A 72,089-nucleotide genomic window follows, 5' to 3' on the forward strand; every position below is an offset into this window, starting at 1 on the left:
CTTTGGGACCTGTATGTCTGTCTGCAACTCTTCATTGTGTGGCCCCTGCTTTGGTGCTGAAAAAGAAGTTTTCCAAAATCACAACTTCGCTTTAAAAAAAAAATTGAAATTTTAAAACTGCAAACATGCGTTTGTGTTTTTCTTTAAATAAGAAGCATCTAGTAATACACTTGTATGTAAAAAAAAACAACAAAAAAAAAAAAACAAAGAAAATGCATATACACCGAAACTCAGTATGTAAAAGTATTTTGGTGGTGCAGTTCCTTAGAGGAAGTAAGAACTGCCTCACTGATCAGTTGTTTGTATAAAGAGCTAAGGAGTTTGGTGATCTATTCAGGCAAAGAAGATACCATATTTTTCAAACAGGTAGGTATGGAATACTCGAAGGCATGCAACCCGAGATTCATAGGCTGCTTCACAAACCATTCCGTTAGAAATTTAAAATGTCACCAATATCAGTCTAGCCTAAAAGGAACATTATTTCTATAAGTGCAGCTTTGCAAGGAGAAATCTTCCCATTAGCTTGCCGATACAGGATTTAATGTGATATATATTGGATGTTTTATCAACAACAATTATTCTTACATGTCTACATAATATGGACACATTCAGTTTCATATATCCGGATTTACTTAGGACCTGTGATTACAATCGCACTATTAAATTTTGCCTTGCTGTGAACACATGTAACTTGCTTTGTTTTTCTCCTTATTGTGTATGTCTCATCTGTTTGCCGAGAACAGCTGCTTAACAAGTTTAAGAAGCACACCTTTACTGAACTATGCTACACCCCTGTGATAAAACCATGTTGGGAAGCTGTGTCCCGGTGCCTATGTTTAAAGTAGTCAAACAGTGATGGGAGATGCATTCAGCAACATGGACCAAGCACTACAAAACAATGGACCTGCAGTTCATTTGGTGCATCACATACTGAGACTTTATCTGATTACAGATGAATACATTTCATGTGCGTCCTGGGTTGACCTATCCTAAGCAATTTGTTCCAGGGTCACCAACATACTATAGACTGATATTATAATTACTGATCGTCATGTTATGGGCTGCTAACATATTTGGACTTGGCTGAATACCTTTAATGTATGTCCTAGATTGACCTATCTTGGCAAATTGGATCCAGGTTCTGCCCATATTATAGACCGCTGTTAATTACTGACAGTCTTAGTAGGGTCTGCTTGCTTATTTTGAGTTCACCCACATATTATAACCACATACTCTGTAAATACCCTTTTTCATTTATATTTGATCTTGGGTAAAGCACTCCAGTACATTCACTTCTATTTTGTCTTTTTATTGCTTTCAATGGGTATATTTTCTTTTGGCTTTCTGCGAAAATAAAATATTGTGTTATATTATGCAACAACCCTGGGTGACAATCATCACCCAGGGTTGCCAGGGAAGCATACCCACACCTTCTAATTTATCAAGCTGCAGGTTTCAAAAAGTTGAGATGTAGCCTATAGCAACCAATCAGACTCTAGCTGTCATTTTGTAGAATGTACTAAATAAATAACTAGAACCTGGTTGCTATAGGCAACATCTCCACTTTTTCAAACCTGTAGCTTGATAGAGTTACCCTTGGTCTCCCTGTTAGATCAGACCCACCAAGAAACAAAACCTACTGTGTTTTTCTGAGCAGAAAATGTCCTAGCAGGATGCTCAGTCCAACAGAAGCCTGAACTTTAATGCTGGAGTTCTTCCCAGGATGCAAACAAAAAGACCAACAACCTCCCTGCCTCTTACACTTTCCTCTATACCCTGAAGGTTTCCCTAGGTGGCCTAGGATAGTGGGATTCTCTAAGAATGGCGGCCTGCTATTCACAGCCTATAGATACAGGAAGGAATGGCATTCTGCATATTGGGGAAACAAAGCGCAGCTCAAACATTGCACCTCTGTGAATCTATCTGTTCTGGAGTAAAACTCAATTTGTGTGACTTTTCATTGGAACCGGATTTAGCTTTACCCATTACCAAAAGAAAACCTAAATCCAGATCTACAAGGGAAACCCCAAAACATTTTTAGTACATAACATATACAGCCTTTTAAATAGCAGATAATAGTTTGCACTCTATTACAACTGGTGATTAATGGGCTGGGCTCACTGTGGCTTTTCAATTTTTGTGGGAACCTCCGAGTCATTTATTGTATGGCATACTAATTTTTGAAGAAACTGAACATAGGTTTTATGTGTGTCCCTTCACATGTAGAGTTTGGAAGGCACAGATTCCAAGTTCACCAGCCACCTAAGCACAGTAATGAGTCAGAATATGGGCTGAACCAATGCATGACAATGCAGCCTATAAATTCACTATGAACTGCAAACACTGTACATCAGTGATGGCACAGGCTTCTAGACAATAGGTATACTCATCAAAATTAGTTTAGCACACATCTTTCTGGAGGATACTTATGAATACTGTGCCGCAATTTACCTCTTCTTAAAAAAACAAAATGTGTAGCAAAAAAAATATTTTTAAAAAAATATCATTGCAGTACCGTGTTAGCCAGAAAAATCTATGTGATGTTAAATACTTTAGTGTCAACAAAAGACGAAAGTATTATAGGAGCGATACCTTTATTGGCTAACCAAAAAAAAAATATTATATTTGCTAGCTTTCAAAGCACAGAGGCCTCTTCATCAGGGAACTTTACAAATGAATGACTAAACTCGGTGCTCTGAAAGCTAGCAAATATAATATTTATTTTTGGTTAGCCAATAAAGGTATCACTCCTATATTACTTTTGTCTTTTTTGACACTAAAGTATTTAACATCAAATAAAAAAAAAAAAAAATTAAAAAAAAGTAGCAGCAAAGAAATGAAGGCAAAAAAAAATCCTACATCCTACATAAAAAAAAAATATATGCAATTATTAATGTCTCTAGGAGAGGCTGAACACCATGGATCATGTCAATCTGCTCTACTTCACATTCTGTAACTGGTGACACATTTAACTAAAACTTCCACACACCTGAACATTAGAAGTGTCCAAATACCACTCACAGCAACATAATAAATGTACTCTACATTATTTAGCTTCAGAATTGTACCCAGTAGTTTGCTGCAAAGTGCTATCAAGTATTAAAAATAAAATTAATAATTAAAAAAAAACAAGTTTAATTTGACCAAAGAGCATTGCAAGACAATATCCATCACACCTGGCATTTGCTTCTTCTTTTTCTTTGGTTTGTTCATATCCAGTCTACTTTTCATGATTTCACGAAGCTTGAAGGGGATTTCCTGGGAATCCAGGTCTTTTGGTCTAGAGTTTGTCTTCTTCTTTTCAGGTCTGAGCACAAATATTTAGAATACATATAATTATTATTGGTGCTTACTATGTAATATAGGGGACTGTCAGAAGAAAATAGAAACTAAATATGGCTTGATCATAAACACCAGTTATATAAAGGTTGCATAGGGTTTAGTGTATAATAATTTAATAGGCTGACAAGAACTATTCTATCAAGTTCAAAAAAAAAACATCTAGATCGTCACCTCATGGTTACAGAACTGTACATTAAGTTTCTGTGCAGCAAATATTTTATCAGCCTGTGCTCATCAAATATCTTGGAAGCAAATTATGTTCGTAACAGGTATTTAATGCCATATCCGAGAACTCCTAGGATCTGTATCTGACACTCAGCCCTGAGCCTAATAGTCAGATGTCACAAAAATGCATTAGAACTAGGATTTTTTGTATGGGGGGGGGGGGGGTCTACCTTTCCAATCTGTACTATATTGCCTCCCTATTAATAACATTGACCCAACTGTCCATTATTACTGCCAATAGTAATTTCAAGCCAAAAAAATGTTGTTCTATGGCTTCAATAGAGACTCAAACGTGTATATATGAAACATTATTTGCAGTATTATAGACTGCTTCAGCTGTAAAAAAACGATGCTTACCACATTTAGACAGCCGCAGACCTTACACTGTGACTGGAAAGCTATTGTCACTCGTGCAAGGTTAGGTGTCACTAAAACACCTTCAGAAAGTCATACTTTGAGATTGAAAAGTTCAGCAACACAGAGTTAACAAGCATTAATAACTTACTTCTTACCTGTACTACGTATTTCACAGAACAGAGGAGGGAAAACTCATGCAGAGGTCATAGATCCCTATAGAGAACACAGTACAGCGCTAAATATTCTCATCTTCTCTCCACAACAGAAGGCCCTCTCTATCCTATGCCTCATATCTCATACGACCCTAATATGTCTTAGATTGAATCTTCTGCTCTTTGTTCACACACACATGAAATTTGTACCCGTGTTATTGTTAGCTCATGATTATCCACGTGTTACTGTGCTTAATTGTATTCATGAACCATGTGTATATTATATTTATGTACATCATATCTATAAGATAATTGTACAGCACTACAGAATTTGTGTCACCCCATAAATATATATGATAATGATGTTATGCTGAATTTTTGGCAGTTTGTATACTCACATGCACGAAATTCTTACCTCTATTCAGGTTAGCTGTAATTGTTAGGTCATGACTATGCTTTTTGTGTTATTGGCTGCAGAATTAGCGGAGCTATATAAATCGCCGCTGATGATGCTTAATTGTATTCATACATCTGTTATTGTATTCATATATGTCATATCAATACTGATACACTCTCCCGAATGTCTGAGAGACTCCCGAATTCCAGGAAGGTCTCTGTGACTCCTGGGAGAGAAAGATGCATCCTACAATAGGAAGGCCTCGGTGATGCAATGTGTGTCATTGTGGCCCCATGAAATGTAATGCAGTACTAAAGGGTACAGGTGCAACAAATTGCATAATTTTCACCACTCTCAGGAGTCTCTAGGTCCATCTGACAATAGTTCAGCACTACAGAATCTGTGCCCCCATATATAAAACTTGATGATTCCCACTGGATACTAGACTCCAGGTAATCATGCAGTTTAGCATTAGGGCAGCATGGTGGATTGGTGGATTAGTGGTTAGTCTTATGTGTGTGGAGTTTGTATGTTCTCCCACACTCCAAAAACATACTAGTAGTTTAATTGGCTGCTATTAAATTGACCCTAATCTCTCTTTATATGTGTGTGATAGGAAATTTAGATTGTAAGCTCAAATAGGGCAGGGGCTGATAAGAGTTCTCTGTACAGCGCTGCGGAATTAGTGGCGCTATATAAATAGCTGATGAGGAGTTAAGTGATTGCAACCACACAGCCAGCATTAGGTACCAACAATAAGATCAGTCTTCCATGGTTCTGGAATATCATTTATGGCTTTATACTACACAATTACTCAACTCGGAGGGGCCGGAGTCCTTATTTAATTTACGCGTGACACCGAATACATTCAATAAAAGCTATAAAGTCGGACTTAAGGCCAAATACAGGAAATATACGGTCACAAAGTGAAGTGTCATGGAATCAGTTTGCTTAAAGTTGGCAAAAACCGGTTAAGACATGCGATAGCTATTCCTCCATCTTACGTTACAAACCTGCGGAACTGCCTAGCGCCCGCACCGGGGCGAGAGGAATTCGCCGGTTTAGCCACTTGCTTCTTCCCCATCACACGTGTTGTACACACTCGGAAATTCCGGCTCCAGATTTACACGTCATCGCAAAGCCGCCATGTTGTCTATTCCGCTGCTTTGACCTTGACTGGAATACGTCAGGGTTGTCACCTGGTGGCCATTTTTGAAACTGGCAACACATTCCCAGAGGCGAGTTTTTGGTCGTTTTTCGCTGGAGGTCACTTGAGACCTAGCAAGAGGGGAAAACCAGGGTTTATGCCTCATCCTGGGAGTAGAGTGTTGCCATGGTACGGTGCTGTGACGTGAAAGGGAAAATCATGCTTCTAATGTCCTTTCTTATGAAGATAGTGAATTACCTGTATGCATATATTTCTGAATATTTTATCTAAAAAAATTATAATAATAATGAAAGTAAAAATTATGTGGCATCTATCTCAAATGCCCTTCTGTAGGATCCATATACCCTTGTTCCTCCTTCAAGTCATCTTTTGATGCTTTCGATATTCTACTGGAATGGCTCGAAAAGGAGTGAATGCTTCACAAATTCTGTATTATAACCTTCCTGTGTAATATTGTACATGTTAGTATTTTGTGTTTAATACTATGCATCATAATGTTTATTTTATGTAAGTTTGCATCTGAAAGTGTTGAGATGCGTATGCTAGTCTTTAAACACAAGCAAATGTTTGTTTTCCCAAATATAAGTATTTGTGATATTATATTATTTACATACAATGTATATTGCAGAAATAGTTCATTTTGCAATTTATTTCAGAAGCTGTTAAATTCCATTCTTAGAAGACTCTCATGTTTCACCTCTTCAACGTCAGTCCTATGTGCTGGAAAAGGAACTTCTAGCAAATTCATAGGAAACATTGATAAGGAACAAACTAGGGAGAGCCCAAACTCTGCCACCCTTGTGAACAGCAGTCCCTTGCAGATTGGGGAATCACTCCTTGCAGACTCTCAGAATCTGAATGGGCCCCCTCTTCCACCTCCTCCCACCCATTGCTGTATGAGTGGGTGCCAAAATTGTGTGTGGATTGCATATGCAGAGGAACTGTTGGAACTGTATAAAGATGGAGGGCAGAGAGTTCTGAGTGCCCTGGATAAGCATATAGATGATGAGAACATTAAGATGTTCATAAGGATGGAAATACGGTTTAGAATGAAAAACAATACTACATAACCCTCTGCATTCACCATCACAGGAACTTATTACAATGCACCAGTTATTGGTTTACTCCTAACTCACTATGAGGTAATGAAAGTAGACCTGGCCCTTACACAGTAGAAACATCCATTTTGTGGTCTAAATTGGTATTCATCCTATCAATTTGCTAGGAAGCAATGTTATTACTGATGCAATCTCTGACTAATATTAATGAATCCCCACATGATAATGGATTGGAAACCTCCACTGTGTGTAGGTGACAGGGCTACTTGAATGAGCTGCCGGTCTTTGACCGTTTGCAGTCTTCCCGGAGGTGTATGGGATGTTTTAATCCAGAGGCTTTTCTCTTCTGTTTTGCATAGGATTTGGGTCCTAAAAAGTCTGCTAACATATCAGTTAGGGAGGGTGACAAGGGTCTTCTTTTTACAAATATATTGCATACTTTTAAATAATAATGATATGTTAATACAAGCATAATGACTGCATATATATTTATAGTGATAGAGTAATTGAAATGAAAGAAAGTAATAATATACAATTGAATAGTTCGCATTCAGTTAGTAAATTCCTTATTGACCCTGCAAATAAATGGAAGGAATATATTACATATTATGGGTGAACAAATTTCTGCACAATTGAGGAGCCTATGAAATTGCTCCCACAAAGGTTTGCAAATTGCATACAGTATACGTCTCCCAAGAAAGGAGGTGTACATGTATAAGTGAAAAATTAATTTTATTGCAATATTTCAATCACACAAAACTACTTTTGTAAACACAGACATATAAAAAAGAGACCATTAGATATAAAGCTATTTAAAAAAAAAAAAAAAATCACAGCACTGAAATCAAAATATAACATTCTTGTATATCAAAATTTCATATATACTTTAAATTCCTACGTATTAAAATATTGCAATAAATTATATGGGCTGGCTTTTACCAAAATGCCAAGAATGGGCCCCTCAGAATTCTTAAAAACATTATGCAGACCTTCTTACAAAAATGCTGTAGAAGACAATTACTCATTAGCCTCATGTGAAAATAGAGTATCCCATGTGAGTGCCTACTCAGTTTCTTTCTGCAGTAGATGTTGTGCATGGTACATATATATCCTACGTGTTATGTTATGCTTTCCTTTATTTAAAGTGAAATGGTTATTTATTAGGAAAGTAATGTGTGTTTTGTACTTTTCTTATTTCTAAGAGTAAAATAAGTGTACCCTGTGACAAAGTTGTTTCATTTAAAGTTTATCCTTAGTAATGTCTTGTGTCCACTTTGCATTTGGCTGGTACTGTTGTATGACTGCCTATGGGCTATATTTTATCTTTGGTGGAGTAATAAATATTGCAGCACCTGTAATTTGCATTCATTTCTGTAAGTGTTCGATAAAATAGAGTTAACTAATGAAATGTTTCCTGTTGGATCACATCTGTTGATCTGCAGTGGATGGTGTTTATACTGCTCTGTCTTCTGTAGCTACACCCAAGCCATTCATACATTTCATTCAGGTACATTGTGTTCCTTTAGGGTTTGTACATGTGTGATTGAATCCTCAGGTGAATTGTATTTCACTCAATAAATGATGAACAGAGCATGGACTGAACATGAACTTTGATATCTATGGTAAACAGATTATGTATACCCATAAACCATAAAGGGATCTCATGAGTATAGGTATAACATGCTTAAGTAAAAAATAAAATAAAAAAAAATGACATTTTCTAATAATAAATTATATATGTTCCTAAATTAATGGTGTAATCACCTGTAAAAATGAGATGTGTTTGTTATGATCCACAGCAGCAGCTCATCTGTTCATTCCGATGTCCACATCCCGGCTTGACGTCACTTCCGCCCTCTTCATCCCAGCTATCACCAGGGCATCAGCTGGGTGTTAGGAGCTGTGGCGGCCGCGGGCACTGCCGTGACTCACTGCCCCTCTCCCTGGCGTCCCGGTCGTCATGGAGACGTCCGGGACGCCAGGGAGTTACTTCCGGATATTCGGCCTGACCGTTGCCAGGGCAGTGGCCGGACGCCGAAATGAATATCGCGCCCCGGCAATCAGAGCAGCCGGGCACATGGGCTGGAACCTTCACAGCCTGTGGGCTGATTGATAGTCTACTTAATTAATTAGCCTGTGCTTGAGGATTTAGCATTCTGGCCATTTATAGCGTTCCAGTCCTGTGCTGTGCTGACCTGCTCTTGGATATCTATTGCCTGATCTGTTGTTGTGACCCCTGACTGTACCTTGGACCTTGCCTGTTTGCCTGTGACCCTGCCCTTTTGGCTTGTATTCTGGACTTTGCTGTGTTGCTACAGACCCCTGACCTCGGCCTGCCTCTGACCACCCGCTCCAGTCTGGGCCAGCGCCCCCGGTTCCATCTGCGCTGCGGCCAACTTGGATGAGCTTTTACTACTCTGAGCCTAAGACCTGGGGGCATCTGAGTACCTGTGAGCACATAAAGCTCTACGGGAAAGATGGCTGCTAAAGGTGAAGATCTCTACACTGTGTTCTAAAAGCTCATCCTGGGATGCTCTTTCGAGCACTGCTGCATCCCAGCCTCTTTGATGACAGCCGGGCGCGTGCACACCGCTGCATAATTAATCAGCAGCCTTCTGCGGCTGTTTGTAAGCGCCTGTGCCTCTTTCCCTCTGATTTGCCCTTATGTGTATTTAAGGCAGGGAGGGCTTAGTCTCTGACGGTTATAGCGTGCTGACCAGTTCTTGTCCTGTGGATACTCCACCATTACCATTGATTTGATTCCTGTTGTGATCCTTGCTTTGTTTTGGATCCTGCTTGAACGCTGATTGCCCCTGACTTCTGCCTGTCTAATGCATTAGCCTTGCTTGCAACCTACCCTGACTTCTGGCCTGTCCCTGTTGATCCTGCTCACTACTGACCAATTGGACTGTCTCTGGTATCTCTCTCCTGTATTCTGATTACCCTCCACCTCTGCGCTACGGTTGACATCGTTAAAATTTTTACTACGGTAGAGTTAAGTCCTGGGGGCATCCAAGTACCTTTCAACTCAACTATTTCTACGGGAAAGACAGCTGCTATAGTTGAAGACCTCTATCCGATCTGTTCTAAAAGTTTATCTAGGTAGCCATTAGCCCTAACAGTGTTTCTTTATTATTATTGAGTTGTAAGGCATCATAGTGTTCTACAGCACTGGACAGTGGGAAGAAGTGTGTGTGAGGAAACGGGGTACTACTGGACTGAGAACTATGTAATCATCACCCGTTTCTCACGGTTTATTGTACTTTTTAATCCTTGGCCCAGTCTAAGTATATACACCAGAGCATTGGTGTATTATGTGTATTATTATTTCATGTTATTGGATACATTTTGCCCATACTATTACCTGTGATATTGTATGTAGTATAAATAGAAACAATATTGCCATACTGTGTGAAAATATCAGAACAACAGCAGTCATTTTGCTTGTGCTAGCTAATGTAATTACCATTTGTCTCAAATGTGTATTGTATGGGGTGCAGCTGAGATGAGGTTTGTAATCAGAACAATGTCTGAGTTAATTAGCTGGCAGCCCATGTTAATTAGCTAGGTCAACAGATAACCTGAGAGGTAATGAGGTTAGAACTTCTACTCATATGCAATGTGCCTCCACAGTAATATATTGGTTGAAATAGCATGGGGAAATGTATCAATATGTGTCAATATAAATGTAATTGTATCAAAAGGTATCACAGACTTATATTGTGTAACCCTGCTGATATAATGTGTCAAAAGTCTTATTGTTCCATGTAAGCGTGCAGTGTCATTCCTTGATGTACTATTGTAACCCCATGTGTATTGTATACAGCCAAAACAGCTAATTGAGTCAAGCCATTCTATTGTCTAATCAAGGTAACAGGGACAGTATGTCTAGCAGCTAAATTGTTGACTGGGAGGCCCCTTCTGTAAAGGGGAGGTTTGAGACATTGGACCCTACTTCCTGGGTACAGAGAAAATAAGATAGGGGAGGAGAATGCCAGGGGAGTGATGCTAGTTTGGAGGATCCTGGTGTAGAAGACATCAGTGAAAAGGACTCTGGGCCAGGCACTGTGGTACCGCTGGAGGGAACCCTACCAGGACAGGGTTGGTGTGAGCTAGTAACCCAGGCTAGGAGACACCATAACTGTTTTGCTAAACGGTAGTGGTAATATTGCGGGAGGATAAGACCCTGAAAGGGACAGAGATTATGACTTTGGAGTGCTGACTGCAGGAGGCTGCTGGAGGATACGTGCTACCATTTACCCTGTAACTTGTGAACGTCTTGTGGTGTTGTGCTGTCGTAATAAAGTCTTATTTTGGATATATCCTGGTCTACCCGAGTGAGTTGAATCCCACAGAGGGTAACTTCCATCCCAGCTAAGGGTGGTATCCTCACATTTGGTGGCAAGCAGTGGGATCACTCGGCCCGGTGTTGCAAGAACCGGGAAGGCTGCAAGGGACGCAAGCGGTTGCAGTCCAAGGGCCTTGTAGGTACAGCACAGCACGGGCTACACAGCACCCAAAGGAAGCCTATCAGAGGAGTTGCAAGAAACGTGAGACATGATCAAGTATAACTCCCTAAAACTGGATGAACTCCGGGGATTATGCCAGACAAGGGAAATTGCTACTACCCAGGATGACTTCAGGCCACAACTAGTGGAAAAACTATGCAAATGGGACCTGTGCCTACTCGATAATGCGGGCAGGATGAAAATAGCAGAGGTCCCAGCAGTGGAAGGCACCCAAGTTGGGACTTATGTTGCAGAAATCCTGAAAGCCAAGGAGTTGTATGAGGACCAGGAGCAGCCAGTAAGGATTCAGGAGATTGCAGCTACAATACAAACATCCCCCACCCCAGGCCAGTCAGCAGTGCACAGTGGAAGCTATGACTATGGTCAGCTTCGTCAAGAGCTGCAGCACGTCCTCAGTCAGTGGATCCGGAGAAAAGGACTTGAGCTGGTAAAAGCAGGGCTGACTGAGATATTTCCCAGCCTTCAGGATTGGGTGGCAAAGTGTAACCCACAGTCCTGGGATAAAGCAGAAAAGGGGCAGAGTGAAGGCCAAAGGCGACCCAGCAGTCAAGGACAAGCAATACCACACTTGGGACAAGTCGGGAAGTGGTGCCTTCGATGTGAATACTGGGGACATCTTCAACAGCAGTGTCCCAGGAAAGGAGGTCAATTAGACCAATTCCCTCCCACGGGGGTTGTTGGCAGGAGCCACCCCCGGAAAAACAAACACTACCACCCTGATGCGCCAGAGGCGAGGGGGGTAAAGGCCACTTGCAATGCTGTGGCTGACATGAGGCAAACAACAGGAGGACGCCTTTACAGGCACTTGAAACCTGTATGGGTGGATGGCAGAAAAGCCCAAGGATTTAGAGACTGTGGGGCAGCCATCACCCTGGTACGCCCCGAGTTGGTGGATTCCAGAAGAATTATCCCCAACAAGTACTTTAAAATTAGGATGGAGGATGGACGATGGGCAGAGATTCCAACAGCCCAAGTCCAGTTGCATTGGGGCCATTGTAACAACCTGGTAGAAGTTGGAGTTATGGCAGGAATGTCCAATGAGGTGATTTTGGGCAATAATTTGGGGCAAGATCTCAGGAATTATTTTGTTGAAAAAGCCCATAGAAAGGTGAGCCCCAGGCAGAGGAAGAACAACCACTTCTACACGCCAGTAACTAACGGGTATCAGCAACCTTTCTTTACCATCTCCGGGCCTCTGAGGGTGAGTAGCCAAGACCATCCTGAGGGGGGGTTAGTCCTGGGGGAGGAGGATAAATCTAGACTGCAAGAAGCCCAGCTACTAGATCCAGATCTAGAAGGGATGCGGGCACTAGCAGATATGTCGTATAAGACTGGGGTGGTAGAGGATTGTGCTTGGTTGGATGGGTTACTGTATACGGTGTCCAGCCCAAATCATAAGTACAGGTTGGTAGTCCCACCCGAATATCGGGATCGGTTTATAGCTCAGGCCCATGGGGAAGGGGGTACCGATCACAGAGGAAAAAGGAGAACACGAGCCAGGCTCAGACAGCAGTTCATGTGGTTAGGTTTAGCGAGGGATGTAGACCGCTACATAGCCAACTGTGCAGACTGCAAGAATATGTTAGGGCATGGCTGCAACAGTGACATTCGGACACAGGAGGGGAAAAGGCAGCATAAAAAGCAGGACATTGATGACTGCGTGATGTTACTCTCAGTAGTCCCTGCAGGAGATAGTGTGCAGCAGGATTCCTGCAAGAACCCTGTGCATAAGCGGGTGCAGACTGGGGAAATGAGTAATCCCAGTGCAGAAGGGAACTGGGAAAGGGGGAGGCGTAGCCAGACAGGACCCCAGACAACCAGGGAAAGGCAGTCGGTAAGGCTCTTAGACAGCAGGGCTCAGAGTAGCTACTGGAGCAGGAGACCGAGACTTCCCGCAGAGGTTCTGGGAATTGATAGGTGCTGGCGGCTACAAGAATATAACAAGGTGCAGCAAGTGAACGCTGGAGGCTGCGCACAGTCCAGCAGGAAATTGGTTCATCTCGTGGGAAACCACATAAAACCTGCAGTAGTGTCTGCAGAAGAGACTGGGGCTCAAGTTTAAAAAGTAGGGGAGGAATGTGAGGAAACGGGGTACTACTGGACTGAGAACTATGTAATCATCACCCGTTTCTCACGGTTTATTGTACTTTTTAATCCTTGGCCCAGTCTAAGTATATACACCAGAGCATTGGTGTATTATGTGTATTATTATTTCATGTTATTGGATACATTTTGCCCATACTATTACCTGTGATATTGTATGTAGTATAAATAGAAACAATATTGCCATACTGTGTGAAAATATCAGAACAACAGCAGTCATTTTGCTTGTGCTAGCTAATGTAATTACCATTTGTCTCAAATGTGTATTGTATGGGGTGCAGCTGAGATGAGGTTTGTAATCAGAACAATGTCTGAGTTAATTAGCTGGCAGCCCATGTTAATTAGCTAGGTCAACAGATAACCTGAGAGGTAATGAGGTTAGAACTTCTACTCATATGCAATGTGCCTCCACAGTAATATATTGGTTGAAATAGCATGGGGAAATGTATCAATATGTGTCAATATAAATGTAATTGTATCAAAAGGTATCACAGACTTATATTGTGTAACCCTGCTGATATAATGTGTCAAAAGTCTTATTGTTCCATGTAAGCGTGCAGTGTCATTCCTTGATGTACTATTGTAACCCCATGTGTATTGTATACAGCCAAAACAGCTAATTGAGTCAAGCCATTCTATTGTCTAATCAAGGTAACAGGGACAGTATGTCTAGCAGCTAAATTGTTGACTGGGAGGCCCCTTCTGTAAAGGGGAGGTTTGAGACATTGGACCCTACTTCCTGGGTACAGAGAAAATAAGATAGGGGAGGAGAATGCCAGGGGAGTGATGCTAGTTTGGAGGATCCTGGTGTAGAAGACATCAGTGAAAAGGACTCTGGGCCAGGCACTGTGGTACCGCTGGAGGGAACCCTACCAGGACAGGGTTGGTGTGAGCTAGTAACCCAGGCTAGGAGACACCATAACTGTTTTGCTAAACGGTAGTGGTAATATTGCGGGAGGATAAGACCCTGAAAGGGACAGAGATTATGACTTTGGAGTGCTGACTGCAGGAGGCTGCTGGAGGATACGTGCTACCATTTACCCTGTAACTTGTGAACGTCTTGTGGTGTTGTGCTGTCGTAATAAAGTCTTATTTTGGATATATCCTGGTCTACCCGAGTGAGTTGAATCCCACAGAGGGTAACTTCCATCCCAGCTAAGGGTGGTATCCTCACAGTGTGCATACATGAAACTTGGACATATAAATCAGAGAGACTAAATGAAATGTAAAACCAAAAGATATGGAAGGCCGTGCTCTTAAGAAAGCTTACAATCCAGGAGGAAAAGGGCACTGCTGAGATGAGCGTCATGCAGATTGTGACAGTAGCGCGTATGAGTAGTATAGGTTGGAGAAGGCTATGCTCTAATTAGGAGATTTTCAGAGTTTGTTTAAAGATTTGAAGGCTGGGATCAAGGATTGTAGGGTAGAGAATTCCATAGAGGAACAGCAGCACACCATAGGAGAAGTCTTCTGAGTGGAGTGAAAGGTTGATATTGAGAGGAAGCAAGTGGCAGGTCAGAGACAGATCTGAGAGGACGTTAGGGAGATGATGTTTGAGATGTCTGAAAGGGTGATGTTTTTGTGGGCTTTGTAGTCATTTGAATTGGATTCTGGAGGATTTGGGAATCTAGTGTATGCATTTCAGAGTGGTGCATTGGATTTAGAACTGCCATTTAGGACAAATTGAATTGGAGACAGGAGAATGAGCGGAATTGTTACACTTGCCTCTCTTCGCTCCAGCGCCTTCCTTATTCTCTGCATCGGAAGGTGCTTCCAGGTATGGGCGGTCACAAGACCGCATGTCGGGGCAGGGAATTTGAATTCAGTGTGTATATAAACCTTGCTCTGACACTCGTTCAGTATCAGAGCAACTTGTGTGTATCTTTGTTTCTGGATGCCTTGCTTGTATCCTGATTGATCCTCGTGTACCAGTTCCAGCCTGTCTGACCTTCCCTGCTCTCCTGCGGTAGTGTACCGATCTTGGCTTGCTGACTACTCGCTGTCTCAGTTTTATCCGCTTTAGTGTTACAGACCTTGGCTACCCTGACCTTGATTCAGCCTGTTGTTCCTGTACTTCGCTGCCAGATTGTATTACCAGACCCGGGTAGTCCAGACCTTGCTTCTGCCTGCTGATTCGGTTATCCATTGTCAGATTGTGTACCAGACCCTGGCTTGTCCTAACTCCATTTCGCCTGCTGACTCTGTACTTCCATGTCAGTTTGTGTACCGGACCCGGCTGTCTGACCAATCTCTTTGTTGTCATCTATTGGTCACCTGTCAGTCCTTCTTCCGCAACGCTACCTCTACAGGCAGACCAGTGGACCGCGACCTGCGAGCTCTCGCCAGCAAAGCCCATCCCGCTTGTGGTGGTTCTTGGTGAACACCTGGGAGCTCATTAGACTCCGCACCACTGACCAGCCGGTGCTAATCTAGATTAGCACAGGGATCCCTTCCCGTCTGTTATTGGAATGCCATTCAGGAGGAGGTTGCAGTACTTGAGGCAGGAGAGGATGAGAGAATATATAATAGTTTTGGTTGCATGTTTAATAAGAAAAGGGCACAGCCTAACAGTATTTTGAAGGTGGATGCAACAGGACTGGGAGAGACAGGATGTGAGAAGAAAAGCAGAGGGTGGAGTCAAGGGTGATACCAAGGCAGTGAGCTTGGGAAACTGAGGAAATTGTAGTGTTGTTGACAGTAAAGGAGATGTGAGGGAAGGTGGTGAGTCTGTGAGATGAGTAGATGATAAGTTCTGTTTATCAGATTTGGGAAATCCATGTGGAAATAGCAGAAAGAGATCAGTTGAGGAGTAGTAGATTTGGGTGTCATCAGTAGTGATGATACTATAGACCAAATTAGAAAATTAGTTTTACCAAGAGAACAAGTGTACAGTGAGAATAGCAGAGGCATGAGAACAGTGCCTTGTGGATCTCCAAAATATATTGGGAGTGGATGGGAGGTATTGCTACAGGTAGAGACACAAAAGAATGGTTGGATAGATAGAACATGTACCAGTAGTGAATATAAATCATTCTGGCTACCTGTAAGAAGACAAACTGCTTTGTCTATTTTTCTTTTGAGATTTGATACAAACTGCTGTTAGCAATTTACATTTTGCTTATTGTTCTGCAATTATCATGGCAACCACAGTCACATAACATGTAGTGAGCAGGCTTTAGAACACCACCTTTCTCAGCAGGCACATCCCCCCTTTTTCCTCTGCACCACCTGACCACTGAGGAAGTCAGTAACTGACTGGCTGTCACTCAGAGTCTCTGGAGAGGAAGCAGAAGCCAAATCCTTGCATTCGTGAGATAGATTTTGTGCAGTGGCAGCCATCTAAATCTGACTTATAGGAGGATAGCCTTGAAAATGATGACATCAGCTTCATGTTATAAAAGTACAAAACGTGCTCTTTACAAAAAAAAAAATTCTGTGTGGGATGGCACCTTTAAAATTATCTGATATTAATGTGATTGTTTTTTTCCCATGAGGCTTCCAATCCAAATGTGGGCCCAATGCCCTTAAGAAATCACTACAAATGTATGGCATGTGAAGTTCTTAGAAACAGAGGCTAGTTGCAGTTTGGAAGCATTTGTTTGTATTATTATTATAATATTCCTTTATTAATAGCATCAGTAAGCCACCCAACCGGCCAATCTTGCCTTTTTGTTTGAGTAACTGAGAGACAGTTGTATTGTACAATTTGATCCAGGGCCATCTTAACAACATTATGGGCCCCCGGACAAAGCAGTGCACCGGGGCCCCTAGATATAGATATATACAGATATAGATATATTGAGATAGATAGATGTACTTGCTCAGTGACCCTTGAAGGTTTTTTTTGCAGGTTTTTTCCTTTTGCAGGATTATTTATTCTCATTAAGAGCCGTACCTATGGGGCCCCTGGGCAGCTGCCCATCGTGCCCAATGGAAAAGATGGCCCTGATTTGATCCCACACGGGGATGGCCTAACAAGAATAGATTTTATCCTCTGTACGTCAGCATTAGATGAGTCTCCAGACTGAATGGCCAGATTTTTTCTGTTTTATGAAAACAGACCAGTTGGTAGATGATGTAATGATTTTGCAACATTTTTCGTGACAACTTCCTGATATATCAGTAGCTGAGAGGGGGTGCTGACATTGGATTGCTAGTTGGAGGCTTCTGGGGGTGCCTCTTTGGTAAGTTGGCTCTCAATTTAAAAACACATATGTATGGCCCAAATATATGGGACTCTTATTGTTTAGCGTTAGGACCACCCTATTAGCAAAAGCACCGTGGAGAGGCGGGTGGCTTTAACATACATTTGCAAATGTGTGCAACTGAGACTTTTGCATTTTTATCTACAGTAGAAATAGCAGATCTGTTGCTGGCTATAGCAGTGTGCTGGGGGATCTCTGTGTGTTTGTTCCTTTTAGGATAACCCCACCCTTTCACGCACCTGCTATAGCCTATAAATTGATTGAGCAACTTCCATTTCTTTATTTATATAACTTCCTGATATTGTCAGCGATACCACGGGTTGGGTACTATATAACGATGGTGTAAACAGTGTTTGGGGACATCAATATTTTGCAGAGTGGTACATTTTGTATACAGAAAAATATCAATATATACAATGAAACAGAAGGGACACAAAAGCAAAGTCCAAACAAAATGACTTATATTGCCTCACTATGCACTTTTTCCCATTTCAGACTGACCAGTATCCTATCGGTGGCACTCAACCTCATGTATCAAACTCCTATTTTCCTATAGATTCTGAGCTTGCAAACAGGGTCCTCAGTTTGTTTGATTACTGTGTTTATTCCCAATCAGAAAATGCTGTGGAGCAGGCTGGCGTTATATAAATGAAAGATAATAATAAAGTACATATGGCCTATGCAGTGATTTACTTCCACTAGTGTGAATGATGCATTGACAAGCTCAGTAATCCAAGGGATTTGGGTAGCCAACTGAAACAGGATATCCTAATTGAATTGCAACAATGGACATGTTACAAGATATGAACTATGATATATCAGTGATCTATGAGTTTGTGATTCTCCTTTAACGTTATAATGCTGTTAATGTAAGTAAATACTGAAAACATCCAGGATCAGTAACACTGTAAGAAACACAGTGCTGGCAACTTGTAGAGCACAGGGAAGGGTCATATCTGTTCACAGTGCTGCACTCTCCATCTCCCCAGATGGGCTATCAGATTACCATTTGAGATAGAGCACTGTAATCCTATTACTTCTGAGCCTAATAAATCCAGAGCCTTGAGGTAGTGTAGATCAGTTTAGTCCCAGAGGAGAGCCGATGAGGGGGGTGAGCACAGAGCACCAGACATTACTGTGGCTGGATATGTGAAAACTGTTTGCATAGGGTAAGTGATGATACCAAGATCTCCATTGCAAAACAATGGTTTGTGATTTTAATGTAGCATTATGTCAACTCGATGGCATAAGCAAATAGCAGCTTTTTTGCCTTTCACAATAGCTCTGATCTGATCTACTTGTTTTTTTTTTGTTTGTTTTTTTGCAAAAATAGTGTCCCAAAATATAGCCTTATTCTGGTCATACAGGGGCTGGTCGTGTCATTTGACCAAAGCAACGTAACCAGTTCCCAATTTGTCCAGCTATGTGTGGGGCTAAATGGATCCACGACCGCTGTTTTCCAGTCAGGCTGTGCGTCTTGATCACACAAGAGCCGGATAAGAACACAAAGGCAAATAGTGGTCAACTATTGGTAGATTAATAGGCATGTCTGAAAATGATACATCAGTTTTAGTAGGAAAATTCTCAGGCCTCAAGCTCATTTTGGTGACAGTACCATAGCAGTTTGTCAATTAGCCGCTGATTTCATGGCATTTATGAATAGAGCTACAAATGTTGACCTTCATCCAGAGTTATTAAAGACAGACACATGACCTTTTGTCATGTATGCCCCTGCACCTTATAAAAGTTTCCTATCATTCATGTAAAGCATACTAGCACTCTGATAATCACAACATTAATGGGTAAACAGAGTATAGCTCAAATAGAGTTTTATAAAAAGGGATCATAGATCCTTATGGTGATTGCAATGGCCTTTGCGATCACCATAGGGATACGTGATTTCTGTTTGAGCTGCATTCTTTTCTGCTCAAAGTAATTTGGTCATAATACAGCTCAAGCAGATGGTCAACACAGGCTTGACTTCAACAGTTTATGTGGAGATTTACTATCTAGTCATGGTTTATCATTTTGTTTTTTCAGTTTCATTACCACGTACAGTTCATTATAGTATAAGTTATTTAACCTTTCTTACACTAATGTGCTGAATTTTACATAATTTTATTGGAAGGTTGTAAGATCACTATCAGTATGGGATCATCATCATCAGCTATTTATAAGCAGGGCCGTAACTAGAGCTGTGCGACAGGGGCGACCGCCCAGGGCGCAACGCTGAAGGGAGGCGCAATTTAGGAATATTTTAAGTTCATTTGGTTAAAATTGAGGGCTAGGGGGGCGGCATTTGTCTTTCTCGCCCCAGGCACTATAATTCTAAGCTACGGCTCTGTTTATAATGTATCACAAAACTCTGCAGCGCTGGACAATAGGTTATACATTAAAAAAAAATCATACTTAAAAACAGAACAAATACATATGCAAGTTGGATCAGTTCGCTTTTAAGATTAATGTTATGTTTCAGGTAAAGAAGGACCCTTTTTTTTACATTCCTCTACTCCTCTGTTTCTCAACCAAATGTAACCACTGTTGCCCATTATGACCAGTTTATAGGAAATGTATTGTCCATCCCACTCACCTTCCCAATACCTCACGCATTTGACATTCCCAGGCTTCTAATGTCTGGAAAATTCTCACAGTCCTGTCTTTTCAAAGGACATTCCACAAATCACATTATAAAACAATGTTTTTCTAATTTTACTGGTGATTTGTGCACCAGACCCCCTTACATAGTTTTACATAGATTGTTCTTCAGGGAATTGTCACTATCCTGTTGTTCAGTTATCTTGTTCTTTCTTCTGTATAATTTACTAATAAAACATACACACTTTTAGAAAGTAGCTCCTTTTAGAGTATTCTTGTCCTGTTCTCACCCCAACAAAACACAGCATGGTTTAATAATTCTCTAAGAAGTATTTCAATCATTGTTCAGTAGTAAACTTGGAAGTTTTAAACAGTTCTTTTTAATAGACATAGGATTAATAACACAGTATACATTGCGAATAATGGACTATGGTGCTATGTGCATAAACAAATTTTAACTCACAACAACCATTTAAAGATCTGCTTTTATTTCCCGCACTGTACTAGTTGTTGTGGGTTACAGCAAATGTGTGTACATAATGCACCATTCTTATTAAATAATTAACAGTGGCTCAAACCTGGAGTGACCAGATATAAAACCAAGTATCTGGTTGCTATAGGTTACAGAACATGTGCTGTCTGCACCACTTTCTGCTCCTTGTTAATGGCTTAATAGTTATCTCGGAAACAGAACACACACACACACAACTAACTATCCGTGTGCCTGGTGCTAGCTAAGAACAGGCTCTTCCCCCACACAGGTAATAGGGATATGTTTATTGATGTGTGTTATTTTCTGTGCTTGCACCTTTGAACCCCTTATATAAATGAATCGCTAAATATTACCTCTGTGCAGCCTATAAAAATTTTTTTTATTCATTTTAGTGGCTGTAGTTGAAAATAATTGTAAGACACGATTACATAGCATTTATTTACTTAGATACACCATGTGTGCACAGCCAGTGCCAATTATCTTTTTACTGAACATTCAGATCATATGGTTGGAATGACTGAAATGCGACTGGAATACTGCAAAGAAGAGAGGATCTGTAGAAAGTAGTTTCAAATGAATTAAGACAAATAAAACCAAACCATTACTAGTATTTATATAGCGTCAATCACATTATGCAGCACTGTACAGAGAATGTCTAATCAATCAAATCAGTCCCTGCCCTATTGGAGCTTACATTATAAATTCTCTATACCACACATTAGGGACAATTTTGACAGAAACCAGGTTAGTACCTACCAGAACGTCTTTGGACTGTGAGAGGTACCTAGAGGAAACCCATACAAACTCTACCCAGATGGGGCCCTGGTTGGAATTGAACCCATGACTGCAGTGATGTGAGGCAACACTGCTAACCACTGTGCCACCATGCTCCCTAACTCATGAATGATAATTTCTTATTAAAGTAAGACTATGCATGAACCCAGTATAACTATATATAATTATAACTATAATATATAGATATATAAAACTATCAATTGCTATAAAGGAAGAATGATTAGGGCTGATTGGTTACAGATATAAACAATCTAAGTAGATAAACAAAATGTAGTAAAGCCACCATATATATAGGCCATGATTAAACATCTATTATTATTTTGTCTGCTAGAAGCAGAAAACATATGACTCGGTTATATATTATAACCGTCTTATACATGTGTCCCATATGCAGACACATTATTCCCACGTAGTAAAATGAAATATATCAGATGATGACAGTTAAAGCAGGTACACAGGACTATCTGTGCACAGTACTTCTGTATAGACAGATCTGTAAGAGTTATGGATTTGTGTCACTATAAGCTGCTTGAGGTGAAACCATTTTGCTGCCTCAGCAGAGCTTCCATCTAATCCTGTAACATCATATGCAGTCAGTCATTGTGCCGGTGCTCAAGTTCTCACTAAAGTAGAACTGACGGTATATAATTGCCATATAGCAATTTAATATTTTTCACCAATTTTAAATATGCGGTCGGAAACGTGGAATGAAAATATAACAAAAGGTTAATATCGTGCAATTGAGGCTTTGAAATTTTCTGGTAGCCTTACAGTAAAATCTCTGAAATTCTCTACGAATATGTGGTCACCAATGTAACTGTTGTGCTACAGAAACTAATCTTCAAGTAGGTACAAGGACAAAGCAGCTACAAATAGCAATCATGGCCAAATTACAAGTCAAGACGATAAGTGTTCAGTAATATAAACTGCACAAGTGGCAGATTACACATAAGAGCGCTTGAATGGTGGGATGCAGCGCTATATATTTGTTGTGTAATTATGTTTAAGGGGTGTGACATTAGTGAATATGTGCTACCATGTCCAGAATAGAGAAAAGTATGTATTGGGTGGGGAGAAGAGAGAAAGTCAGTAGAGTTGTTTAGTTGTAATGATTCTATTTTCAACCCAGGGGGACTATGATGAGCACACCGAGTGTGAAAATAGTGTATAACAGCACCTCCTTTCAGGGAGTTACCTTACAGATTCATCTCCATATTGGTGAAAACAGATTAATATATTGATGGTGGATAGCGCTAGACTGAAGAAACAAATGTCCGGCACTACCATAAGGTGAAACTAGACTTCCTAACGGATAGGAGGTGCCTACAGCACTCTATGAGTGGCATAATGTCACTCATTCAGTGTTTTGAATGCCCATGTGATGCCCCCACATGGAGCTCTGCCCACCGAAGCAGCTGGAAGCTTTTACTTTCTACTCCATGTCTGTGATTGGCTGAGAGTATGGTGCTTAGCTGTGATGTCACAGACAAGCGATACACTCCCACTGAGGAGCAGAGGATGACGCCCCCGCCTTCCACCTGCTAAAGTAAAGAGCAGTGGGGGTGGAGGACCGGCACTGGTCACATAGACCAACTGTTTGCTTTAACAGAAGAAACAGAAATAACAATTGCACTTACAATTTTTTGCCAGAGATCATACAAGCTGTGGACAATTAGCGACTGTCCTACCATAGATCAGGTTAACCAGATCAAGACGTTGGTCAGAAAGGAGTAATGGGAACAGTAGTAAGTTATAATAATTTCAGTCTGGGGAATACTCAGGGCTGAGAGCTTTAAAGGACCTATATATTTTTTTTCACACATCCTTAGTGTTGCAGGTATGTACTAGTAATTGCAGCAAGGTTGCAAAAGATTAAATATTCTGAAGTTCTGGAATATCATCATCATCATTTTGTATCCATAAGGAGCCACGGTGCCATACAATCATCTTACAGATAACACATACATGGATGGTCATGAGCTAGCAAATATAGCTAGCACAGACAGAGGTACGATTTCATGCGTATGAGAAAGCAGACAGCGGAGCAGTCAGCTTCAGACATGACAACAGTGTCGTACAAGGGAGGGAGACATGAGACAAAGGATGAAGAGAAGCCTGCCCGTGCGATCTTACATTCTAGAGGAGTTATGTAATCTGCAACAACATGTCTTATACTGCCCATACACTTAGAAAGAGTCTGCTGTTTGGTGCTCAAGCTCAATAATGCAGTGATCTAATGTCATACACAGTTGAGATCATCGTAATTGGCCAACCAGATGTTCTACAGGTCAAGATCAACATTTGACCTATCTCAAGGTTGCAGTCATCTTGAGTCCACAGAACGAGACAGTTTAGTTAGAGCCAACAAATTGGCTATGCATGTACAACAAAATAGTGGCCTCACTCCAGATTTGGCCACTAAATTACATCCACTTCTTTCCAATTTGGTCTTAAATATTTCCAGCCCTACCCCAATAGAGATGAGACTGTTTAGCAGATGAGTGAAGTTCCAATCTTCGAGTCTGCTTTTGCTCCATCATTCTACTAAATGGCATTGTGTTCTCTTTTGAAAATTTGTATGTCGCAAAATTTATGGTCTCCAACAATGCTCAGTTCGTCATGTTGCGTGGTCTGTCCGGCGTATAGTGATGAGCAACATTTTTGTACTTGAGAGATAATGTTGAATCCTTAGGTATTTGTAGGAGTACATCCTTGTTCAGGCCAGCATTTTAAGTTACTATCTGGAATATCTAGTTAAAAAGAATCAAGTGAAGGTATAGAAGCTAAAGAGTTTGGCATTAAAGCAAAAGTTTCTCCATATTAGGAATGCTACTGCTTTAGTCATTAAGAGCTGTGCCATTGGTAGTGGAATGTTTTTTGTTTATAGTTAATGTATAATTACATGCTTGCTCTATAGATCAGTGTTTTGTAACTCCAGTCCTCATGCACCCCCAACAACTCATGTTTTGAGGATTTCTGTCTTTGGAAACAGGTAGGATAATTACTGTCCCAGCAAAGTAGACTATGTCATCTGTGCATGATTAACGAAATCCTGAAAACATGAGCTGTTGGGGAGCGTGAGGATTGGAGTTAAGAAACACTGCTATAGGTGAACAAACAGCCATCTCCCAATTCTAGATTTTTTTTCAGGAAATTGTTGACAGACACAAGTATTTTCAATGAAGAAATGTTAATGCCATTTTACCTGCATGAAACAAACAAATGTCTAGTACAAGTAACGTATTTGTGGTTCCATTATGTGAGGTGCCAGTGTGTAATATTGTATATTATAAGATATGATGTATTCCATATTGTGCAATATTATGAATATTATTGATGATGTACTCCCTACTGTGAATTATTATGAATATTAGAAGTCACTTTCTAATTCTGTGCCCTGTGAAAAAAAATATTTAGCCCATGCCCCCTCCAGAATGGATACTGGCCAGTACACCCATTCATTGATGTGTGCACCTGTTCACCACCATTCTGCTGGGCACAGCAGCAGTGAGCAGGATATACCTGCCAACATACCGGCAGACAGGAATTAGAACTATCCTACCTAAATCTCAACAGTTGGGAGATATGGAAGCATAATTGAATGTTATATTACATTTTGTTTTCACTCTAATCTTCTAGAACATCCAGGGGAGCAGAGAGCATGGTGGTGGCATGGGTATAAGTGTACCCGGGTCAAGGCCTCCCTGTGGGCCTGGTTGTAGAGATTAGGTGGTGGGGATGGGGCTCCATGAGAGCAGAATTGTGGGTGGAGGATAAATGATACATGGAGCAATAGCTACCTATTGGTCAATGTAGTCATGCCCCCTGTGCTGCGTGTACAACACTCAGGGCCGGTGCTAGGGTTCTCAAGATAGGGCTTTCAAGATACCGCCCCCCCCACCCCCCACCCCTCGCGAACACACCAAATACCTGCCTCACAGACACTTACCTACTCAACTGTGTGCATTTGTGTTTAAAAAAAAAAGAAAATTAGCCTCTTACCTTCTCCAGCGGTCCAGATGCCGTGATGTTTGATGCAGAACAATGTCCAGACTTCACTGCAGACACAGAATTTCTAGAGGGGAGGTATCCAGGTGTTAGATTTCGGAACACCTGCATCACACCACTGCACCCCCCTCTGAATCACACCACTGCACCCCCCTCTGAATCACACCACTGGACCCCCCTCTGCATCACTTGCAAACTATGGTGTAGAAATTGTACCCCATAGATTGCAAGTCAAATATAGAGCATGAGGTGCCAATCAAATAGTCGTTTTCTCCACCATAGTTTGAAAATCAAATATAGAGCATGAGGTGGCAAATAGACATTTTTATGTTGTAGAAAAATTACTATTTGCCACCTCATGCTCTATATTTGACTTGCAAAGTATGGGGGAGAAAATGACTTTTATTGGCACCTTACGCTCTATTTTTGACTTGCAGCAAGTCAAATATAGAGCATGAGGTGGCAATAAAATAATAATACCTTGCAAATGAAATATAGAGTATGACGTGGCAATAGTGATTTTTATACCATAGAAAAATGACCATTTGCCACGTCATACTCTATATTTCATTTGCAAGATATTTGGGAGAGAAATTACTATTATTTACCACCTCATGCTGTATCTTTGATTTAAAAACTATGGTGGACACAATGATTATTTTATTGGCACCTCATGCTCTATATTTGACTTGCAGCAAGTCAAATATAGAGCATAAGGTGCCAATAAAATAATTATTTTATCCACCATAGTGTTTAAATCAAATATAGAGCATGAAGTGCCAAATAATAGTCATTTTTCCACCGCATAGTTTGCAAATCAAATATAGAGTATGACGTGGCAAATGGTCATTTTTATACCATTGAAAAATTACTATTTGCCACCTCGTGCTCTATATTTGATTTTCAAGCTATGTGGGAGAAAAATTACTATTATTTGGTACTTCATGCTCTATCTTTGATTTAAAAACTATGGTGGATAAAATAATTATTTTATTGGCACGTCATGCTCTATTATTGACTTGCAGCAAGTCAAATATAGGTCATGAGGTGCAATAAAATAATTATTTTATCCACCATAGTTTTTAAATCTAAAATAGAGCATAAAGTGCTAAATAATAATGAAATCCCACCCCCAACATTTTTTTTCCCTCCACACTTTAGGATTTTACCTTTGGGTACCCCTTTTTTTTAAAAAAAAAAATTAATAATAAAAAAAAATACAAATTAAATATACTCACTGTTTTTGAGGCTGGTCAGCAGATGCAGGGAGGATCTCCTTTAATGGCTCAGCAGAGCGGTGATTGCTGGGAGAGGAGGGGAGGGGAGGAGGGTGTTGGGTAGAAACTTTATTCACACTGTCTGTCACCGACAGACAGTGTGAACCTGCAGACAGGCGCCGCCAGACGTCAGTGATCATGTGTGAGATGCGCTGGGCATCTGAAGAGGACTGAAGAGGACCGCGGACAGTTAAAAAACAGCACACCGCCGCCGCTGCTATTCTCTCCCAAGCCGCTGACTAGATTTTAAAATCTAGTCAGCGGCGCCCTGCAGGTCCCGGCGCCCTAGGCAACTGCCTAAGGTTGCCTAATGGGAGCGCCGGGCCTGACAACACTGGCTTTTGCAAAGACAGCACTCACAGACTTAGGGGGCAGCGATAAGTGGACTTACTGGGGCCCGGGAATCCTCTCAGCTTTTTTGTACACTGCACAGCACCAACCTTTTGTACACTGACACGGAAACAGAAGACGGTCAATCATCAGTGGTATTGAAAGCTCTGTAATTTAAGTAGGCAATAATTTGTCTTTCGTTCATCTTACTTTCATTATTCTACATGCAGTTTGCCTTTTATGACTCTCCATATCCTAACTTATTTTATGTAAATCACACAATAATCAGTTGCTTTTAGATGTGAGCAATTTTCCTAATGCAGATTTAGGCTGTTCACCTAGTTTATATGTCGGTTATTCTAAGTAGAATAAGCAGAAAATAAAATTAGAGTATACTTAAAATGGTGTCAAGTCCATATAAGAACACTTTTATCTCCAGTTTAGCTTTATAAAGAAAAACATCACATGCAAATTAGCAAAAGTGAGCGCTCAAAACAGCTACTCCAAAGTGGAAATGATGCTGTCATTAGTCTCAAAACAGCTTTTTACTACATTTTTCCATATTGTAAAGTTTTCCTTGTTGTGATTTATTTTTTTTACAGTTTTTGTTACTTAATAAAACCCTTTAAACAATTTTATATGCCTCAAAAATGACAAAAAAAAGTATTAACTTCAAATATTATTTTTAATTATTTTTTACTTCAAAAACCTCTATTTAAACAATAGTTTGCCTCAAATTACTTTAGAATAGCTTTTTAACTAAAAAAAAATCCAGACACAATTGAAGTAACATTTTACTGTACCAATGAGTTTGTTTACATGCATCCTTGCACACAATGATTCTATTAAGTTCCATTTAAAGATCTTTTCAGAAACAATATTTGCATTGAACAATTTGTACCTACACAGAGCAATCTAAACCTGATATTCTTGAAAGTGGTGAACATTTTTTGTTTACCACTTTAAATCATACTTGCCAACTCTCCCTGATTGTCAGGGAGACTCCCTGAAATAGGGGTGATCTCCTTCACTCCCTGAAGAGTCTGGCTTTCCAGACTCTGAACCAGTACAATACGTGGTTGGCTTCGCCAGGGATGGGCTGGAGCGGTGGGCAGGGGGGCAGTGGGCACCCGGGCCGCTCAGTCTAGCGGCTGTTCGGGCCGGCTGCCTCCCCCCATCCCCTGCCGTGGATGCAAAAATAATTTTTTTATATTACAGGCGGCCGCGGTGATGCGGCTGCGTCAGCGTACAGGTGGCCGCATCACATGACACGCGATGCGGCCGCCTGTGCGCCCCCCGGGCTGATGCCTCCCAGCCCACGCCTGGGCTTTGCCATCTGTGGCATGATGACACTGTTCAGAAATTGTGTCCTATGTACATGTGTTGATGCCTATGGAGGTGGCCATCTTCATGGAGACCAAGAATTAATCAAAAACACTATGACTTTAGTAATGAAGTCAGAAATGTAAAAGACACTTCACTTCAGTCTCTAGAGATTCATTAGCTGCTTTTTTTTTAACCCATAGTTGACTACTCTCCGGGAATGTCTGGGAGACTCCCGCATTTCTGGGAGACCTCCCGGTTCTCGCCCCTGCAGTAGATAAGTGGCTGGGGCTTAATGACACAAATATCGCGTCATCTTAGCCCCCTGTTGTAATTGGCCACAATTGTGACAATCGTTTAGGGGGCGGGCCAAAATTATGTGATTCGTCAAGCCCCTCCCCCACACTCCCACCTCCCCCGGGATCTCCCTGAAGCCAACGAGGAAAAGTTGGCAAGTATGCTTTAAATGGCTGCAAAAAGGGTGTGTGCGCAGGTCATCCAGCTTACGCTTACCTCCAAACAACAGCTTTAATTAGAGCCTCAGTGATTTTCGTTCAACCATCTGTGGTCAAGCATGAATATCCTTAATTTCTGGACTGTTAAGTGGGTTTAGGGACTGTATTAACGGCTGCTTTATCTATTAATGCAATCCTTATGTCAGAATATGTGGAATATTTACTGAAATTGTCTCATAGATTAATGTACCAATGCCTAATTTAGAAGAGTATGAAAACACTCCTGTGGGGTACTTGAGCAGACGATTGAGAGATTCTGGCATATGATGAAATTTCTATTACACAGCGAGTAAAGTCTGTATTTGCACAGCTAGTACATGAAAATACAGTATATAAAAAGCTGTTTATTACTGAGATGAATTATATATAAATATATATATATATATATATATATATATATATATATATATATATATAATATATACACACACACACACACACACACACAGGTGTGTTGAAGGCATTTTCTTCAAACGTCAATTTTATTAAAGACAAAACCCGATGGGCTTTGTCTTTAATAAAAGTGCCGTTTTAAAAAATGCCTTCAAAGTGCCAGGAATCGGCGGTTCTACAGAATCACTGCGTAGTAAATATACCCCCTAGTTTTCTTCATGTTATATGTAATTACCATATATTCTTATTCACTCAACTTCAGAACTTAACATTTAATGAAAAGAGTATTTAAAATATCAAAAAAGAGGACAGACTATGTTGTGTGTAACCTGCATAGATGCATGGTCTCAGTAAAATACTGGCAACTATACTAAATAAGTCCACCATGCTCTGTTTCACTCCTCTGCAGTTGTTGTCGTATCAGGGGAGGTGCTTCTATAACACAGCAGGCGCAGACTGAGTGACAGCATGGCAGACTTGTGTTGCAGAAATACTCATTTTGGATTTGTTTATTTAAAGACAGGGCCAATGCACTCATTTAGACGGGTCCTTAGTGAATCCCCCTTCAAGGCCCCCCTTTGGAATCGACGCTGCTTCTTACCTTGGCAGCCTACCTTACCTCCTCGGCTTCTCAGACTGGCAATGTGGAGTTTGGCTGTTGCTTCGAAGCCAAGCACCACACTGAGGTTTTAAAAGGTTGACAAGTATGGTAAATGTATTACAGATTATTTATACATAAATAATGCTACAATAAAAAGGTAATTGTAGTTCCTCAGAAATGTGTGGAGTTTGGTCTCATATTAATCCATATTTTACCTACTGAAATCCAGTGTCAACAGAGTAACAATTGCACATAGAAATCGCAACTTATGAATGGTATGAGATTAATACTCAAAAGAACTTTGTTTATGGGTCAGTTTATACTGTTTTTCTGGCTTTAAGACATGTAGGCAATAGTTGGAGTAAGTTGCCCTCACCTTTGGAGAGAGATCAAATGAACTGACCTATGACCAGCAGTGTACTGGAACATCGTAAACCCTGGACCAAGACCTCTCTTAGGGCTAGATTTACTAAGCTGTGGGTTTGAAAAAGTGGGAATGTTGCCTATAGCAACCAATCAGATTCTAGCTTTCATTTATTTAGTACCTTCTACAAAATGACAGGTAGAACCTGATTGGTTGCTATAGGCAACATCCCCACTTTTTCAAACCCGCAGCTTACTAAATCTAGCCCTTAGTGTTATCTGTGTATATTTGTGACATCATCACTGTTTATGTTAACTCTATACGCAAGCCCCTGGCCCAGTATTAAATCTCTTTGACTCTAGACTTCAAAACTGAAGCTGAACCTGGATCCAGGGGCGCATGCGTAATAAGTTTGGCTATACTTTCCTATATTTGGTTATATCTTTTTATGCATCATCATGGTTTGCTGTAATTCTGCTATCTTTTGCTATTAAACTTCTTTGTGCGTGGTAACCACAATAATCGCATTGGATAAAATTCCAAACCTATTTTTTTTAAAACCCCAGGTAATACCGCTTTCATACTGTCGCCCCGGCAATATCCCGGATTTTTCAAGCCGGGTTTTTGCCGGGGCTCGGAGCATCCCAGCTCAGAAACACCATTCACATACTGCACCTCGGATCCGGGAATTTCCCGGGTTGACCCCATTCATACTGCACAAGTCTGTGCCCTGGCAATTTGTGGGAGTCATCACCAGAGCAGTTTTCATTGGCTGAAAAATTTCTCCATTTCTCCTAAACTCCTTCTCCTTCTCCTTCTCTCCACGGGCTCATCCTCCAGAGACAGGCAGACAGCCAATCAGCTTGTTTTCTGTGCAACCCGGGTTGAAAAACCCGGGTTTCACCATTCATAGTGCAGGCAACCCGGGTCCGACTCGGGAATTACCCCTCGATAAATCCCGGGTTGAAGACCCGGGTTTTTAGACCCGGGATTTTTGACTTGTACCATTCATACTGCACCAAGACCCGGGTCGTTTGAGCTCGCCCCGGCAAAAACCCGGGATTTTGGTGCAGTATGAATGGGGTATAAATGTTAATGTATGTGAGCTGCTGAAGGGGATAGGCCTGTTGCAAAGCCAGAAAAGGGTCCTGGGGTTTGTGGTTGGAGAGAGAGAACGGGCTCCATCCATTAGACCCATGGACTGGGTCTTCCAAGTTACCAGTGATCCTGCTGGTAATCAGGAGTTACACCTGAGTGGTGCTAGTAAAAGGCTGTCAGTCTCTCACTGCCTGAGAACAGGGGAGAGAGAGAGAAAGAAAGAGAGAGAGAGAGAGAGAGAGAGAGAGAGAGAGAGAGAGAGAGAGAGCCTGATTTCTTGTAGGTTACTATAGTTGTGTGAAATCTCTTGGCTGCTATAAACACCATCTACCGCAGGAGATGGTATCAAGCCCCCCTACCCAGTCGATATATATATTATACATATACATACATACATAACAAACACAAGGCCCCACCTAAAACACTGTTGTTTTGTTGTTATTTAATGGTTTTGGAGTATAGTTCTGTATGGATAACATATACACTCACTTCCAAAAATTACTGTTTGACTTCTACATAGCATATACACTGATTATATTCTGCTTAGTCCTTTGTCCTGTTTGTTGCAGTGTGTGCTAAGCGTTGATTTATGATAATTAGTATCTAAAAGTCTGTCTAGGTGTGTGCACACGTCTGTAAATACAATGACGGTATGAATGTCTCTGGGGCCATTTGCAATATTTCGAGTTTTGTACATATTTGCAAAGAACAGAATACATAACAGCTCTGTTTTGATAAAAAAGTATTGGTGTGGCGGATGATATGTGTAGTTTAGTAGCGTGAAACCCAAAGATGTAAATGTAAATTAAAGGAACATATGTACATCTGACTGTACATAGCAAAACAACACAAACACAATTTGGTATGCATATGAAAGAATATATGACAAAGATATGTATAAAAAAATGGAGGGACGCATTGGAGGGAACGAGTAATTAAGGTCCAAAAGAGCAGCCTTTAATTTTGAATATAAAGTTTGCATGGGAGGATTAAAAAAAATCAACATGTTCCATCCATGTTCACTGGGACAGTAATATGATAAATGTTTCATTGTAACATTTTATAACAAGCGCATATTCTGAGATTAATACAATTGTCCTCCAAAATAAATTTTGTAATAGACTTACCAATGATGTGCTTTTGGGGTGGTTGGACTCCTGAGGGGGAATTATAATCCTTTATGGACAATATTAATATAAGTATGCAGTTCACACGATACTTCAGTGCTGATAGGGTTTGTGGATCTTTTGATATAGGTATATAATTATAGGTAAACTATGAAAGGGTTCAGGCAACCAACCTCTCCTATTTCACTTCTATCATAGTAAGAAGTCTATACCCTATAGGCAATGTTTAAGGCTCCTGAGATATTATTAGCTCTTAGTGATTTTGTAATCTGGGTAATTACCTAAAAGTTTTTAGGTAATTTTAGGTCATTAGCATTTTTAAGACTCCTGAGATATAATCAACTCTTACTGATTTTGTAGTCAGGGTAATTACCTAAAAGTTTGTCTAGAAATTATACATGTGATAGAGAGCAAGAAGCCTTTACTGTGCATTGAATTCTGCCCATAAATGTTTACTCCGTGATAAGACAAGGGGGAGGTGTGGGGCTGTAGTTAATGATTTTTTTGTGCTGACCTTTGAATTTTTCCCAATGACAGATAAAATTAAGAGTATAAATCAAGGTGATGGAGGAGGTAAGCAGCTTAATATATTATTGAGATGTGAATCTTCTTGATATCTGTTACTTCAGAAAATAAATTCCATTAATATTATGTATGTCTATTTGCTGTTTGTGTTGTTAGTGGTTGTGTATTATATTGTATGTCATGTTATTTAAGGGTGAGGGTGGGTAAACATTATGACTCCCACTTGCCTTGACAATTCACTATCAGAAAAATCACAGGGCTTCTTTAATTAATTCAAAAAGTAGGAAATACACTATATGGACAAAAGTATTTGGGCGCTTGACCATTACAGCAACAGGGACTGTAATGACATTGTATTCAAATACATGTAGTTTAATAGTTTAATAGGAGTTGGTCCCTCATTTGCAGTGATAACAACTTCCTTTCTTCTTGGAAGGCTTTCCACAAGATGTTGGAGTGTTTCTGTGGGAATTCATTCTGTAGAGTATATATAAGATCAGGCACTGATGTTGGATAAGAAAGCCTGGCTCACAATCTCAGTTCCAGTTCACCCCAAAGGTGTTCAATGGGGTTGAGGTCAGGGCTCTGTGCGGGCCAGTCAAGTTCTTCCACACCTATCTCATCAAACCATGTCTTTGTAGTCCTTGCTTTGTGCACAGTCATATTGAAATAGAAAAGGGCCTTCCCCATACTGTTGGCCTAAAGTTCGAAGCACAGCTTTGTGCAAATTGACTTGATATGCTGAAGCATTAAGATTGCCCTTCACTGGAGATAAGGGGCTTAGCCCAAACCCAGAAAAACAGCCCCATACCATTATCCCTTCTCCACCAAAATTCACAGTTGGCATAATGCAGTCAAGCAAGCAATGTCCTGCCAGCATCCGCCAATCCCAGACTCGCCCTTCTGACTGTCAAACATAAAAGAGTGGTTCATCACTCTACAGAACACATTTCCACTGCTCCACAGTCCATTGTCGGTGTACTTTACACCTCTCCAGTTGATGCTTTGGTCTTGGTGATGTGAGGCTCCCCGCCACACATTTTTTGTGCTTACATTAATGCCAGTGGAAGTTTGGAACTCTGCAGCTATGGAATCAGCAGAGCTTTGGTGACTTTTCTGCACCATACGCCTTAGCAGTGGTTGACCCCACTCTGTGACTTTACGTGATCTTCCGCTTCATGGCTATGTTGCTGTTGTTCCTAAATGCTTCCACTTTCTAATAATATCACTTACAGTTGACCATAGAACATCCAGCAGGGATGAAATTTCATGAATCGCCTTATTACAGAGGTGGTATCCTATCACAGTACCACGCTTGAAGTCACTGAGCTCTTCCTTTTGTATAACAAATGTTTGCAAATGGAGACTGCATGGCTAGGTGCTTGATTTTCTAGGAACGAGTCTGATTAAAAAACCTCAATTCAATTATTAAAATGTGTGGCCAATTGGTCTGTCCTGTTATGCATTCGGACACCCCTGCACCAACTGGGATGAAATCAATGTGAGGTGGTACAGTTGGATTCTGGCCTGGTTTTAGCTTGGTTAGGAGCCTGTTCTGGACCTTCCATCGGATGGATTTGGATGACCTTTAATAATATAGAAACAAAACGACACTCAGCAGCCACCTCATGGGTGTGTTGGAAGAGCTGCTAATTATTTTTAAACAGTTGACAGTTACATCCAACTCATACTAGCTGAAGTACCCGCTGCTGCCCTGGTCTAAATCTTCAAGTTATTTGTGTGTATATATACATATATATATATATATATATATATATATATATATATATATATATTATAAATTCGTTCCTTGCACAGCTCTCAAGGAAAAGCTGCCAAATTTTACATAGATTACATTTTTGATACTAAGTAACTATTAAAAAAATTATTTGACTGCTGGGATGAAACCTTGTCCTAACAAGACATAATGACAACAAAACAACAAATCTTATTTTCTAAATAGCATTTTTGGTCTTTTTTCCAAATAATTTACTAATATATAAGACCTTCGCAACACCAGGTGACCCTGCTAGTTATAGATTATAAATAAAAATAGAAAAATTCTTTATTTTTACTTCGAAAAGTGTTAAAATCCGTTTCCATCCCCATGAGGGCATGTCTCCCTCTTGCAAATAGATTGGTTTTCAACTCAGTGCTTTTAAGGCGGCAATGGGTGGACCCGTTGCCTCTGTAATGTATTCTGGTGCCCGGTCCACCCATTTCCGCCTTAAAAGCGCCAATCAAACTGTCAGCAGTGTGAATGACGTGCTTACCAGTCGCTGCCTTTTGTTCGCAATTTAGAGGTGGCGGGTATAAGAGCTGTCGGAGATGCTGTAAATCTAAATTATGGTATGTAGATATATTCTCACGGTCGCACTGATGTTAATCGTTATTTTCATGTTGGGGTCTTTATTGTCGGTGTTACTGTCATTGTGAAAGTGATCTTATTTATTCTATAGGAGTTATTTATTAACAAACACAATTTGCAGTAACTTATATCCTCCTAACTGTCCAGATTTAGGCAGGACTGTTCCAATTGAGGGCTTTGTCCCACCTTCCGGATCAGGAGAGCTTTGTCCCATGGGTCAGTAAGTTTGGAGGTATCTCTAATTCAATGCTCCTCTGCGGCTGTAAGGTGGGGCACTTCAAAAGTGCTAGGCGCATGTTCTGACACTGCCAGACGAGACGTGGCTACACTCCTATCCTGATTCCCGGTACTCCAAAGTTGGGAGATACGAATCAGACATTTGATCTCATTATCAATTATTTGCTAGTGGACAGCCCTGTGTATGTTCCTAGATCTGCAGGTTCTTTATAACCATTCAGAATATACTTCTGACTGGTACAACAATTTGTAGATGTTTTTGTTCACTAAACCTTTTGCAGAACATTTTCCTGTTGGCACATACAACAAAAAGTACATACAGATAAGAACAATGGGTACAGATAAGCAGAATAATAAATGCATGGATGCAAATAATAGAAAAAAAATCACTTGGCATGCAAACACAATTCAGCATCAAACAAAATAGGACAGAGATGAAGATGGATGGGCAGACATGAGACATATGGTAGAGACCCTGCCTGTAACAGCTTACATTCCAAAGGGAGAGGGCAAGGAGAGCCAAAAGGAACTAATGGAAACATAGTGGGGATCACTATGGCATGGAGGTCTGCAAGATACTGAGACCATGATGGTGCAGGGGCCTAGGTGGTCCTGGATGGACAAATATAGACCATATCATATTTAAGAAGCAAATATTTACATTTTGAATATATAATATAGTTTAGTTGAACTCCAATCCTATAGAAAATCTGTTCCTGCCCATTCTCATTACATGGACCAGTGCATACCTATACATTAGAAGCATTTGCTTAATTTTCTTGTAACATGCTTATCAGTTACATGATTTTCAGAAGTCTCAGTACTGTGTCTAATGTTTCAAAATCACTGAATTGTGTTTAAGGGGCAATTTCCAAGACCAATTTTACAAGGATAGGTGCTTGGTGTCACAAGGTGGTATTTGCTGCAAGTCAACATTATTCATCTTTTGTAAAAAGTAGATTATAGTCTCTAGTTTATGCTTCTTTAAGGTCTGATGTGCAAATCATATGGTCAAACTTGTCCTTTGGCTTCTAAATGTGTCTGTTTGGCTCCAACATTTATAATGGAATTTATTGTGCATATTATTACACATTTTATTACATTGTGATTTCTGTAGCTGTGTATGGTAAACTGTGTTTTATGATCATTTCTATTGAAGTGTCTGGCGAAATGTGTGAGAGTACACGTTACTAATGCTTATCACGCACATTGAGATATTGCAGTCAAAAATAAGAGAACTGACCTGTTACTGCAGATCGTGCCTTAGGAAAAGGAGTGTAGTGCATGTTGGTAAAATCACTTTTATCGTATGCGGTCATCTTCCATCAGTCATGCCAGAAGTGACCTGGGCCTTCGGTTTTGAGGTGCAGATCTCGTCCAGCTTGGCCAAATAGGGCAGCAGGATTGGCCCGTATGTAAGCCAAGTGCAAGGACACATAATTGTAAAACTATCAGAGCAGGAGGTAGAAATGTCACATGATACTTTCAAAATACGTCTCCTAAACATTGCCCTGTAATATCTCATGCATTAACACTTTGGGACAGTGTAAACAATCTACATAAATTAGCTCCATCTCCAGACCCATTGTCCCATTGTTTGAAAACCCAAGGTTCCCTCCATGTTGCAGTCCAGCATTCTTCAAGCGGTGGACAGCTAGTGGTATTAGCTATATGCCCACTTCTGTCCTTCTATTCGGTTGCCACTCCACCCTCCCCTATCCATTTGGAACTGTTTTTCTCTTGTTTGCATTTGTTATACACCAGAAATGGATCAGCAAATGTTGTAGCCATCTTCTTTAGATGCTATTAATATTTTTGTGATGTGTATAAATTTTATCTCCTATTTGTATTCAACGGACACGCTACACTGTGTAAAATTCTACCTCATTTTGTCAATTTTAGATCTCAACTAAATAAAGCCTTTAAAAAAATACATCTCTTAAAAGCAACTAACAGCAGCTTGAGACATGTTTAGTACTCAGAGTCTGCAACACTTATATCAGTACATCATTGTAGTTGTCGGTTTTGTGTCCCACTATGGGGGGGGGTTATCTTCCTGGACTTTCTCTTGTTTGGCCTCTTCCAGTCTTTTCACTCTCGGTATGCATCACATTCTCATAATTGCCTCTTGCGTCCTTGGGTTAAGAGGATCAGATTTGAGCCGAGTTAATACCCAGGTCAGCACAGATTACAGTCTCCGAGAGAAACTACACAGTAAAAATGGGTCATTAAATGAAGTTGCAGGAAGGAAAATAATTACAAATATTATATTATATAATATCTAAACACCGTTATGTTACTTGTAGGACCAAAGTAATTAAATGCCTATATGATCATTTAAAGTATGTATAATAGAATACAAATAAAATAGTCCTCCCTTTGGCAATAAGTATCTGTCTCACTAGCACGGTCACCTTTTACCTCCACTTAATGTTAGTATTTCAGCCGTCTGTGAATGCAACACAGCTATGGGTTTAATCCATTCATCCCTTTGAAAAAATAACTTCTCAAAGTAGACAGGTTTTTAAGGAATGGGATGATGGAACAAGAATACCAAGAGATGTACATACTGCATTCTTGATTCATCATGTTTATGTAAAAAAAAATATGTACATTGGGCTTCTGTTTTTGTAGAGACGATTCCAAAGCGTGGCTGTTAGCAGAGGGTTGAATGCAGAGTTTAATAGACAGATGCTTAGCAGTTGTGTAAAGCTCTTACAATAATGCAGTCCAGACTAGGGGAATTTATGAAATCTGCTCCATACCTAACTGTGAAGAATGTGTGATGTTACCCACAGCAACCAATCAGATGCTAAAAGTATTTTTTCTAGTACAGTTTAGAAAATGATCCACACATTTGTTTGGTTGTTATGGGCAGTGCTACATTTTCTTCACAGTTCCCTATGGAACAGTTTTCATATGTAACTCATTCTCATTTTCCACACTTATGGCTAAGAACATAGGAGACTGGCACAGAATTAGCAGCAGCAAAAATAAATAAATAAATAATTTAATCTGATCTGCTTGCTTGCTGACTTTGGTATGTGCCTTGCAAATTGTGTGTTGTAAACACAGCCTTGGTAATTAGACTTATTGGGGCATATTCAATTGTCGTCGGAAACGCCGAAAATCTCGCGGCGCGCGCACTATTTTATCACGGTAGTTTTCTCGCTGGATTTCAGCTCGCGGCTCCCTGAAATCCAGCTAACTATTACCGTAATAACGGTAGTAGTTTTAAGCAGTATTGTATTTTAAAATATGTCAAAATTGAGAATTTATTTATTTTTGCTGCCAATTTTAACTGCTCACTGGATAAATGAGAGTGTCTTATTACATAAATCTTAATATTTTTCTAATATTTTAAGAGTAAAAGAGGCAGCAATCTTTTGTAGTGGCTATAAAAGCAGAGTAAATGTATTTAGTATATATTGCCTGGAAGTCAACTATAGTCCACAGAGCATAGATACTGTCTTCTAAGTTCTAAGCGAAATCTAGCATCATCAGGTGGTTCCAGTGGTAGAGGGGCGGTTACTTAGTGTTAGCCCTAAGGGCTTGAATCTCATCCTCTATTAAAACATAACTGATAGCCAGCTGGCTATATGCAAGGGATGTTGAGGACCTGAATATCTGCATCAAAATTCCTTTGGTTTTCAAACAACCTCATTCATTATCTACTCCCAGCTTTCCTTTTTGGATTTGGGGCAGCACGGTGGCTTAGTGGTTAGCACTTCTGCCTCATAGCACTGGGGTCATGAGTTCAATTCCCAACCATGGCCTTATCTGTGAGGTGTTTGTATGTTCTCCCTGTGGTTGTGTGGCTTTCCTCCAGGTGCTCCGGTTTCCTCCCACACTCCAAAAGCATACTAGTAGGTTAATTGGCTGCTAACAAATTGACCCTAGTGTGTGTGTGTGTGTGTGTGTGTGTGTTAGGGAATTTAGACTGTAAGCTCCAATGGGGCAGGGACTGATGTGAGTGAGTTCTCTGTACAGCGCTGCGGAATTAGTGGCGCTATATAAATGAATGGTAATAATAATAATTTAGTACTCACCCATGGCACAGACATGTGGCACACTCCCACATGGTGTGAACACTCCCTCAATGTGACACAACTATGCCGTTTTGTTCTTGTGTGCAGCATACAATGACAAAAGCCAATGTTGGAAGGGAAAGTTTGATGTAAAGGGGACTATGCCATAATATAATCAATCGAAGCATCTAAACATCAAGAAGAGTGTCTAATGAAGCATTTATTAACTGTGTAATGTGTAAGACATTCGTTTTTTGGTAATTTGTAATAACCAGGTTAAATCTAATAAGAAATACACAGGACAAACATTCCTCAGTGAAGGAACTCTCTGCCTAGAAACTAAAACGGTGGAATATATGGTCAACGGCACCAGAAATTTACTGTTAGCAGCAAACTATTCTTTTATACAGTTATTATAACTCCCCTCCTGCACAATGTAGGTAAAATAATCCTTGGGCGCTATGGCCTTTTCTCTTCTTGAATCCCCCAAACCACCTGCAACATTATGAAGCGTCAATATAGGAAGAAGCTAGGGCTCATTCACATTACACTGTTGTAAATGCACTTTTTGTATACAAATTAGTGCATGGAAAGCACATTTATTATATATTTACATTTGTTTCAATGGAGAATTTCATATCAATGCACTTAAAATCTTAAATGCAGCGTTAAGATTTTGAAGGCACAAAGTGAACAGATTTTAATGTTGCAATGAGAGGTATACAAGCCACATTGAAACTACATGTAAATATATTAATTTTAATGAATTAATCATTTTGAATATATTAAAAGTGGGATGAAACTCTACTTACCCCCCACATACTTCTCACCTTGTTATGTTGCTTTGTTGTCTTTGACACCTGCTCTTGTTATGAGACTGTCTTGTATACTTGTATCACTTACTGCATATACAATGTGGATGTGTTCCTCTATTTTTGATTGACTGTATTATATGTATTGCACTTGCAACCTCAATAAAAATATTTATTTTTTTTTGTTAAAAAAGGACAAATTTCCTGTGTTTACAGGAAGAAATCAACGCGACAGACAGATAATTATTTTATATGAGATTATACAGCCATCATTGCCAAAAATAGGACTTAGTATACAGGAGTTCAAATTGACGTTTTGACAACCTACGGCAAAGCAGAGCGTGCACCAGATGTTATCATTGCCTTTGCGCCTCATTACACAATCATTGCCAGAGCTGCACATTATGTGTCATTTTATAACCTCCATTTGCCTGGGGGAGGTGGTGATGGTGGTAACATGTTATTCTTACCACTTATCTTACTACTCATGGTTTAACTTCACAGTTCTAGCTTAGTCTCTCTCAGACTTGGCTTAAATAAATGAAGTAGAATATTTACTTATTACATCGTCCAACTTTTCTGTCTAGCACATATGACTTAGTTCCATGGATACATATTTAAGCATTTTTGTAATCTATCAACAATGCATCGCAGCAGATATCAAAGATGTCTGCTGCTTTGCATTTTTTTTTTTCGAAATACATAGCAGTCCCCATAGATGTCTATGGATGTCATAGATGTCTATGTACCGCAATTTAACAACTGTTGAAAATACTTTTACACCTATTGTAATGTACGCCAGCTCAGGCTGCCGTACATTAGCGTTCTTCATAGCTTTCACCAGTGTTCAGCTCTGCTCCGAAGAGCAGAGCTGTACAGTGCATGTGTGGAGGAATCACATGATCGCTCCCTGTCACACACCGATTTCTCTGCAACTGTACAGTGCAGGGATCTTTGTGTGCATGCCCGAGGTTTTCAGTTGGCACATGCGCACTGGAGTGAGAAGAGGACCCCTGTGGATCGCAAACTTCTTCGGAAGTGAAGAGGCAATGGTAAGCAAGTTTTGCACTTCACATCAACAGCAGTATTTCGGAACTGCTGTTCCTGTGGAGGTTTTTTAATAAATATGAAAGATAGTTCAATCCTTATCTATGCGGTGAGGATTGAAAACGTACTTTCATATTATCCGATCATTCTTAAATATGCCCCAGAGGGAGCTCCCACGCTCACACCACTCTACATGCAGAACAGGTCAGCAGCCCCCTGCTCTCACTGTACACTTGAACTTAACACCCTTGGTTCTCTACATCATCACTGGTCTCTCTCTCTGCATTGCGGAGCCTCCCTCGTGGATCTCAGGCACTCATGTATCCACAGCATTTACTTGGCATCCCTCAATCAAGTGCCAGTTGAAGAGCATATTAAATTTAGACTCGTACTCTAGCCTCAGAACTAGAACTCTACAGCATTATATAAATTTATATATATACTTGGGACATACACTCAATGTGCATCAAGGTACGGGACGTTCACCAACTTATGCCTCAGCGCAGGGCCGTAACTAGGGCTGTGCGATGGGGGCAACCGCCCAGGGCACAACGCTGAAGGGGGGGTGCAGTTTAGGAATATTTTAGGTTTATTTGGTTAAAATCGAGGGCTAGCGGGGCGGCATTTGTTGTTCTCGCCCCAGGCACTAGGATTCTAAGTTATGGCTCTACGGCGCGTTCAACTATTTCAAATTACTACAGGGCACATTATAGTTAGTCATCACTGAAAAGCAAAATGACAACAATGAAATACTGATGTAAATCAAAAAAGCATTTTAAAAAAACTAGTATTTTAAAAATATGCACCAAAAGTACTTTGTAAATTACCTCCAAGGCATGCATTTTACAAAGTACAAGTGGTCTGTTGCACTGTACAAAAGCCGGTTTCGACCTATGGTGTGCCTTGATTTGTGGAAGTGTGTCTATATCTCTGCAAAGGTACATGGGTTAACTGGTCAACGTGGTGGCATTCGTGGAGGAGCAGAAGCTTGCACAGACCAGGGAGAGGGTAAGTGGAGTGATGGCGTTCCTAGTACTTAATTTTGAGGGTAATGCAGAAGCAACATTTCAATTTGCAGAGCGATAGTATTAAAAAGGAGATAGAAGGGTGGAGAGGGCACATTTTTGGAGGAGCTTATTGCCATAGGGCACAGCCTTTTAAAGTGTGCATAAACTTGAATTTTGTGCTATATTTTAAATGGAACCTCTTTTGCCCCTCCATGTTGCAAGGCAGAGAAGCACATTGCCAGGTGTATTCCAGCAATGTAATAAAAAGTTTCACACACATTTGCTATATGTAATAAACACCCAGCTGCCTATTTAAATCCTAATGATCTCTTCCCTATGATGGATTGACGCCATAATGCTAAAACAATCTGTATTTTAGGTTAAAAAAATCAGAAACTTTATTTTAAGACGCAATGTGCACTTCCTGTTCAGGATTGCCACCATTTGCAATTATCTCCAACCTTGGGAGGACTCTAGGTCTCGAAGGACTTCCGTAGAATATTCCCCGAGAACAAAGATCACTGATCATGTGCACATTATTATTATTATCATCATCATCATCCTTTATTTGTTAGGCGCCCCAAAAGTTCCGCAGCGCCGTACACAGCACAAACAGTGGACTATACAGGGTGAAACATTACGAACAATAAACAAAAAATACAAAAACTTCAAAAACTCCAGGCAGGCTAATGCAGTAAAGACGGAGCAAAAGAACAGGTATGGAGACAAGAGGGAAGAGGGCCCTGCTCAAACGAGCTTACATCCTAAGGGAGTGTAAACAACACTCAGGCACAAAGGGGAGCCAGTTGAAGTAAGTGGGGAGAGAACAGGGGGGGTCGGGAGGGGAGAACGAGCGGGGGAGATGAGGGGGTTAGGTGGAAGGTTGGTAGGCTTTGAGGAACAGGTGAGTTTTAAGAGCCCGTTTGAAGGAGCACAGATTAGGAGAAAGACAGATGGAGCGAGGGAGGTTGTTCCAGTGAACGGGGGCTGTACAGGAGAAGTCTTGGATTCTTGAGTGGGAAGAGGTGATCAGAGAGGAAGAGAGGTGACAGTCATTGGCTGTGCGCAGGGAGCGGACAGGAGTGTGAATGGAGAGGAGGTTAGAGATATAGGGGGCAATAGCCTGGGAGAGAGCCTTGTAAGTGATGGTCAGGAGTTTGAAAAAGGATTCTGTAGGGGATGGGGAGCCGGTGTAGGGCAAGGCAGATAGGGGAGGCAGAGGAGGAGTGGCGAGAAAGGAAGATGAGTCTTGCAGCCACATTGAGTATAGAGCGGAGGGGTGGCGAGATGGGAATTCCTCACTGACAAAGTAACCCACAGATCAGAAGCTAACACAGCAGTGAAAGGGATATGTGTTGAAGGTTGGGGGGATGTGTAACGTGAAGGCGGACAGGTTGCCTCGCGTTGTTCAGGAATTTCTCGGTTAGTGCTCTGTGTGTGCAAATGCCTGTTGCATTTCTCAGTGTAGTTTGTTAGGAAGCAAGAGTTTATGTGTGGTGTGTGTTATTTATGGTTTGGCCAAGGCTTTACCCCTTTGCTTTAGTATTAAAATATAGGTGTCACAATCTGCCTGCAGCATACTGCTTGCCTGGCAGCTCCTAACCTTGACTATCAGACTTTACTATTTGTGTTCATTTTGTGTGTTGCAGCAGTACCTCTGATCACCAGAGGTGCTGCTATTGTGCCTGTTCCTAGTTCCTTAGGAGTTAACACTGCCTCACTCATTATCCCATGCACCTGGGTGTGTTCCATATATACCTGTCACTCCCAGCACACATTGCTGGTTATTGTTGTCATATCCTGTTGTTACACCCTGTGGATTCTTCCTCCTGCTTTGCTCCTGTGATTATGCTGCATTAGGATCTCAACATTCATTCTGCTGACCTGTTGTCCCATCCGGTTGTTCCTTTCCTCTGCTGTGCTTATGGTTTCATGCTGCCTGGATCTCTCCATATTACCACTTCCCTTCATCAGCCTTCTACCCGGTATTTATTCCTGCATGTTCCTGTATATTCAATATTCAGCAATAAACTCTGTGTGTTTTCACTTCATTCCTGGCTCCTGAGCTGCACTTTGTATTTGAACCGTGACAATAGGCAAACGAGGCAGATGTTTGTGGAAAGGAAATTATCAAAATGGTCTTATGTTAATTGTATTTTGCTCTTGCGTTTAGTTTTCTTTTTTATAGCTACATGTTCTTAACCAACCAGCTATCTTTTTCCTCGAGTAAATGCAAGGTCCTTTGCATCCTGGGTAAACTATTACTAATTATGTTATACATTCACAGGGTCTGAGGCAGTGTTGACCAACTTCAATCCTGTACAGAAGGGATCTAGTTACTGTATACTTCTGGCAAGTTTTTATCACTACTATACTAGCTGTGCTGCATTCTTACATTAACCCCAAACCACCATCTCTTAGGAACTGCATAAGAACGCTCAAAAAAGGAAAACAAAGTTAAACCATTAATGAGCACTTCTCTATAATTTATTTTTCTTTCAACCTTAACAGGTGGTTCTCAAATTCCTCCACTCTACTGGCATCACCTGGATTTTTACCCCTCTGCCTGTGAGTCAACTGGAGCCAGAGAGGTTCCAAACTCACCATGAACCTGGAACCTGTTAAGTCGGAGATTAAATCTGCCACCCGTGTGACAGGGGGACCAGCCACCCCTCGGAAAGGGCCACCAAAATTCAAGCAGCGGCAAACTAGACAGTTCAAGAGTAAACCTCCGAAGAAAGGAGTTCAGGGGTAGGAGACCTATTCAGATATTATATAATGCAAATAAATTGACCTGTGTATATGGAAATATATATATTTGTGGCAGATAATGGTGATGATATGGTGATTAAACAAATTTTAAAATAGCTTACCAAAAAGCAAAAAAGTGTTTATGGAGATGGATTAGATTTGATGGTAACTCAGCATTTTTGTTTTGTATTTTCAAAAGGAGGTGACATTAATAGGATTAAGAACTTGTGTACCTAGCAGCTCAAGAGCACTCATCTATTTAGTGCAGGCAGCGATTTTTAGGATGAAACCATAACCATGATACCAGTTCACTAGAAACCAGTGGCATAACAATGTCTGTGCCCAAGTGATGTCAGTTAGCCCCTAACAGTAAGAGACATATCCTCCTGCTATAAATTGTACATTTGAAGTGCAGTCTTGGGGCTAGATTTACTAAGCTGCGGGTTTGAAAAAGTGGGGATGTTGCCTATAGCAACCGATCAAATTCTAGCTGTCATTTTGTAGAAAGTACTAAATAAATGACAGCTAGAATCTGATTGGTTGCTATAGGCAACATCCCCACTTTTTCAAACCCGCAGCTTAGTAAATCTAGCCCTTGGTCTTTTCCCTGTGAATTCACATTCTTTGCAGGGAAGTTCATTACCCATGAAACAACAAGCCAATCACTTTGCTCTGTGATGCTGTAATGCAATGTATCCTACATTATGCCTCCACCCCTTCATGCTAATGTGATGAGTAGAGAGGCTTACCACATTTTATAGTATTGAACTGATACAGCAATTTTCACTACAGGAATGGAACATATTGCACACTGGACTGCTTTAATGAAGTGGGAATACTTAGCTAAATCTGTCCAGAATGCTGTTTGTTCCATCTCTATTGTGATATTTTATATGTAATTAAGCAATTCAAGCATGCTACAACCACCGCCCAATCTGATATAGGTCCAGTAGAGAGCAGGAGCAGCATTATGACAGAGCTAGTAAAGAGGAGCTGTAGCTATACAGCAACGCTTCTCTGCTAGTCTTGAGCAGAGTAACGTTGTGCTTCTACAAGATTTAATTAACAAATCATTAGCATTAAAATTACTTCATTGATTAAAACCCCAAAAGGGCCCTAGTCAAAGTGATGGTCCACCCTCAATTTGTAAAAAAAAATAATACCCAGGCATTAAACTGGGTTTGAGTGATCTGTCCCCTCTGTGCCCACTGGTCTCGAGGCAGAAGCCTAAATTGCCTAATGGATAATATGGCTCTGGCCCATTGAGGTCACTGGTTCCAAGTGAATTGATAGGCGGTATTCTCAGAAGTATTGGTTCAGTCCATATCGGTTGAACTTTATGGACCTGTGTCTTTTTGCTATAGATGTACCTATGGGAGACATGTACACATTAACAACTTCCATGAGATGCTACAGAAAATTTTGGATGCAAGGACAGAAGACGGCATCACTGGGGCTCAAAGATAAATTTGGGGAGGGCCCAGCTTCACCCTCTTCTGAACATAAGCAGGGCCAGAGCATACACATTGAAGCCCTACAGCGGGCGCCGCTCTTGCGGTGGCAGTAGTTCCACCACAACTGTGACAGACAGGTGAATTTTTAAATTCCTGCTTTCTCAGCCCTAGCTAAAATATCATCCTCCTTCCATTACAGATTTGGAGATGACATCCCAGGAATGGAGGGTCTAGGAACAGGTAATAATATTGTTGCATTCTCACTTTCTAATGTTCTCTTTTGGGAAATATGTTTATTCACAAATATTATACATCTTTCTTGTGCATTCTCTATTTGGGACAGTGGAGCTCTTTATATTTTTGTGTATAACAATTGAACAGTTTAATGGTCAGGTCTCTATCAGACAAGCCTATTCCGAGACTGCCAAACAAAATCTGACATGAGCAAACTACTCTGGAACTCAGGCAGGTACCATACTCAGTTGTCCCAAAGCCTGCACAATTTTCAGAGGATTTTGTTCCGTGGCAAGAGCAAAGTCTCTCAGTATCCTCATCTGAAAAAGCACTAAAATAGACAGCATGCCTGTGCCAACTTATTCCACAATATCATGATGTTGTGTAAATGATTGTATCAGTCATAATTGTGCATAACAAATAGAGGTGTAGGCTATTACACTTTCTAAAATGTGATAATCTAATAAGTACCCTGGAACATTGAATAGAGCTAGATAATAGATTACCCATAAGCCATTCGTTTTGCATTGGCTTGTTAGACAATTTAAGTGTTGCCAAATGTACAGCAATAATCTTGTGTGCAAGCTGTGCTGATACCAGATAGGACAGATTGGTTTGTATAAGAAGCTGGGTTGCAGACAGCTAGAGGCACAGATTACATAAATTGATAACTTTGCTTTCCTTGCAGACATCACCGTCATTTGCCCCTGGGAAGCCTTCAATCACTTGGAGCTGCACGAATTGGCCCAATACGGCATCATCTAGAGACCCAGGTTCCTTCTATGCTCAAGCCTATTTTTCCCTGCCTGGCCACTGCAGGGAAACGTAGTGTGTGTAGGACTCGGTACAAAACAAAGTCACCCAACTCTGCTTCTGAGATCTCGGTGCTGAGGTGCTGGCTTCCTCCCCTGGCACATACTTCAACTGCCCTCATCTGCATACATAACGGCCATGTCCTCATTAATGTGCAATAAACTCTGAGAGCAAGATTATGTTCTGAACCAACTGAACAATTTACTTCTTATTCATTTCCTAAAGCAATTATTACTATTTTAACATTGTCCTTTAAATGCTGATAAACCTTTTTTGCTAACAATTATTTTTGCTTTACAGATTTTCTCTAAATTATTCAAGCCAGATAATCTGCTAGTTTAGTATTGATATTGTGCAATAGCAACAAAATATATTTAGGATTAAAAAAGGTATTTTACCTCCCGTAAGTCATGTAGTCTTAAACCTTCTCTTGCAGTCTGTCCTTTACTATTTTATAACCGCCCTGGTGACCACATCATTTCCTCCTAGTCCTCTAAGATATAGATATGACACGAAGAAAGCTACACATATTTCTTTTACCTTAATTTCAGGTTAATAAAATAACTAAAGTAATACATTAAGTTATGCGTGTACTAAACCCTTGAAACTATTTATCCAAAAAGCACAACAGTTTCATGGATTGATCTTGTACTAGTCAGTCAATGTTAAAAATATAAACAAGCAGGAGAGAAGAAATAAAGATAGAATCAAAGAATAAACCATTAAATGTATAATAGATTATCATACCTCCCGACTGTCCTGATTTCAGGGACACTGTACTGAATTGAGGCGACTCAAAGTCGGCAAGTTTTGCTCTCATGGCAAGCAGCTGCCTCTGGTGCAATTGGCTATTCAGTACGGTTATTGGGGGGTTAAGGGAGGCAAGTTAGGCTAAAGGCAGACTAGCCCTTTAAAAGCACCACACCCTGTTTTTATTTATTTATAACTTGCATGCAAAGACTAACCACAAACTTATTCTTTACTGCATTATTCCTAATACAAGATAAAGCATAGGATAGACTGTTTTATTCTCTGCCTGTATGATGCTGGCTTAATCATCAATTTATATAGTGCCACTAATTCCGCAGCGCTGCACCGAGAACTCATTTACATAGGTCCCTGCCCCATTGGAGCTTATAATCTAAAATTCCCTAACATACACACAAACACAGACAGAGAGAGACTAAGGTCAATTTAATAGTAGCCAATTAACCTACCAGTATGTGTTTGAAGTGTGGGAGGAAACCAGAGCACCCGGAGGAAACCCACTCAAACACGGGAAGAACATACAAACTCCACACAGTTAAGGCCATGGTCGGGAATCTAACTCATGAGCTCAGTGCTGTGAGGCAGAAGTGCTAACCACTAATCCACTGTGCTGGGCCCCTGGACTTGGTCGTGCACCTATTAATGGAAGACCCTACACTCTCTACTCCCATCTCTAAAAATTGAGAGGATTGTTACACATGAAGATTGATAGGAAAGTTTAGGAGATGGGTATAGCTGTAAATAAATGAGTTATGACACAGAGAAAACATTGGCACCTTAGGTAACAAACTATATACAGGCTTTGTAAGATCTTCATAAACAAACTAGGAAAATAGTTGCAACATTTCTTTTATTATACTTTCATCTCTAACTATTCACAAAGAGCAAAGAAAAAAAAAAACCCCAAAGCTTAGCGTGTCTACAAATTTGTATTTTAATGGTCGACGATAGTAGAATTGTTGTGGTCGATAAAAGCCAGGTTATTCTACAAATCATCCTGTATTAGTATTTGTTTCAAGGAGCAATGATTTCATAAAGCAGTCTTGAACTCTTACCATACAGTATATTTTTAAATACAAGTTAAAAATTCTTAGAAATACTCCTTGGTAGCAACAGCAGTAGTATGCAGATACCTGTTTGTTACTAGTAATGGACAGCACAGTTGTTACCATATCGGTGTAGTTATCCTCACTTCTCTAGTCTTCTTCTACTTACGCGATTTCTATTACCTCTTCAGGTCTGGGTGAAAGTATGATAGTGGCGACAGTAGGCACCGCACACAGCAGCAGAAACTTGCTTTTGTTTTCTTTACCATTACTCTTTTCGGTGGTTGGTGCCAGTAAATGTAATGTATTAGAGCATTTAGGCCATGCCAAACTGCATCATGCCCTTCCACCCTGTAGCTGGCACGTTTTGGGGAGACTTACTGTTCGAGCAAGAGAACGGGTTACCAGAGTATGTAAGGTATGCTTGGCAATACTGTGTAAATATGCACTAAATTTAGTATGCAGTTTTTTCATTGGGCATATAATTTATTGTTTCACCAATGTTTTTGGAAATTCTTAAATTAAGATGGTGCAGTGTTTAGAATACACCTCAAAGGGTCTTCCGCATCGTACATAGAGGGCTAAACAGAACACAGCTGAGAAAGTGCATTCTAGAACAAAGAGAAAATGGGAAAGGGAAGGAGGGAGGGAGGTGGAGAGTGAACTAAAAGAGGCTGAACCTGTGGGCACAACTAACAGAATCAGTGTTGGAGATGCAAGGGAGAAGAGGAAAAAAAAAATAAAAAAAAAAATGTCAAGATGTAGGAGGTGCAGGCAAAAGTAAACAGGAGGAGGAGACAAAGATTAGAGGGCTTGCTCACTGGAGCTTTCAATCTAAAAAAAACGGCAGGGGGAGACTGACAGGAGACACAAAGAGGGGATAGGTTGAGGGGACTAGAACTCTGCAGAGACAAGCAAGAGTTGGTAGTAAGGAACGGAGGAAGGAGGGTGAGGTATAGTGTGGATAGTGAAGGATCATGAAGAGGGTAAGAGAAGGGCAGGGGAGAGGTTAGATAGAGGAAGGGTAAGCTTTCCTGAACAGATGGGGTTTAAGGGATTGTTTGAAGTTTGGCAGGCTTGGGGATAGCCTGATTCCCATCACTATTGTTAGTCTGATTACCAATTAGATATGACCTTTTTGCAGTCTACAACTTTAAGATTGATGTAAACCAAAGTATGATTGGTTGCTATATGCAACTCAAGTCTACTTGAATAAATGTTAGAATAAGCCATTTAATCTAGCACGGCTCAAGCAAATATGAAAAATGTTTATATTAAATACAACTACACTATATTTTTGTAATTGAGTAAAAATGCATGCAACTTGTGAAAAAGTAATCTCACAGAAGAATCACTAATTTTGCTGTTCTTAGGCTCTCAATAATTCAGATAGATATTATTTCACTTCTCACACTTTTCCTTACAAATGTTTTCCTGTGTGTATAAAACATACCACTTGTCTTCACCTATATGAATTTTGCTTCCTGTCAAAAAGATATAAACTTTGTACATATTCCCTTTGTCCTTGATGCTCATCTTTCCCAACGGAGTATAAAGCACCTGTAATCTGCTCATGTAATCCTTACTACATAATTGTTTTCTAAGATAAATTATCATGTGTTGGAGAAATATAATAAAGGATGACCATGAATAAACACAGTGATACAAATGTCCATGTGTTTTCTTTCACTACAAAGAGAACAAAAAAACAAAAACCACTAAAAACCAAGTTCAATTTCTTTACAATGAAACCTAATAAATAACTGCACAGGTACCTGCCATTGCTTGAACATAAGTATTTAAAGCAGTTATGGTGACATGGTTTTGTGATACAGCACATCTAGGTACCTCTCATGAACGCAAAGGCTCTCAGTTGTATAGCACACATAGAAATTGTGCCCGGGTAGGAATATAACAAGTATATACTGTATTTCAGTGTGAGAGAAGCACTGAGAAAAATAGAAGATGGCGTTTATGCGTATCCCAGGTTTCAGTATTAAGTCTTAAAATAACGTTAGGGTGTGCTGGAAAGACAGCTTTCCAATTTGGCGCAAGTAAGCACTCCTCCAGGGTCCCTGGTGTGAAAGGAGTAAAGCTTGAGAGGAGAAAAGCTTATGCTGAGAGAGACCTTTTCTTGTAAGTGGGACAAACTTGTTGTTTACAATGCCTGTGTCTGATGCTAGATATCTCCTACAAGCAGATAGGGAGTTTACATGAGTTAGATAGACTAGAACACAAATGAAGAGCTGTCTTCATTCACTTTCTTGTCAAGTGAAGCATAGTTGTTGAAAGTCTTGTACTTCCCATGACTTTCAGAATTTAAAACTATTTGCCACTCCTACCAAATGCTCTCTCCAGTGCTAAATAAATATACTTTTAGATCATTTCCACTTGGACTTCTAAGCTCAAATTCCTCTTCAATACTTTTGAGGAGGGACTCAACACTCCCACACCAACCACTACCGATGCCCAAGATCTTGCTTCCTACTTAAAGGATAAGATCACACCTCTTCTCTTTCCACTATACCAACTGACCATTCGAGCCATCACCGCACAAGTCAGGCATTCAAACTCCTGTACTTCTCCCAGATGTAAACATCTTTCCATCATTATTCAAGCATGCAGCTATTTTTCCTAGTCTGGGTAAAAAAAAAAAAAAAAAAAACCCCACTAGTGCTGACCCAAATTTTCTCTTAGTATATGGTTCCATCGCTTGACAACAGACCTCACACAATCTATTTGACTCTTCAGTCAGGCTTTCGTTCTCAACACTCCAGATAATGCACTGATTAACCTGCTGCAATTGACATTGTCAACCACTAATTTCTCATATAAACGCTGCATTACATCAGGATATTCTCCTATCCTGTTGGTGCAAATGGAGGAGGTGGATCAAAGAAACTCAGTTGGGGTACCACAAGCCTCAGTCCTAAATCTTCTGCTCTTCGCTATCTATACTACTTCCCTTGGAAAATCCTTTGTGTTTCAATATCAGCTCTAAGCAAATGACATTCACTACACTCACTCTGTGAAATTCCCTCCCTCCTACAAGTCTAGATTCCACAATTCAAGTATTACTTGTAAATGCATCGCTTCAGGAAAGCTTATCAAATTCCCAAACCACATTATTGACCTCTTAGGTTATTTTACATGATTACCAGCCCTCTTAACAGTGCCCTCAAAACCTACATTTATTCTCCATCCATATATTCAAATAACCATTTGACCAAACCAGTCATGCTATGCGACTAGATCATATAGCCTCATAAGTTCTTTCCAATTGCATGCTGACCAGACCAATAAGCAATTCATAGCATTTGACCTCATGTATGAAACTCCTATTTTTCTATTAGATTGTAAGCTTGCAAGAAGGGCTCTTTTACCACTTTGTTAATACCCAGTCTTGTTTTATTAAGATGTACAGCTCTATACAAATATTATCATCAGTTATATTTAAGGATTGCTGTTTATTTAAAAATAAAACAGCAGTCAGATATTAATATAGAGATTTTATCACCTTAAGTTCGCTCATCACCCTTTGGGCACACAGAACGCAGATTAATTCAGTGACAGTCACCAAGAGGAAAGCTGCAAAAATGTCCCACATTTTGCGCTGCAGCCAAAGAGCCAGCTGCGGAACGCATCCTCCAAGGTAAATCAAGCTACCAGCCATGACTTCACTCATTTCTAGAGCTCCAAATCCACACTGAGAATTGGGTACAGTGCCATTTTGCAGTGGGTCAATGCAACATGAGTAAGGGACTCCACAAGAGTTGACTCCAGGAGAACTGCAGTTAAAGTACCTGGGGAAAAAACGAACCACTGCTAGAAATTTTTGCAATCAAATTTTTCACTAGCCCTTCATTTAATTACATTGTCTACTAAAAAAAAAAAAAAAAAAAAAAAAAAGGCGTAAAGGTAACAATAACAATTTGTTTGTTATATAATTGGGGTGCTTGATCCAGGAAATTAATCCAGGTGCCATCATTATCCTCTGGCAGCTGCCTCATCAGGGGTTTTGTTTTGCCTACCTTTGAATGAGTTATTATAAAAAGAAGCTTGATCCATGTGTAACCACCTAGAACCAGACTTGAGAAAAACTAAATTTTTATTAACATATCTGAATTTTTGAAGTGTTAAATGTAGAAGTAAACAGATATTTAAACAGGATACCCCTTTTAAGTTAAGGAACATTAGTACTTACATGTTTACAGACCAGTCTTGGTAGGACTGTACTCCACAGCACTCCATGCCAAGTTGAATCTCATCCAATATAAACTTTAGATCTGAATCATCTTGGTATCTACTCACAGACACCAGCATGGTTCTCTTCACAGATTCCTTAATCTGATCATGAAAACACAGGACCACCATTGCAATTAAACATTGTGCAAACATTAGAATAGTTATTCCTACAAAGAAAAATCTGAGAAGGCACATATTCTCTCTGATGAATCCCACACATCCTGAGGCTGACAAGACACACACCGTCAGGCCCACAAGTAAAAATATGAGCATGGGGTCAGTGCCTAGGTTACCAATTTTTTCACCCATCAGGGATTGCTTGTCCAAAAGCCCCCAAAATCCAATACACAATATTGAAAAGCCCAAAGTGAAGAAAAAAAAGTTGAAGATGAACATGACACACTTAATGAAAGGAACTAGTGGATCAGGAAGATAGGTTGTAAGTGGCCGCCAATCATTCTGTGGAACAGCTGGAGTAATTACAGAGCTGTTCAGTCCATCACCACAATTATGGGTATAGTATTGGAATCCATTAGATAGTTGAGCATCTTCTTCCTTCTGATGTCTGACGGCATCCTGCTGAATGAAGATGAAAAAATATTATAGTAACAGAATTTAAGACAGTTTTCACAGATGTGCTTATAGACCAAAATACAGATTTTTCTTCATCAAAATTCAGACTACCCAGACAAGTAATTTAGCCTAAGGGCCTATTTATTAAAACCCAGCAATATCACAGCATTAGACAATCTTCTCTCACCACAAACAATAGATTTTCGCTGGGACAACTAAGAGCTACTGGCAAGCAGGTTAGGCCCTATGCACACGTGTGAACCGGCTTGCAGAAGCAGTGTAACGAGAATCCTTTGCCAGAGACACTTGGCAAAGCCTTAACCTGCCAGTGTCTTTGGTAAATGGGGAGAAGCCTTAAATTGAGAGTTTTCACTAGAGAAAGGACTTCTCTCTAAATTACAAGTTAATAATATGAAAAGCGTAGAGTGCATTATAGCAATTTATTTGATACATTCCATCTTGGTAAGGCAAATATACCTTTGATTATGACATCATTGCTGCAGTCGCTCATTCACAACCACCAATATACGAGCAAGACATTTTGATCCATATCAGTAGACAGTGTTTTTGAGTTACTTTACACTTATATTTTCAGTAAAGCCACTTCTAGATTTCTGTATCACCACTGTATATATTATATAGAAATAAACATATCCAGCTTTTAAAAAAAAAAAAAAAAAAAAAAAAAAGTCCTGCCACTTTTAGGTGACCTCACACTGCAGGAGGAGAAAGAGGGGTGCAGCAAGGAGGAGGGGGTGGAGGGAGTGCAGAAGGCATTGTGTGATCTCCCTCCTTCAACAAGAATTACTGCGATTCCCGATAGATAAAAAGGTGAAAGTTATTTTTTAAAGGCAAAATTGTATGAATTAGTGGCTCTAGTTAATTAGTGACCATTTGGTAATTAGTCAATTAGTAGTGAGAGGAGGCCTCAAGTAGGGAAGTTTTAGGGGAGATGTGGAATCTGAGGGCATATGGGACATTTTTGGGCAAGTGAGGTTTGGAGGCATTTTTTTTTTTTTCTTTTTAAATTTGGTGGGTGAATTTTTAAATTTGTTATTTTTGTTGGTGGCCGGATGGACAGCACATGTGGCCCTTAAAGTGTACCAGGACGCCAATCACCAATTTGGAATTTAACTAAATGTTGTGCTATAAAAATGACACAAGTCTGTAACAAAGAAATAATTCACTTTAGAATTTAGGCTTAAGTTTCAAAGAAGTCTCAAGTGTTGGCACTATCAGCCTTCTTATCAATATATTATGTACATCTTTTTTCCTCTATGTCAAAATGCTTTCTGATGAACACATCTGTATTTTATTTTTAATAGAGGGAAATAAAATGTGATCAGCCAACATAATTAACCACGTCTGGGGTCCCCCCTCATGACATTCCCATACTTTATTTTATGCATTAAACATATGCCCAAAAATGTACTGCAAAATATGACAATATGGAGGGAAGTTTTCGATGGGACAGCAAGACTTTTTATGCTTGACGTCATGCACTTACGTGTACATCTATTCCTCAGTTTTTGGGCTAAAAGTGTGCTGTTCGGATTTTTCTTTTTTTTTTTTTTTTTTTTTTAAATAAACCTTTAGCTTGACTTATTGTAATGCCTTAGCCGTATTATACAGAATTTGAATATATTTATAGTCATTCTACTTATGCTATCCAAAGTCTAACCTTATGAGAAAAGGGCGATCTTAGGGCACTCCCACCTAATGTGAAGTGAGGACCCCATTTCTCATCCACACCAGGAACCTGAAAAGTCCAAGTATATCCTAACCAAATGGCTATGACAACAGAGGTTGGTAGAGCTATTGTTACACTCCTCTCCCCATTCCAGCGCCGTGATCGCCGCACTCCTGGCTCTCACTTCCGGGTGTCGGCAGGTCACATGATCGCGCAGCGGGGAATTCAAACCTGCTTTCTATATAAACCTCGCTCTGACGCTTGGGCCGCATCAGAGCAATTTCTACCATTCCTTACTCAGTACCTGTGTTGTGCCTATTCCTCTCGTGTATTAGTTTTGCCTGCTGACTTTACCTGCTCTCCAATCCTTGTGTACCAGACCTGGCTTACCCGACCACGATATATGCTATTGTCTTGTATACCAGACTCCGCCTACTTGACCTTGGTCATCTCCCTCAGCCCTACCTCTAGGGGCTGCCCTGTGGACCGCAACCTTCGAGCCTACACAGCTAAGCCCATGCCGCCTTGCGGCGGTTCTTGGCAAACACCAGGGGGTTTGTTAGACTCTGCACTAGCCAGCGCAAATCTAGAGAGCGGCAAGTATCCCATCATTTAAGTTACAGCTATCCATTGTGCCCTGGAGGGAGAAAAAAAAAAAAAGCCAATGCTGTTCTTCCACTATCCCCTCCAAAATTATCTCCCACAGTTCACATAACCCTGCTTTTTACCATAAAGGTTCTCAATTAATTATTGGTTTCAAAAGAAAAGAAAAAAAAAAAAAGTTTTTAGATTTATAATTTTATAAAAAATGTGGAAATTGTATGTTTAGGATCTGGTGGAGCTATACAGAGTTCTTCAACAAGGTGTCCGGCTTCTTCCCTTTTTTTTTAACATGGTACCTGCCTATCACACATGACCAGTATTCAAATATAGAAAGAACCAGCTTCTCTGCTATATCAAAAAAGGCACAGATTCCACTATTATCCACTAGCTGCCCGCTTCAGAACACTCCCTCTTTAGACCATGCTTTAAATATCCAGAGTTGCATCCCAGGTTTCAAATCAGAATTCTGAACCAGTAACGTTAGAAATGACATGTAAAGACCCAACAGTGAAGCCAACTGTGCTGTGAACAAGCTGAGGGATTAATATTAAAAATGGAGTTCCAAGAACCTGGCCCTCCATGGAAACCCATTGCTTAGAATCATTTGATTGGTTCATGTGAACATTCTAGTCAGCATTTGCTAGTTTTATAACAGGGGAAGTTGTAGGCACCTTTATAAAGTATCCTGTTATAATCACAGGGTTCCACACCCCCCCAAAACAAAGCTTCACACTAATCTTTGAAAATTTACAATGAATTTTGGGGAATATTGATAGTAGCATTTGCTGATGCTAATCCTCCCTAGCCAAGAGATTTTACGAGATCGCCACACCCCAAGATCAGGCCGGAATAGTGGGAAAGATCTCATTATAAACATCCTTTTGTATTTCATGTAGTCCAGGTTCCAAGCAAAAGGGAAAGTTTATAGGATGACGTCAAGTAGGAGGAAGAGCGATACAGAGCCACAGACTAGCCAAAATATATTTTTGAAGTCGGATAGATGGCCAAATTTCAGCCACTAATTTGGGCAATGAGGCCACTGGTTAATGTTAATTGCCAACATGTCATCTCCAAATAAAGCTAAAATATGGCCCTTTCCCCAACCAGACACCAGGAAAAACTGGACTTACCCTGAGGTCACTAGCACCATCATACAGAGACGATCAGAGTGGCAGAGTGTTACAGCTAGCAGCTATTGATAGGGACTCCCCCCAAAAAAAAATAAAAAAAAATAATTAAGAGATAACATATGTCTTCCCCGTTCCTGTAGAGCTTGTTGCATTAACAGGTACTTGGATTCCCCCAGGTCCCAACTCGTAGCATAGTTGAAGCTGATACACACACACACACACACACACACACACACACACACAATTGCAGTAGGAAACTATGAGGTGGTAGCCAAATAGGAGTGGATAGTCAAGGTCAGTCTGGGGTCCATAGCAAGCAGAGACAGGCCATGGGTCAGGGCTGACAGTAAGCAAGGATATCCACATAAAGCCAAAGGCCAGGGCAATCAGAAAACAAGCAGGGTCCAAAACAAACAGAGTTAATCCACATAGCATCCTAGCCATTGCCTCTGCAACGGCAGGGGGGTGATGTCCTGATAGTACACAACCCACTGTGGCTCGTAACAGTACCACTCTGCCCCCCCTTAAGCACCCAGGTGTCTTGGGGAACTGTTTAAAGAACTCTTTGAGCAGAATATCCACATGCAGATGCTTCTGATTCTAGGTGAACTAAGAAGTGAACTTGACCTTGGACTGATTTGGAGTAAATAATAAACTCCTGATGCCCATTGACTGACAGGGTGAAGTCTGTGAGCTCAATGAGGCCTGAACTTATGGGATAAGGCAACTGGTTTGAGGAGTGAACAATGAAATGTGATAGGCATTTTGAGAAAAGGAGGGAGGGCCAATATAAAAGCCACTGGGTTGACTTGTTTGATAATGAGAAATGGTCCGATAGACTTCGGACCAAGTTCCAAGCAGGGTTGACGAAGTTTAATATTTCTTGTAGACAGCCAGATTATCTCCTACTTTAAGAAAGCATTGTCTACGAAGCAGACACACAAAGTGCTTAGACCTAAACAAGGTTTGCTTGAGAGCCATATGCACCTTCTTCCAAATCAGAGTAAGACGAATAGCATCAGACAATCATGCAGGCGCTAAAGACGTCAAGATGTTGGCTTGAGGACGGAAGCTGAGGTTGCGGGAGGGAAAAAAAAAAAAAAAAGACACCCGTGTAGATGAGTGCCAGGCATTATTGTAAGCCAATTCTGCCCATAGGAGCAGGGTAGCCCAATTATTGTGGAACTTTGAGACCTCTAGGCAGAAGAATGGTTCCAAAGATTGATTCACTCTCAGTTTGCCCATTTTGTCAGACAGAGCAGACTAAGCTTGATTCCCAGTAGAGTAAAAATGGATTTCAGAGGGTGGCAACAAACAAGGAACCATGATCATTAACATTGTTAACAGGGAGTCCTTAAAGCCAGAAAATATGCTGTGTAAACAGAGAGGCCAAGGTTCTTGCACACAGTAAACCAGTTAGTGGTATAAGTGGGCCATTTTACTGAATCGGTCCACAGCTACCCAGATAGTGTTGCAGCTGCTGGACTGGGGAAGAGCTACAATAAAGTGCATTCAAGGCTTCTTTGGGATGAACAGAGGCATAAGCAGACCACCTGGAGAATTATGGGAAGATTTATTCCTAGCACAGACTTCACAGGACAATAAAAACTCATTTGAATCAGCAGGCAAGGAAGGCCACCACACCACATGGGCAAGTTCTCTATGGTCTTGAAAACTTCCAGAGGTTCTACAATTACGAGACTCAATGAGAACTGCCCTTCTAATTTGAATGGGATCAAACAGCCTGTCAAAAAGGAGACTCTGCACAAGCTTCAGCATCTGGCATCTTCAGAGTCATGCCCAGGTCTTGAGGAAGTAAGACTTCTCTGTTTGGCAATCAGACTGGTGAGTCTGGGTTTGGCGGATGCCGGAAGAACGTTACCTGCCTGACTGCATTATGCCAACTGTGAAGTTTGGGGGAGGAGGGATAATGGTATGGGGCTGTTTTTTAGCTTTTGGGCTAGGTCCCTTATCTCCCGTGAAGGGCAATCTTAATGCCTCAGCATACCAATTAATTTTGGACAATGCTATGCTTCCAACTTTGTGGCAATAGTATGGGGAAGGCCTTTCTCTATTCCAATATGACTGTGCCCCAGTGCACAAAGCAAGGACTACAAAGACATGGTCTGATGAGTTCAGTGTGGAAGAGCTTGACTGGCCCAAAAGCCCTGACCTCAACCCCATTGAACACCTTTGGGCTGAACTGAAAAGGAGATTGCAAGCCAGGCCTTCTCATCAAACATCAGTGTCTGACCTCATAAATGCTCTACAGAATGAATACGCACAAATTACCACAAACACTCCAACAACATCTTGTGGAAAGACTTCAAAGAAGAGTGGAAGCTGTTATCACTGCAAAAGGGAGACCAACTCCATTTTAAAGTATATGTATGTGACTACAGTCGCTGCTGGTATAATGGTGAAGTATCTGAATACTTTTGTTCTATATAAAAAAAAAAAAAAAAATTAATAATAATATCTGGACTGTGCACCATTTGAAACATTTCATTTTTCTTTCCTCTTTACATGTATGTCCAATGCTAAATGGTAGCATCTCCCGACAAGAACATTTTGAATAAAAAAAAAATGATATATTGCAAAACAAATATATATATATATATATATATATATATAATCTTAAAAAAAGGGAAAGTTTTGGAATTACTTTCTTAAGTTAAATTTATTCTAGTGTGACAGTTTCTTTTCTATATGGGGAGAGGTTAGCAATTCACAGGGACACGATTGTGTTGTAGTAAAAAACATTATGGAGTTTATAGCAGTATAAGTGGCAGACAGGAAATGCACAACCTCTGAGGTAATGCAGTAATGATTAATTGCCATAATGAAATGCAGAAATAATGAAATGGCAAAAGTTTTGTTGTAACATTGAAATAAACAATATATCTGGAGACACTCTGGTGCAGATTTTACAGTGTGAGGCAATGCAGGGAATGAACAATGTCTCTTCAGCAATGCTGGTGTAAGGACTCTCTGATAATTGCACCTCTGTCCTCTAGAGGTCTCTATATCATTATTTGTTTAAACTTGCCTTTTAATTTGCCATTATTCAAGATGGCCAGTAATACATCAAGAATCCATCTTGAATCCTTTTTGGGCATACAAAAGAAACTCCATAGATCAAACTTTTGCTTGAGTATTCCGCTTGCTCAGCGCCTATTAATTGTTACACTTGCTTGTATCTGCAATTACTACCTATGTACCAACCTGGCAATCGCCTAACTACCCACTTGTCTACCGACCCGTCAACATCTCACTACTCACTTGGATATTTACTCGACCACTAGACTTCAGGTAATATTCTTTATTTATATGGCGCCACAAGGTATCCACAGCACCATACAGAATGCAAAAATACAATACAGACAGTAAACCAGGGTACAACAGAACAGCGTAAAACGAGTAGAACCATGACTTCAAACTCTCCATGCATAGCAAGTACAGTGGTGTAGAAGAAATGGAATTTAGGCATAAGGAAAGACTCATAAGAGCTTACATACTAAATTGAGGGGAAACAGACAGCAGGCACGAGAAGAATCAGCAGAGGGGATCAAGCAAAGGAGGAGACAGGGAGGTAAGGAGAAGGTTATGAGGATGGCTGGTAGGCCTTCGAGGAACAGATGGGTTTTGAGAGCCCGTTCGAAGGAGCCAAGATAAGGGGACAGGCAGATGGAGGGAAGTTGTTCATATGGAGAGGGGCAGCACGGAAGAAGTCTTGAATCCTGGCATGGGATGAGGTGATCAGTGCAGAGGAAAGGCGACAGTCATTGGCCGAATGCAGGGAATGTGCGGGAGTGTGGCTGGAGAGGAGGTTAGAGATATAAGGTGCGGTTGGAATGGGAAAAGGCCTTGTAGGTAACCGTGAGAAGTTTAAAGAGGATTCTGTAGGGGAAAGGGAGCCAGTGTAAGGCAACGCAGGGAGGGGAGGCAGAGGAAGAGCGCTGTGAAAGAAAGATAAGTTTCACAGCCAAGTTAAGAATAGAGCAAAGAGGGGCGACATGGAAGTGGGGGAGGCCAGGGAGGAGAAGGTTACAGTAATCAAGATGGGAAATGATGAGGGCACGGATGATGGTTTTGGCGGCATCGAGAGTGGAAGGGCGGATGAGTACAATATTCTATAGTTGGAAGCAAAGGAAATACCACAAGTAATGTAACAGCAAGTGCAGATTTACACAGGATCCAGTAATCACTGCAATGCCTCACAAGGAAGCGGAGCAATGGCAAGTTACTGCAGTCTGTGCTGGGAGTTGAGTCATGTATGAATAGAATTGTTATGTTGATCTAGTCGCTATCCAATGAATATTTTCCACTTCAAATAGTGTGGTTCCAACTCACAATGCAGTTTAATAGCAAAAAGTAGCAAAGTAACAATAAAATAAGTACAGCCAATGCATACGCAGGCACTCTAAATTTAGCATACAGTCATTCAATCCTAAAGTCTGGTCAAGATGACTGACTGTTGATCCCAGAGCCCCTGCCCATATACAGTTGAAGTTACATTGAGTACAATACAGATGATTTGGCATGTTTCCATAGATTCTGGGTTGAGGACAGTCCTGTATAATGTGGTTCATAGGTCAGTTCAAACGATACCCTCCAGCAGGGGCGGGCTGGCCCCGGGGCAGGGGGGCAGCAGACTGCTACTCGGGCCGGGGGGGGGGGGGGGTAGGCCGGCTGGCCACCCCCCGAATGCAAAATACAGCACTTTCCCCCATGGCCGCATCTGATGACATCAGATGCGGCCGCGTCAGCGAACAGGCGGCCGCATCACATGACAGGGGATGCGGCTGCGTCATCAATGACGCAGCCGCATCCCCCGTCATGTGATGCGGCCACCTGTGTGCCCCCCGGGCTTCCCTCTCCCAGCCCGCGCCTTCCCTCCAGGGTGGGGGTCAGCTCTACAAGGGTCAGGGTCAGCTCTCCAACAGATGCATACTAATCTTTCTGCCGAAAAGCTACTTCAAACTGGTCTATTTACATTACACACACGCTACACCATTCAGATCATTATTCCCTATAATCCATAACTTGCATAGGCAAGGAACGATATCTTAGCCAATAGAACCGGACGTCTGCGGATAAAGAGGGGATTAGAATGATACCAAACATGTGTTTCCTGTAACCTGAACCTTAGACCTCAATACAGTGCTTCTAGCAATACTATATTTAACTATAAAATTTTATTATAAAACGTCTACGTATTGTAACTATTTTAAGGTGAACTATTTAGAAGTGAATGTGGAAGTATATACGTGTGTGTGCACGCACATTATTTATCGCGCGATTGCATCATAACACGTGGCGTACTGATCGCAATGTAAAAATATTAATAAACTTGATGCAAGAAGGAAAAGAACATAGGTGCAGGTATTTCCCACTGGGCCAATGTGACAACAGTTAGTGAGATAACGCAAGCATAGACAATTGTTGCCAACATAACTAGATGACCAATGAAAAAGATAAGATAGCGATACACACACACACACACACACACACACACACACACACACACACACAGCATTGTAAGGAAACAGAATTTAGAAAATCAATTAATGTTGCTACAATAAAAGTTGTTAAACAGCTTTTGTTACCAGTTAAATAAGCTTTGTAGTATCTCTATTCCCACTCGGAGAGTGTCTATTTTCACTGGCTGCTAAGGCCTTAGGATAGGAGGATGCTACACAGTGATCTTCCCAGTATGGTGAGAGATTGCTTATTTGGTGAAAAAAAGAGAAAGATTGCAGGGTTCGAGTGCTGTTCATGGTGTTATTGCCTAGACTGACCTTGGGATTACTCCTTGGTCATTGAACGTGCTGCCATCTTGCTCACTCTGGAAGAGAGGGAGATGCTAGCCGGCTGTACAAGTAACACTGACTGCAGACATCAAAAAAATGGAGCAGAACCGTTCAAAGTCTGTTGGATCTTTAAGCAGGGCCTGTTTGCTCCAGCAATTTTTAATGTTATTTTGTCTGAGCGCCCCTGTCAATGGCTTTAGGCATCTACATTGCTGATGCGTGCCAGGAAAAATCCAGGAACACTTGTAATTAGTTGCCATCAAAATTGATGCCATCCAGATGCCTCACTTTCCTAAAGGTTTTTGAGAGTGCTAGTAAACATATGTGCCTGGGTCTTGCTATTTGGGGTCCCCTTGTGAATCCTCCTATGAGGATTCTCCAGATACAGAGAATAATATGACAACCTTGGTTATCAAGGTAGTCTACACGAGCTTGAAGACTTCTTAGTTTGAAGGCCTAGCAGTTCTGTAACAAAATAGTAATTGGCCTCCCTTTCCTCCTCCAGAGACTATTTAATTGAGAGCTTTAATATGCCAGAGGATCTTTCTTAGTTCGACCTAGTCTCCCTGGATTATTTTGGGGTCACAGAGGTCGCTTGTTGGGTGCAGATCACTGGTCAAGACTATTCATCACAGTTTGCAGTGTCCGATATGATGTCATACTGGTGCAAGTCCAGGACCTCTCATCTTTACCAATATTGAGAAGCTGCTGATAGACTGTTTCTAACAGATCATTGAATGCTAATTATTGAATGCTAATAATTATTGTCTTCCAATTCAGTGATGTTGTATTTTATGTGGTGTGGGCAACAGTAGAGAAGCTGGACATTCCAATTACGAGCCAGGAATTGGAGGATGGTTCTTTAGATCTAACATATCTTATTTCCATCAATACAAATGAAGCAATCCTTCAAGACTGGTGTATCAAAAGAAAGGGGTCCTTGCTAGTAAACCACAATTTGATGGTAGGAAGGATGATTGGATATGGGCAGCAAACTGACCCAATAATCAGGGCATCACACTTATTTCTATGAAGACAATGGAGTATTACAGCTAACAGTAATTTACAAAAACTTTCAGAACAGATGACAGAGGTCGTCACCTATTGCAGTCACCTTTCCCGTAGAGCTTGTTGCGCTCACAGGTACTGGGATGCCCCCAGGACTTAACTCTTGTGTAGTGAAAGCTTATGTGTAATACCGCAGCTGGAAGATAGGAAGCGGTAGCAAGAATGTAGCAGGTGGTCTAAGCAGGCCGAGGTCAGGGGCGCCGAGAGGGGGAGGGGTATAGTCACACCCCCTTTGGCAGCTCAGCAGAGCTTGACTTCACATGCTAATCCCCGATAAGGTGCCCAATTAAGTTGTTGTATCAGGGCCCAAAATTCCTCTTGCCGGCCCTGGTCAGGAGGCTGTAGCAGACAGAATGGTCAGGGACGAGCAAATGGGTCACGGCTGGCAGCAAGCAGGAATATTCAAGGAACAGATCCAAAGGTCAGCACAATCAGAATTCAACAGTCCAACAACAAGCCAGGGGTCACAAGAGAGGGTTCAAGAGTACTGCAGAGTATCCACAGTAACAGAGCAGGTCTGCAACAGACAGAATCCACACTATAAAAAGCTGGGAGGCTAAGCCCTCCCTGCATTAATACATAAGGGCCAATGAACAAAAGGCAGCACAGTGGTCGCAATCAGACACCAGAAGGCTCATTCTTTTGCACACACGCACCCGGCTGTAACTTAATGCAGGGACGCGGCGCTAGCTGACAGAGTGTCCCAGCCATTGCCCAACAGACAGGGCAAAGAGGAAGTGAGGTCCCTGTTGACACTGTTTGGGGCACCGCCGCAACTTGCAACATGGAGAAGGCTTTATATTTCATCAAAAGGCCAGACCCATTGTTGCACTGCTGCCATTTTGGGGATTTGTGCAAGAATGGGCAGATGCCAATGAGAACTCACAGTAGGCAGGCACTAGAGCTTTTCCACTTCCTTAAAGCGGCTTCAGCCTGTGTGCTAGCTTGTTCAGGTCCAGTCAGCAGAGGTGACTCCGGGTGTGTTAAAAATGGTAAGTGTACAGTGTAATAATATAATCAGGCACCTGTTTTGGGTCTCAGCATTACCTGCCCCAGTTTATCAGCAAGTGTTATGACGGGTCCAAATCATGGGGTCCTATTCTAATGCTGGAAGTCCTAACCAGTGTGAGTAGAACAAGGTGTGTACTGTACAATGCCTGCCCAGCTTGTATAGGCAATTCAGGTGCAACAAGTTCAGGAAATGGCAACTTCCGATATAGCAAGCGTTCAGTCACACTATGTGTGGTGGACTCAATGAAGGCCTGTGAGCTGTTGCCCAGACTGGTGAGAGCAGAAATTCATGGTTGATTTTGAGTCTTCAGATCCCTTAAGCTGTAGACTATAAAGGGGTTTCCAGGCTGCAGGATTCACCCGCTGGTTTATTTTGGCCTACTCTGATGACTGCCTGGTATATAGTTTTAGGCAAGACTACTGTTTTCGAATACAGGGCAAGTAGAGAAACTTAAGGAAGTTGTTGTATTATTGATAGCAGAGAGCAAAAGAGATGCAACCATCTTGGTTTGCTGCTAAACTGCATCCCAAATATGCATTTTGTTAAGCATCACATGTTAAAAATAGTTAAAGCATCATTTTTGATTAAGCAATACATTTTGCTTTAATGGAGCCTCTGTGTTTGTTGTGCAGCACCAAGTGTTTCTCATTCATCAATCTAAAATGACCATTGAGATGGGTGTGAGTGGAAGGACCAATACAAACCTATAATCTCCATGGTTGAGGCTTTGCAGCCATAAGCCCCTTGGCTTTCATCTGAGACTTTGAGATGAAAGATGGACCGTCGGAAAAAACAACTGAATTCCCCTGCCGAACAGTTGAGGGGAGTGGTGGGAAGGGTGATTTTCTTTATTTTTCTTCATCCTAGCTGTGAATGCAGCTTTAAACACCAAAATGAACATGAATGCCTATTTACATAAACTTTTTTTTTTTTATTAAGTATATTTATTGCAGAAAATGTCCATACCATCATCATCATCTATTTATTTATTTATATAGCACCACCAATTCCGCAGCACTGTACAGATAACTCATTCACATCAGTCCCTACCACATTGGAGCTTACCATCTAAATCCCCTAACATACACACACCCAGATTGAGAGACTAAGGGCAATTTGATAGCAGCCAGTTAACCTACCAGAATGTTTTTGGAGTGTGGGAGGAAACTGGAGCACCCAGAGGAAACCCACCCAAACTCCACACAGATAAGGCCATGGTTGGAAATCAAACTCATGAACCCAATGTTGTGAGGCAGAAGTGCTAACAACTAAGCCACCGTGCTGCCCATACCATGCCTTTTAAATCTCACCATCCACTCAGTTTATTTATTTTTAGCCTTTACTTTTACTGGAGCTGGCAGACAGAAATCAACAGGGACAAAATGGAATACTGGACACACATACATGTCAATAAATTGCAACATCAGCAACCTGGACCAGAATTGTCCAACATGTGGCCACAAAACAAGTGCAATTCCCAAGAGCCAACTGATGGATATTGATTAGATGCTTGTTTGCTGGCCCCCACAGCTGGTTAGAAGGAGACTGTGGTCATCTAATTACCAAACTAACAGGTAGCATACTTGAGTTAAAAGGAAACAGATCCTAGTGCTCAGACCAAACATTAAGTGCTTATGAATACTGCTAGTGTGTTTAAATACAGACTGTAAACCTTATTCATAAATATGTAAAGCAAAATACAAAAATGTACAGTCAAACCCACCTCTGATCGGTGCAAATCGATTTGACAGTGATGTCAAAATGTAAATGCTACACGTGTGACTTTTAATATATTTTGGTAGGTTTAATAAACAGCTCTGTCTTAAACTAAACCTTCATATACTTTGGGCAGCAATAGCAGCAGTGAAGCAACAGCCTACATAGAAAAAGAAAAAAATCAAAATGCATTTAATTTTAAAACAAATTGCAAAGAAATACATTTTACAGGGTTTTTTTTCATTAAAGTTTGTCCTAAACCAGGTTTCATTTTTGCAACAGATGTAACAGCTATTCCTGTAAATGGATACATGTAAACATAGTAACAAGTAACATCACTGAGGGATACTCATATATGGGAGAATCTAAGTTTGTAATTGCAACTCAAAGGTGCAATTTTGCACCTTGGCAAAATCATGTTAAGTTGAGTATGTGAATTATTTAAAAAGTGTGTAGATAGATTTGTTAGGGGTGCACATTCTAGCTTAACTCAAAATTGCAGTGCAAAAATATAGCTGTCCAGCATGTGTGGGATACACACAAATGTGCCCATTATTTTCCCTGAATGCAAAAGCAATTAAATAATAAAACATTTGCCTACAGTCTGCCAACACATTATTCTATGTTACAGTACAGAGTTTTTCATTGCATTCTATCTGTAGCAACCTATACCATTTCCTTGTGGTTACTTTTAAGTTTGAACCTAATAAAAAAAAAAAAAAACACAAAACAGAGACAAGAGCAATGCAAAAACAAAACTATGCAAACAAAACACAAGAGATTCACTTTGTGTAAATAGAGTCCAACTCATCCAAGTGAAAGACAATTCAACAACATTGGGGATGTAATTACAAAGTAATAAGCCTCCTAATGAACATATCTGTATTTCATCACATTAGAATAGCTAGAGACATAGACTTAATTTCACATACAAGACACTTATAATGACAATTACTAGCTACATCAATGGATTTGTGTTTTAGTAATAATTACCTTGGGCAATAAGCTGCTTGTTTCATCATATTCCTCTGTATTGCTCCCAAGCCCAGAAAAAGAGCAAAGTTTTTGGAAAAGATTAAATATTTTTGCACCCATCTTGTTAAGCCATAAATCAACAGAGAAAAATGGATTTATGCTGTTCTAAATGTTATCCCATCCCTGCAGTGCAATCAGCAGACTGTAGGTCAGCCCCTTATCATGTGAGGGCTCTCTTTCTAATACAAAACAATTAAGCTCAGTTTGTTAACCCTTCTGTCTCATCTTAGATCAGTTTATTGGTAAATTATGATACAAGATAAATAATTGTTAATGGAAATATTTGACAATTTTAAACATAATTTTTAATAGCACTAAGCAGTGTTACATTTTGCAGTGGAGAAGCTTCTGCAAATCCACACCTGCCATCCAGGCTCCTTCACAGTGAGAGAATACTTTTACTTTTTACACTTGTTTTTGAAATGCAAACATTTGGGCTGGGATTATTATATGGAGTAAAATGTATTTATTGACATCAGTTTACAAATTCAATCCAAGTAAATGGAAAATGAGAGTTAGAAACAGAATGAAAATGAGTCAGGTTCACAGCTATATCAATCACTGAAGGAGAACTAAGAGAAACCCATATTTTGTTGAGCTAATCCTGGTTCTTATTCTCTGTGGGCCTGATTCATTAAGGAAAGTTAAGCAAAAACTGAGTAAGTTTTCTTACTCAAGTTTTCTGGACAAAACCATGCTGCAATGCAAGGGATGCAAATTAGTTTATTATTTTGCACATAAGGAAAATACTGGCTGTTTTTTTCATGTAGCACACATATATTTAATAGCTTATTTGTACACTTAAATGTAAAGTTGATCTAGGACATACCCCACCCCAAATATAAATCTGCCATCACATTTTAAATTTACCTCCTTCTCCAATGCAACATAGTTTTGCATTAATTACTTTTGCTTAACTTTCCTTAATGAATCAGGACCTGTGTGTGTAAAATTGTATAGTGCCATTTCTATAATTCGGTGGGTTGGCATATGTGACAGCTACATAGTAGCACTTCTCTAGTTCTGTATACTCTATGTGACAACTGCTATTATCAATTCTCTAGTTTGGTGTGCTGGGATATGTGACAGCTACATAGTGCCACTTCTTTAGTTCTATATACTAACAACTGTTTAGTGCTACTTTTCTACTTCCATATACTGGGATATGTGACAACTGCATAGTACCACTTTACTTCTATTATGTTGGGATTTGTGACGGCTACACAGTGGCACTTTTTTAGTTCTGTATATTGGTCTATGTGCCAGCTGGCTAGTGTTACTTCTCTAGTTCTTTAGTCTGGGATGTGTGACAACCACAGGATAGCACTTCTTTAATTCATTATGCTGCTGCATAGTGCATATAAAACAGTTAAATATTTGTGAATACAGTGGGGAATTACATAGTTGTACTGATAAGTACCATCACATGAAAGATTAAGTTGTTCTGAAGATGTACTGGACTACCATCTCAGTTCAGCTGCTGGACCCGAGTTCAACTGTTATTGCTGTTGTCACATCTGTTCTTCCTCTGGTGATCTCCGTGGCCCCCTTGGTAGCAGCTTCTGCTGACATAGTGTCCAGCAGTAGACATGATGCCAAACAAATGTAATGGACATACAGCCTCTTCCAGCTGGCATATAATCACAAAACAATTTCAAAGCCAGGAAAGAGGTTAATTTAAGACAAATGGTGAAGGACAGTCATGGTTGCCAGCAGCTGACTGTCTTAAGATCTGTACAGAGACTAATATATCTTTCATGTCTCTTTCTTTCACTGTATATACTTATTCTAACATTCCCACACCACTGATAGCGGCACAAAAATGCCAAACACTATGGCTGTTATAACTTTGGTGGCTGATAATGCTATGCATAGTATAATCCATTGCATATATTAATCATTCTACATGTGGGTTAAAGATGTCATGTGACATTCACATCTCATTCTAACTTCATTCAACCATAAAATTAAATAACAGTTATAAAGAAGATACACAAACTGTATAACTGTTTTTGAATTTGCCTTTTATAGTTGAATATGCTTAGAATGAAATGTGAATGTCAGAGTACATCTTTAAGTTATATGTAGAATGATTAACACATGCACAGAATCAAACCACCATATTGTGAACATAAATTTACTTGTAAATGGCAAAATAAATAAACTTGCAGATTGAATACTTTATATTGCAAAGAGATTTAATATATCTACATTTGTTTAGACAGTAACTTTCTACAATCACTGTCATACTCTCTCAAACTCTGATTTTTCCAGTTTTAACTGTTTGGGACAGATTCAATTGGCTGCGATGTTCCTGAGAACATTGCTACCGCGCTTTATCACAGTTTATATGGTAAAAAGTAACGCTTTCTTTTGCTCGCACCTCTAAAAAATCACTGTAATATTTTGGGGCTGCTCCTTGACACTATGCAGCAATTTTTTGACTAATTTAATCTGCCCCTTCATGTTCCGAATCCACTGTCAGTCCCTACATTGGTTTCCTCTATTTTACTGAATCCACAATAAAATACTTCTATTAACATACATAGTCATTAACAAAAGTGCATCAAAACTTAATAGTGTCACGCCTGAGAACTATTCTCTGGAGCTGAACTGGTGGCTACCAGGGACAAACGCAGCATTTGTAGAGGGGGGTTTCCACATCACACCGCCAGTGGGCGTGACCAGCATGCATGGGGGCGTGGCTATCATTTTAGACAGTGCATGGCTGATCTCCAACTCTTCCTGTCACCATAATATACATGGGCAATGCTGCGTGCACTACTGTTAGGTGCTTTCCCTTTTCAAGCAGAGCTGTGTGAAGCGGGGGCAGGGTCCAGCCACCTCAATTATACAGTGCCCCAAGCTTGGGAGGGTCGGTTTCCAGGCACTAGGAAACCCCTCCTCGGTTTGCTTATGGCTACGTACACAAAGCAGGTGGTGGTTGCCGATTGTTCAGGAGATTAGTAAATATGAATGGCACAGGACACTGGCAGAAGTCAAGAGTAGAAGGACAGAGATCAAGTTTAGCAGGAGAGACTGGACTGGAACCGTAGTGCTGGAACAGACTGGAACCAGACTGGAGGCTGCACTGTCCAGGCAGAAACAACTGTATAAACTCTTAGAAACCAGGTTGGTGTCTAAGGAGTCAACGTTGCACTAGCAGCAGGTTAGGGCTCCAGGAAGTCCTTTTATAGTAACTGCTATCCCCTGATTGGAGGCTGCGGTCAGCTAAGCTGAAGCAGCACTCGGACTGGCTAAGAGGGAGCTTGGCACTGAAATCCAAGATGGTAGTGCCCATTCACTGGTTTTGGAGGGATCTCTGTAGTGGAGACAGACTGGGCAGCATCTTGCAGAGAGACCTGAGACCAGCAGAGCCTGTGGACAGGGCCGCTTTAACAGCATTATAGGCCCCCAGGAAAAGCAGTGCACTGGGGCCCTACCAACACAACCACTCAAAGGATTAAAAATATAAATTATTGATAAAACTAAGCATATATTTATTGGTACCTCCAACAAAATCAGTGTTTAAACATTAAAAAACATGCTGTACAGGAGAGATTAATCCACACAAACATTTGGACAATATAACAAGTGGCTTTAAGTTAAAAAACAAGAAATTCAACATAAAAATGGTAATTGGGTACAGAGATGGCACA

The 72,089-nt window shown here is 40.6% G+C and overlaps 3 protein-coding genes across 4 annotated transcripts in view; 1 reads left to right on the forward strand and 2 right to left on the reverse strand.

Annotated features, from left to right (window-relative positions):
• Positions 1-5,630, reverse strand: part of CCDC137 (coiled-coil domain containing 137) — a 12,491-nt gene extending 6,861 nt beyond the window's left edge. The window contains exons 1-3 of the mRNA XM_075216874.1: positions 5,487-5,630; positions 3,177-3,307; positions 1-56 (exon numbers count right to left, since the gene is read on the reverse strand). The exon at positions 1-56 is cut by the window's left edge and continues 182 nt beyond it. Of these exons, the coding sequence (XP_075072975.1) occupies positions 1-56; positions 3,177-3,307; positions 5,487-5,557 (258 nt within the window). The 5' untranslated portion in view covers positions 5,558-5,630. The remainder of the gene's footprint in view (positions 57-3,176; positions 3,308-5,486) is intronic.
• Positions 5,631-18,596: 12,966 nt separating this feature from the next.
• Positions 18,597-51,204, forward strand: PDE6G (phosphodiesterase 6G). The gene is made up of 4 exons (XM_075216875.1): positions 18,597-18,705; positions 44,991-45,230; positions 46,884-46,924; positions 47,607-51,204. Exons 2-4 carry the CDS (start codon positions 45,085-45,087, stop codon positions 47,681-47,683), a joined length of 264 nt encoding a protein of 87 aa, XP_075072976.1. The 5' UTR covers positions 18,597-18,705; positions 44,991-45,084; the 3' UTR covers positions 47,684-51,204.
• Positions 51,205-52,922: 1,718 nt separating this feature from the next.
• Positions 52,923-68,542, reverse strand: TSPAN10 (tetraspanin 10). 2 transcript variants are annotated; one of them, XM_075215222.1, is made up of 3 exons: positions 68,389-68,542; positions 53,750-54,366; positions 52,923-53,348 (listed from the first exon to the last, which is right to left on the reverse strand). In XM_075215222.1, exons 1-3 carry the CDS (start codon positions 68,488-68,490, stop codon positions 53,042-53,044), a joined length of 1,026 nt encoding a protein of 341 aa, XP_075071323.1. In that variant the 5' UTR covers positions 68,491-68,542; the 3' UTR covers positions 52,923-53,041. The 2 variants fall into 2 exon arrangements, with proteins under 2 accessions (XP_075071323.1, XP_075071322.1); XM_075215221.1 differs by having other exon boundaries at positions 53,750-54,369.
• Positions 68,543-72,089: the final 3,547 nt, after the last annotated feature.

The sequence above is a fragment of the Mixophyes fleayi genome, chromosome 6 (genome assembly GCF_038048845.1).
Source record: "Mixophyes fleayi isolate aMixFle1 chromosome 6, aMixFle1.hap1, whole genome shotgun sequence".
NCBI classification, from domain to species: Eukaryota; Metazoa; Chordata; class Amphibia; order Anura; family Limnodynastidae; genus Mixophyes; species Mixophyes fleayi.

Bases quoted from the DNA above. Each gene is read 5' to 3' on its own strand.
- PDE6G (XM_075216875.1), top strand. From the start codon at position 45,085: ATGAACCTGGAACCTGTTAAGTCGGAGATTAAATCTGCCACCCGTGTG. The intron at 45,231-46,883 runs GTAGGAGACCTA...CTTCCATTACAG, and splicing joins CCGAAGAAAGGAGTTCAGGG to ATTTGGAGATGACATCCCAG. The intron at 46,925-47,606 runs GTAATAATATTG...CTTTCCTTGCAG, and splicing joins AATGGAGGGTCTAGGAACAG to ACATCACCGTCATTTGCCCC.
- TSPAN10 (XM_075215221.1), bottom strand. From the start codon at position 68,490: ATGGGTGCAAAAATATTTAATCTTTTCCAAAAACTTTGCTCTTTTTCT. The intron at 54,370-68,388 runs GTAATTATTACT...ATCTTCATTCAG, and splicing joins CAAGCAGCTTATTGCCCAAG to CAGGATGCCGTCAGACATCA. The intron at 53,349-53,749 runs GTAAGTACTAAT...TTTTTTCCCCAG, and splicing joins CAAGACTGGTCTGTAAACAT to GTACTTTAACTGCAGTTCTC.